Source organism: Chiloscyllium punctatum, chromosome 8 (assembly GCF_047496795.1).
Source record: "Chiloscyllium punctatum isolate Juve2018m chromosome 8, sChiPun1.3, whole genome shotgun sequence".
Classification (NCBI taxonomy): Eukaryota; Metazoa; Chordata; class Chondrichthyes; order Orectolobiformes; family Hemiscylliidae; genus Chiloscyllium; species Chiloscyllium punctatum.
Genome location: NC_092746.1, coordinates 19,686,312 through 19,758,400, shown reverse-complemented (window position 1 = coordinate 19,758,400; position 72,089 = coordinate 19,686,312).

The following is a 72,089-nucleotide window of genomic DNA, read 5'->3' as shown; positions in this document are numbered from 1 at the left end:
TTCAATGCAACAAACCAAACATACTTTCCTCGTGCACAAAACTTTGTAGGTTCATTCAATGAAAGAGGCTGAACTTGTCCATTCAGTGAATAGAGTTATTGTCATTCTTTCAATGGGACAAGCTTAACGCTTTCGTTCAATTAAACAAACTGCATGCATTGAATCATTCAATCAAACTACAACAATTCATTCATTGAATCAAACTGTATTCCTTGTTTCAATGCAAAAAACTAAACTCAACAAAATGTCGTCAACAAAACTTTATAGGTTTATTCTCTGAAAGAGGCTGCACTTGTCAATTCACTGAGTAGTGCTCCTTTCATTAATTCAGTGGGACAAGCTTCACGCTTTTATTCAATGAAACAAACTTCATTCATTGAATCATTGAATCAAAGCAAAATAATTGCTTCAATGAATCAAACCGTATTCCTTCTTTCAATGGAACAAACCTATCTCCCTTACATAGTGAAACAAACTGCATACTTTCATTCAATGAAAGAAGTTGCACTTGTCAAATCAATGAGTAGAGCTACTCTCATTCATTCAATGGGACAAGCTTAACGCTTTCATTCAATGAAACAAACTGCATTCATTGAATCATTGAATCAAAATACAACCATTGATTCATTGAATCAAACTGTATTCCTTGTTTCAATGCAATGAAACTAACTCCCTTACATAGTGAAACAAACTGCAAACTTTCATTCAAGGAAAGAGGCTGAACTTGTCCATTCAGTGAATATAGAGTTATTCTCATTCTATCAATGGGACAAGCCTGAACAAAACTTTGTAGGTTCATTCATTAAAAAGGCTGCACTTGTCAATTCAATGAGTAGGGCTACTCTCATTCATTCAGCGGGACAAGCTTAACGCTTTCATTCAATGAAACAATGATTCATTGAATCATTGAATCAAAGTGAAATTATTGCTTCAATGAATCAAACCGCATTCCTTCTTTCAATGGAACAAACCTACCTCCTTTGTACAGTGAAACAAACTACATATGTTCATTCAATGAAAAGTGCAGCACTTCTCAATTCAATGAGTAGAGTTATTCTCATTCTTTCAATGGAACAAGATTAACGGTTTCTTTCAAATACACAAATTGCATACATTCAATCATTCAATCAAAATATAACCATTGATTCATTAAATCAAACTGTATTCCTTGTTTCAATGCAACAAACCTAACTCCCTTGTACAGTGAAACAAACTGCATACTTTCATTTAATGAAAGAGGCTGCACTTCTCAATTCAGTGTGTAGAGCTACTATCATTCATTCAATGGGACAAGCTTAATGCTTTCATTCAATGAAACAAACTGCATTCGTTGAATCATTGAATCAAAATACAACCATTGATTCATTGAATCAAACTGTATTCCTTTTTTCAATGCAACAAACCAAACGTACTTTTCTCCTGAACAAAACTTTGTAGGTTCATTCATTAAAAAGGCTGCACTAGTCAATTCAATGAGTTGAGCTACTCTCATTCATTCAATGGGACAAGCTTAATGCTTTCATTGAATGAAACAAACTGCATTCATTGAATCATTGAATCCAAATACAACCATTGATTCATTGAATCAAACTGTATTCCTTGTTTCAGTGCAAAGAAACTGGCTCCCTTTCATAGTGAAACAAACTGCAAACTTTCATTCAATGAAAGAGGCTGAACTTGTCCATTCAGTGAATAGAGTTATTCTCATTCTTTCAATGGGACAAGCTGAACGCTTTCTTTCAAATAAACAATCTGCATACATTTAATCATTCAATCAAACTATAAACATTGATTCATTGAATCAAACTGTAGTCCTTGTTTCAATGCAACAAACCAAACGTACTTTTCTCCTGAACAAAACTAAGTAGGTTCATTCATTAAAAAGGCTGCACTTGTCAATTCAATGAGTAGAGCTACTCTCATTCATTCAGTGGGACAAGCTTAATGCTTTCATTCAATGAAACAAACTGCATTCATTCAATCATTGAATCAAAGTGAAATCATTGCTTCAATGAATCAAACCGTATTCCTTCTTTCAATGGAATAAACCTACCTCCCTTGTACAGTGAAACAAACTGCATATGTTCATTTAATGAAAGAGGCTGCACTTGTCAATTCAGTGAGTAGAGTTATTCTCGTTCTTTCAATGGGACAAGATTTATGCTTTCATAGAATTATACAAACTGCATGCATTGAACCATTCAATCAAACTGCAACCACTGATTCATTGAATCAAACAGTATTCATTGTTTCAATGCAACAAAACGAACTCCCTTGTACAGTGAAACAAACTGCATATGTTCATTCAATGAAAAATGCTGCACTTGTCAATTCAATGAGTAGAGTTATTCTCATTCTTTCAATGGGACAAGCTTAACGCTCTCGTTCAATTAAACAAACTACATGCATTGAAGCATTGAATCAAACTGGAACCATTGATTCATTGAATCAAACTCTATTCATTGTTTCAATGCAACAAACCTAACTCCCTTGTACAGTGAAACAAACTGCATAGTTTCATTTAATGAAAGAGGCTGCACTTGTCAATTCAGTGAGTAGAGTTATTCTCATTCCTTCAATGGCAGAAGCTTAACGGTTTCTTTCAAATAAACACACTGCATGCATTGAATCATTCAATCAAACTATAACCATTGATTCATTGAATCAAACTGTATTCCTTGTTTCAATGCAACAAACCAAACGTACTTTTCCACTGAACAAAACTTTGTAGGTTGATTCAATGAAAGAGGCTGCACTTGTCCATTCAGTGAATAGAGTTATTCTCATTCTTTCAATGGGACAAGCTTAACGCTTTCATTCAATGAAACAAACTGCATTCATTGAATCATTGAATCAAAGTGAAATCATTGTTTCAATGAATCAAACCGTATTCCTTCTTTCAATGGAACAAACCTACCTCCCTTGTACAGTGAAACAAACTGCATATATTCATTCAATGAAAAGTGCTGCACTTGTCAATTCAATGAGTAGAGGTATTCTCATTCTTTCAATGGGACAAGCTTAACGCTTTCGTTCAATTAAACAAACTGCATGCATTGAACCATTCAATCAAACTGCAACCATTGATTCATTGAATCAAACTCTATTCATTGTTTCAATGCAACAAACCTAACTCCCTTGTACACTGAAACAAACTGCATACTTTCATTTAATGAAAGAGGCTGCACTTGTCAATTCAGTGAGTAGAGTTATTCTCATTCTTTCAATGGGACAAGCTTAACGCTTTCTTTCAAATAAACAAACTGCATGCATTTAATCATTCAATCAAACTATAACAATTGATTCATTGAATCAAACTGTATTCCTTGTTTCAAAGCAACAAACCAAACGTACTTTTCCACTGAACAAAACGTTGTAGGTTCATTCATTAAAAAGGCTGCACTCGTCAATTCAATGAGTAGAGCTACTCTCATTCATTCAGTGGGACAAGCTTAACGCTTTCATTCAATGAAACAAACTGCATTCATTGAATCATTGAATCAAAGTGAAATCATTGCTTCAATGAAGCAAACCGTATTCCTTCTTTCAATGGAATAAACCTACCTCCCTTGTACAGTGAAACTAACTGCATATGTTCATTCAATGAAAAATGCTGCACTTGTCAATTCAATGAGTAGAGTTATTCTCATTCTTTCAATGGGACAAGCTTAACGCTTTCGTTCAATTAAACAAACTACATGCATTGATCCATTGAATCAAACTGGAACCATTGATTCATTGAATCAAACTCTATTCATTGTTTCAATGCAACAAACCTAACTCCCTTGTACAGTGAAACAAACTGCATACTTTCATTCAATGAAAGAGGATACACTTGCGAATTTAGTGAGTAGAGTTATTCTCATTCTTTCAATGGGACAAGCTTAACGCTTTCTTTCAAATAAACAAACTGCATGCATTTAATCATTCAATCAAACTATAACCATTGATTCATTGAATCCAACTGTACTCCTTGTTTCAATGCAACAAACCAAACGTACTTTTCCACTGAGCAAAACGTTGTAGGTTCATTCAATGAAAGAGGCTGCACTTGTCCATTCAGTGAATAGAGTTATTCTCATTCTTTCAACGGGACAAGCCTAACTCTTTCTTTCAAATAATCAAACTGCATGCATTTAATCATTCAATCAAACTATAACCAGTGATTCATTGAATCAAACTGTATTCCTTGTTTCAATGCAACAAAGCAAACGTACTTTTCTCCTGAACAAAACTTTGTAGGTTCATTCATTAAAAAGGCTGCACTTGTCAATTCAATGAGTAGAGCTACTGTCATTCATTCAGTGGGACAAGCTTAACGCTTTCATTCAATGAAACAAACTTCATTCATTGAATCATTGAATCAAAGTGAAATCATTGCTTCAATGAATCAAACCGTATTCCTTCTTTCAATTGAATAAACCTACCTCCCTTGTCCTGTGAAACAAACTGCACTTGTCAATTCAATGAGTAGAGTTATTCTAATTCTTTCAATGGGACAAGCTTAACGCTTTCATTCAATTAAACAAACCGCATGCATTGAACTATTCAATCAAACTGCAACCATTGATTCATTGAATCAAACTCTATTCATTGTTTCAATGCAACAAACCTAACTCCCTTGTACAGTGAAACAAACTGCATACTTTCATTTAATGAAAGAGGCTGCACTTGTCAATTCAGTGAGTAGAGTTAGTCTCATTCTTTCAATGGGACACGCTTAATGCTTTCATTCAATGAAACAAACTGCATTCATTGAATCATTGAATCAAAATAAAACCATTGATTCATTGAATCAAACTGTATTTCTTGTTTCCATGCAAAGAAACTAACTCCCTTACATAGTGAAACAAACTGTAAACATTCATTCAATGAAAGAGGCTGAACTTGTCAAATCAATGAGTAGAGCTACTCTCATTTATTCAGTTGGACAAGCTTAATGCATTCATTCAATTAAACAAACTTCATTCATTGAATCATTGCATCAAAGTGAAATCATTGCTTCAATTAATCAAACCTTATTCATTGAATCAATGCAACAAACCTATCTCCCTTGTACAGTGAAACAAACTGCATATGTTCATTCAATGAAAAATGCTGCACTTGTCAATTCAATGAGTAGAGCTATTCTCTTTCATTCAATGGGACCAGCCTAAGGCTTTCATTCAATGAAAGAAACTGCATTCATTGAATCATTGAATCAAAGTAAAATCATTGCATCAATTAATCAAACCGTATTCCTTCTTTCAATGGAACAAACCGATCTCCCTTACATAGTGAACCAAACTGCATACTTTCATTCAATCAAAGAGGCTGCACTTCTCAATTCAATGAGTAGAGTTATTCTCATTCTTTCAAAGGGAAAAGCTTAACGCTTTCGTTCAATTAAACAAACTGCATGCATTGAACCATTCAATCAAACTGCAACCATGGATTCATTGAATCAAACTCTATTCATTGTTTCAATGCAACAAACCTAACTCCCTTGTACAGTGAAACAATCTGCATATTTTCATTTAATGGAAGAGGCTGCACTTGTCAATTCAGTGAATAGAGTCATTCTCATTCTGTGAATGGGACAAGCTTAACGCTTTCTTTCAAATAAACAAACTGCATGCATTTAATCATTCAATCAATCTATAACCATTGATTCATTGAATCAAACTGTATTCCTTGTTTCAATGCAACGGAACTAACTCCCTTACATAGTGAAACAAACTGCAAACGTTCATTCAATGAAAGAGGCTACACTTGTCAATTCAGTGAGTAGATTTATTCTCATTCTTTCAATGGGACAAGATTTATGCTTTCATTGAATTATACAAACTGCATTTGAAAACTGCATTCAATGACAAACTTCAATCATTCAATCAAACTACAACAATTGATTTATTGAATCAAACTGTATTCCTTGTTTCAATGCAAAAAACAAAACTCACTAATGTCGTCAACAAAACTTTATAGGATCATTCTATGAAAGAGGCTGCATTTGTCAATTCAATGAGTAGAGCTCCTTTCATTAATTCAGTGGGACAAGCTTCACGCTTTTATTCAATGAAACAAACTGCATTCATTGAATCATTGAATCAAAGCAAAATCATTGCTTCCATGAATCAAATCCTTCTTTCAATGGAACAAATCTCTCCCTTACATAGTGAAACAAACTGATAATTTCATTCAATGAAAGAGTCTGTACTTGTCAAATCAATGAGTAGAGCTACTCTCATTCATTCAGTGGGACAAGCTTAACGCTTTCGTTCAGTGAAACACACTGCATTCATTGAATCATTGAATCAAAGTGAAATCATTGCTTCAATGAATCAAACCGTATTCCTTCTTTCAATGGAACAAACCTATCTCCCTTACAGAGTGAAACAAACTGATAATTTCATTCAATGAAAGAGGCTGCACTTGTCAAATCAATGAGTACAGCTACTCTCATTCATTCAGTCGGACAAGCTTAACGCTTTCATTCAATGAAAGAAACTGCATTCATTGAATCATTGAATTAAAGTGAAATCATTGCTTCAATGAATCACACCGTATTCCTTCTTTCAATGAAACAAACCTATCTCCCTTACATAGTGAACCAAACTGCATACTTTCATTCAATCAAAGAGGGTGCACTTTTCAATTCAGTGAGTAGAGTTATGCTCATTCTTTCAATGGGACAAGCTGAACGGTTTCTTTCAAATAAACAAATTGCATGCATTGAATCATTCATTCAAACAATAACCATTGATTCATTGAATCAAACTGCATTCCTTGTTTCAATGCAACAAACCAAACATACTTTCCTCGTGCACAAAACTTTGTAGGTTCATTCAATGAAAGAGGCTGAACTTGTCCATTCAGTGAATAGAGTTATTGTCATTCTTTCAATTGGACAAGCTTAACGCTTTCTTTCAAATTAACAAACTGCATGCATTTAATCATTCAATCAAACTATAACCATTGATTCATTGAATCAAACTGTATTCCTTGTTTCAATGCAACAAACCAAACGTACTTTTCACCTGAACAAAACTTTGTAGGTTCATTCATTAAAAAGGCTGCACTTGTCAATTCAATGAGTAGAGCTACTCTCATTCATTCAGCGGGACAAGCTTAAAGCTTTCATTCAATGAAACAAACTGCATTCATTGAACCATTGGATCAAAGTGAAATTATTGCTTCATTGAATCAAACTGTATTCCTTGTTTCAATGCAAAAAACTAAACTCACTAATGTCGTCAACAAACTTTATAGGTTTATTCTATGAAAGAGGCTGCACTTGTCAATTCACTGAGTAGTGCTCCTTTCATTAATTCAGTGGGACAAGCTTCACGCTTTTATTCAATGAAACAAACTGCATTCATTGAATCATTGAATCAAAGCAAAATCATTGCTTCAATGAATCAAACCGTATTCCTTCTTTCAATGGAACAAACCTATCTCCCTTACATAGTGAACCAAACTGCATACTTTCATTCAATGTAAGAGGTTGCACTTGTCAAATCAATGAGTAGAGCTACTCTCATTCATTCAGTGGACAAGCTTAACGCTTTCATTCAATGCAACAAACTTCATTCATTGAATCATTGAATCAAAGTGAAATCATTGCTTCAATGAATCAAACCGTATCCCTTCTTTCAATGGAACAAACCTATCTCCCTTACAGAGTGAAACAAACTGATAATTTCATTCAATGAAAGAGGCTGCACTTGTCAAATCAATGAGTAGAGCTACTCTCATTCATTCAGTGGGACAAGCTTAACGCTTTCATTCAATGAAAGAAACTGCATTCATTGAATCATTGAATCAAAGTGAAATCATTGCTTCAATGAATCAAACCGTATTCCTTCTTTCAATGGAACAAACCTATCTCCCTTACATCGTGAACCAAACTGCACACTTTCATTCAATCAAAGAGGCTGCACTTGTCAATTCAGTGAGTAGAGTTATTCTCATTCTTTCAATGGGACACGCTTAACGGTTTCTTTCAAATAAACAAATTGCATGCATTGAATCATTCAATCAAACTATAACCATGTATTCATTGAATCAAACTGTATTCCTTGTTTCAATGCAACAAACCAAACATACTTTCCTCGTGTACAAAACTTTGTAGGTTCATTCAATGAAAGAGGCTGAACTTGTCCATTCAGTGAATACAGTTATTGTCATTCTTTCAATGGGACAAGCTTAACGCTTTCGTTCAATTAAACAAACTGCATGCATTGAATCATTCAATCAAACTCCAACAATTGATTCATTGAATCAAACTGTATTCCTTGTTTCAATGCAAAAAACTAAACTCACGAATGTCGTCAACAAAACTTTATAGGTTTATTCTATGAAAGAGGCTGCACTTGTCAATTCGCTGAGTAGTGCTCCTTTCATTAATTCAGTGGGACAAGTTTCACGCTTTTATTCAATGAAACAAACTGCATTCATTGAATCATTGAATCAAAGCAAAATCATTGCTTCAATGAATCAAACCGTATTCCTTCTTTCAATGGAACAAACCTATCTCCCTTACATAGTGAACCAAACTGCATACTTTCATTCAATCAAAGAGGCTGCACTTGTCACTTCAGTGAGTAGAGTTATTCTCATTCTTTCAATGGGACACGCTTAACGGTTTCTTTCAAATAAACAAATTGCATGCATTGAATCATTCAATCAAACTATAACCATGGATTCATTGAATCAAACTGTATTCCTTGTTTCAGTGCAACAAACCAAACATACTTTCCTCGCGCACAAAACTTTGTAGGTTCATTCAATGAAAGAGGCTGAACTTGTCCATTCAGTGAATAGAGTTATTGTCATTCTTTCAATGGGACAAGCTTAACGCTTTCGTTCAATTAAACAAACTGCATGCATTGAATCATTCAATCAAACTCCAACAATTGATTCATTGAATCAAACTGTATTCCTTGTTTCAATGCAAAAAACTAAACTCACGAATGTCGTCAACAAAACTTTATAGGTTTATTCTATGAAAGAGGCTGCACTTGTCAATTCACTGAGTAGTGCTCCTTTCATTAATTCAGTGGGACAAGTTTCACGCTTTTATTCAATGAAACAAACTGCATTCATTGAATCATTGAATCAAAGCAAAATCATTGCTTCCATGAATCAAACCTACTTTCAATGGAACAAACCTATCTCCCTTACATAGTGAACCAAACTGCATACTTTCATTCAATGAAAGAGGTTGCACTTGTCAAATCAATGAGTAGAGCTACTCTCATTCATTCAGTGGACAAGCTTAACGCTTTCATTCAATGCAACAAACTTCATTCATTGAATCATTGAATCAAAGTGAAATCATTGCTTCAATGAGTCAAACCGTATTCCTTCTTTCAACGGAATACACCTACCTCCCTCGTCCACTGAAAGAAACTGCATATGTTCATTCAATGAAAAATGCTGCACTTGTCAATTCAATGAGTAGAGTTATTCTCATTCTTTCAATGGGACAAGCTTAACGCTTTCGTTCAATTAATCAAACCGCATGCATTGAACTATTCAATCAAACTGCAACCATTGATTCATTGAATCAAACTCTATTCATTGTATCAATGCAACAATCCTAACTCCATTGTACAGTGAAACAAACTGCATACTTTCCTTTAATGAAAGCGGCTGCACTTGACAATTCAGTGAGTAGAGTTATTCTCATTCTTTCAATGGGACAAGCTTAACGCTTTCTTTCAAATAAACAAACTGCATGCATTTAATCATTCAATCAAACTATAACCATTGATTCATTGAATCAAACTGTAATCCTTGTTTCAATGCAACAAACCAAACGTACTTTTCTCCTGAACAAAACTTTGTAGGTTCATTCATTAAAAAGGCTGCACTAGTCAATTCAATGGGTAGAGCTACTCTCATTCATTCAATGGGACAAGATTAACGCTTTCATTCAATGAAACAAACTGCATTCATTGAATCATTGAATCAAAATACAACCATTGATTCATTGAATCAAACTGTATTCCTTGTTTCAATGCAAAGAAACTAACTCCCTTACATAGTGAAACAAACTGCAAACTTTCATTCAATGAAAGAGGCTGAACTTGTCCATTCAGTGAATAGAGTTATTCTCATTCTTTCAATGGGACAAGCTTAACGCTTGCTTTCAAATAAACAAACTGCATGCATTTAATCATTGAATCAAACTATAAACATTGATTCATTGAATCAAACTGTATTCCTTGTTTCAATGCAACAAACCAAACGTACTTTTCTCCTGAACAAAACTAAGTAGGTTCATTCATTAAAAAGGCTGCACTTCTCAATTCAATGAGTAGAGCTACTCTCATTCATTCAGTGTGACAAGCTTAACGTTTTCATTCAATGAAACAAACTGCATTCATTGAATCATTGAATCAAAGCGAAATCATTGCTTCAATGAATCAAACCTTATTCATTGAATCAATGCAACAAACCTACCTCCCTTGTACAGTGAAACAAACTGCATATGTTCATTCAATGAAAAATGCTGCACTTGTCAATTCAATGAGTAGAGTTATTCTCATTCTTTCAATGGGACAAGCTTAACGCTTTCGTTCAATTAAACAAACTGCATGCACTGAACCATTCAATCAAACTGCAACCATTGATTCATTGAATCAAACTCTATTCATTGTTTCAATGCAACAAACCTAACTCCCTTGTACAGTAAAACAAACTGCATACTTTCATTTAATGAAAGAGGCTGCACTTGTCAATTCAGTGAGTAGAGTTATTCTCATTCTTTCAATGGGACAAGCTTAACGCTTTCTTTCAAATAAACAAACTGCATGCATTTAATCATTCAATCAAACTATAACAATTGATTCATTGAATCAAACTGTATTCCTTGTTTCAAAGCAACAAACCAAACGTACTTTTCCACTGAACAAAACGTTGTAGGTTCATTCAATGAAAGAGGCTGCACTTGTCCATTCAGTGAATAGAGTTATTCTCATTCTTTCAATGGGACAAGCCTAACGCTTTCTTTCAAATAAACAAACTGCATGCATTTAATCATTCAATCAAACTATAACAATTGATTCATTGAATCAAACAGTATTCCTTGTTTCAATGCAACAAACCAAACGTACTTTTCACCTGAACAAAACTTTGTAGGTTCATTCATTAAAAAGGCTGCACTTGTCAATTCATGAGTAGAGCTACTGTCATTCATTCAGTGGGACAAGATTCACGCTTTCATTCAATGAAACAAACTTCATTCATTGAATCATTGAATCAAAGTGAAATCATTGCTTCAATGAATCAAACCGTATTCCTTCTTTCAATGGAACAAACCTACCTCCCTTGAACAGTGAAACAAACTGCATATGTTCATTCAATGAAAAATGCTGCACTTGTCAATTCAATGAGTAGAGTTATTCTCATTCTTTCAGTGGGACAAGCTTAACGCTCTCGTTCAATTAAACAAACTGCATGCATTGAAACATTCAATCAAACGACAACCATTGATTCATTGAATCAAACTCTATTCATTGTTTCAATGCAACAAACCTAACTCCCTTGTACAGTGAAACAAACTGCATACTTTCATTCAATGAAAGAGGCTACACTTGTTAATGCAGAAAGTAGAGTTATTCTCATTCTTTCAATGGGACAAGCTTAACGCTTTCTTTCAAATAAACAAACTGCATGCATTTAATCATTCAATCAAACTATAACCATTGATTCATTGAATCAAACTGTATTCATTGTTTCAATGCAACAAACCAAACGTACTTTTCCACTGAACAAAACGTAATAGGTTCATTCAATGAAAGAGGCTGCACTTGTCCATTCAATGAGTAGAGCTACTCTCATTCATTCAATGGGACAAGCTTAATGCTTTCATTCAATGAAACAAACAGCATTCATTGAATCATTGAATCAAAATACAACCATTGATTCATTGAATCAAACTGTATTCCTTGTTTCAATGCAACAAAACTAACTCCCTTACATAGTGAAACAAACTGCATACTTTCATTCAATGAAAGAGGCTGCACTTGTCGATTCAGTGAATAGAGTTATTCTCATTATTGCAATGGGACAAGCTTAACGCTTTCTTTCAAATAAACAAACTGCATGCATTTAATCATTCAATCAAACTATAACCATCGATTCATTGAATCAAACTGTATTCCTTGTTTCAATGCAACAAACCAAACGTACTTTTCTCCTGAACAAAACTTTGTAGGTTCTTTCATTAAAGAGGCAGCATTTCTCAATTCAATGAGTAGAGCTCCTCTCATTCATTCAGTGGGACAAGCTTAACGCTTTCATTCAATGAAACAAACTGCATTCATTGAACCATTCAATCAAACTATAACCATCGATTCATTGAATCAAACTGTATTCCTTGTTTCAATGCAACAAACCACACGTACTTTTCCACTGAACAAAAGTTTTTAGGTTGATTCAATGAAAGAGGCTGCACTTGTCCATTCAGTTAATAGAGTTATTCTCATTCTTTCAATGGGACAAGCTTAACGCTTTCTTTCAAATAAACAAACTGCATGCATTTAATCATTCAATCAAACTATAACCATTGATTCATTCAATCAAACTGTATTCCTTGTTTCAATGCAACAAACCACACGTACTTTTCCACTGAACAAAAGTTTTTAGGTTGATTCAATGAAAGAGGCTGCACTTGTCCATTCAGTTAATAGAGTTATTCTCATTCTTTCAATGGGACAAGCCTAACGCTTTCTTTCAAATAAACAAATTGCATGCATTTAATCATTCAATCAAACTATAACCATTGATTCATTGAATCAAACTGTATTCCTTGTTTCAATGCAACAAACCAAACGTACTTTTCTCCTGAACAAAACTTTGTAGGTTCATTCATTAAAAAGGCTGCACTTGTCAATTCAATGAGTAGGGTTATTCTCATTCTTTCAATGGGACAAGCTTAACGCTTTCGTTCAATTAAACAAACTCCATGCATTGATCCATTGAATCAAACTGGAACCATTGATTCATTGAATCAAACTCTATTCATTGTTTCAACGCAACAAACCTAACTCCCTTGTACAGTGAAACAAACTGCATACTTTCATTCAATGAAAGAGGCTACACTTGCGAATTTAGTGAGTAGAGTTATTCTCATTCTTTCAATGGGACAAGCTTAACGCTTTCTTTCAAATAAACAAACTGCATGCATTTAATCATTCAATCAAACTATAGCCATTGATTCATTGAATCAAACTGTATTCCTTGTTTCAATGCAACAAACCAAACGTACTTTTCCACTGAACAAAACGTTATTGGTTCATTCAATGAAAGAGGCTGCACTTGTCCATTCAATGAGTAGAGCTACTCTCATTCATTCAATGGGACAAGCTGAATGCTTTCATTCAATGAAACAAACAGCATTCATTGAATCATTGAATCAAAATACAACCATTGATTCATTGAATCAAACTGTATTCCTTGTTTCAATGCAAAGAAACTAACTCCCTTACATAGTGAAACAAACTGCAAACTTTCATTCAATGAAAGAGGCTGAAATTGTCCATTCAGTGAATAGAGTTATTCTCATTCTTTCAATGGGACAAGCTTAACGCTTTCTTTCAAATAAACAAACTGCATGCATTTAATCATTCAATCAAACTCTAAACATTGATTCATTGAATCAAACTGTATTCCTTGTTTCAATGCAACAAACCAAACGTACTTTTCTCCTGAACAAAACTTAGTTGGTTCATTCATTAAAAAGGCTGCACTTGTCATTTCAATGAGTAGAGCTACTCTCATTCATTCAGTGTGACAAGCTTAACGCTTTCATTCAATGAAACAAACTTCATTCATTGAATCATTGAATCAAAGTGAAATCATTGCTTTAATGAATCAAACCGTATTCCTTCTTTCAATGGAACAAACCTACCTCCCTTGAACAGTGAAACAAACTGCATATGTTCATTTAATGAAAAATGCTGCACTTGTCAATTCAATGAGTAGAGCTACTCTCATTCATTCAGTGGGACAAGCTTAACGCTGTCATTCAATGAAACAAACTGCATTCATTGAATCATTGAATCAAACTGCAACCATTGATTCATTGAATCAAACTGTATTCCTTGTTTCAATGCAACAAACCAAACATACTTTCCTCGTGCACAAATCGTTGTAGGCTCATTCAATGAAAGAGGCTGCACTTGTCCATTCAGGGAATAGAGTTATTCTCATTCTTTCAATGGGACAAGCTTAACGATTTCTTTCAAATAAACAAACTGCATGCATTGAATCATTCAATCAAACTTCAACCATTGATTCATTGAATCAAACTGTATTCCTTGTTTTAATGCAACAAACCAAACATACATATATCGTGAACAAAACTTTATACGTTCATTCAATGAAAGAGGCTGCACTTGTCCATTCAGTGAATACAGTTATTCTCATTCTTTCAATGGGACAAGCTTAACGCTCTCGTTCAATTAAACAAACTACATGCATTGAACCATTGAATCAAACTGGAACCATTGATTCATTAAATCAAACTCTATTCATTGTTTCAATGCAACAAACCTAACTCCTTTGTACAGTGAAACAAACTGCATACTTTCATTCAATCAAAGAGGCTACACTTGTCAATTCAGTGAGTAGAGTTATTCTCATTCTTTCAATGGGACAAGCTTAACGCTTTCTTTCAAATAAACAAACTGCATGCATTTAATCATTCAATCAAACTATAACCATTGATTCATTGAATCAAACTGTATTCCTTGTTTCAATGCAACAAACCAAACGTACTTTTCTCCTGAAGAAAACTTTGTAGTTTCATTCATTGAAGAGGCTGCACTTGTCAATTCAATGAGTAGAGCTACTCTCACTCATTCAGTGGGACAAGCTTAGCGCTTTCATTCAATGCAACAAACAGCATTCATTGAATCATTGAATCAAAGTGAAATCATTGCTTCAATGAATCAAACCGTATTCCTTCTTTCAATTGAATAAACCTACCTCCCTTGTCCAGTGAAACAAACTGCATATGTTCATTCAATGAACAATGCTGCACTTGTCAATTCAATGAGTAGAGTTATTCTAATTCTTTCAATGGGACAACCTTAACGCTTTCGTTCAATTAAACAAACCGCATGCATTGAACTATTCAATCAAACTGCAACCATTGATTCATTGAATCAAACTCTATTCATTGTTTCAATGCAACAAACCTAACTCCCTTGTACAGTGAAACAAACTGCATACTTTCATTTAATGAAAGAGGCTGCACTTGTCAATTCAGTGAGTAGAGTTAGTCTCATTCTTTCAATGGGACAAGCTTAATGCTTTCATTCAATGAAACAAACTGCATTCATTGAATCATTGAATCAAAATAAAACCATTGATTCATTGAATCAAACTATATTTCTTGTTTCAATGCAAAGAAACTAACTCCCTTACATAGTGAAACAAACTGTAAACTTTCATTCAATGAAAGAGGCTGAACTTGTCAAATCAATGAGTAGAGCTACTCTCATTTATTCAGTTGGACAAGCTTAATGCATTCATTCAATGAAACAAACTTCATTCATTGAATCAGTGAATCAAAGTGAAATCATTGCTTCAATGAATCAAACCTTATTCATTGAATCAATGCAACAAACCTACCTCCCTTGTCCAGTGAAACAAACTGCATATGTTCATTCAATGAAAAATGCTGCACTTGTCAATTCAATGAGTAGAGCTATTCTCTTTCATTCAATGGGACCAGCCTCAGGCTTTCATTCAATGAAAGAAACTGCATTCATTGAATCATTGAATCAAAGTGAAATCATTGCTTCAATGAATCAAACCGTATTCCTTCTTTCAATGGAACAAACCTATCTCCCTTACAGAGTGAACCAAACTGCATACTTTCATTCAATCAAAGAGGCTGCACTTCTCAATTCAATGAGTAGAGTTATTCTCATTCTTTCAAAGGGAAAAGCTTAACGCTTTCGTTCAATTAAACAAACAGCATGCATTGAACCATTCAATCAAACTGCAACCATTGATTCATTGAATCAAACTCTATTCATTGTTTCAATGCAACAAACCTAACTCCCTTGTACAGTGAAACAATCTGCATACTTTCATTTAATGTAAGAGGCTGCACTTGTCAATTCAGTGAATAGAGTCATTCTCATTCTGTCAATGGGACAAGCTTAACGCTTTCTTTCAAATAAACAAACTGCATGCATTTAATCATTCAATCAAACTATAACCATTGATTCATTGAATCAAACTGTATTCCTTGTTTCAATGCAATGGAACTAACTCCCTTACATAGTGAAACAAACTGCAAACGTTCATTCAATGAAAGAGGCTACACTTGTCAATTCAGTGAGTAGATTTATTCTTATTCTTTCAATGGGACAAGATTTATGATTTCATTGAATTATACAAACTGCATGCATTGAACCATTCAATCAAACTGCAACCATTGATTCATTGAATCAAACTGTATTCATTGTTTCAATGCAACAAACGTAACTCTCTTGTACAGTGTAACAAACTGCATACTCTCATTTAATAAAAGAGGCTGCACTTGTCAATTCAGTGAGTAGAGTTATTCTCATTCTTTCAATGGGACAAGCTTAACGCTTTCGTTCAATTAAACAAACTGCATTCATTGAATCATTGAATCAAAGTGAAATCATTGCTTCAATGAATCAAACGGTATTCCTTCTTTCAATGGAACAAACCTACCTCCCTTGAACAGTGAAACAAACTGCATATGTTCATTCAATGAAAAATGCTGCACTTGTCAATTCAATGAGTAGAGTTATTCTCATTCTTTCAATGGGACAAGCTTAACACTTTCGTTCAATTAAACAAACTACATGCATTGAACCATTGAATCAAACTGGAACCATTGATTTATTGAATCAAACTGTATTCCTTGTTTCAATGCAAAAAACAAAACTCACTAATGTCATCAACAAAACTTTATAGGTTCATTCTATGAAAGAGGCTGCATTTGTCAATTCAATGAGTAGAGCTCCTTTCATTAATTCAGTGGGACAAGCTTCACGCTTTTATTCAATGAAACAAACTGCATTCATTGAATCATTGAATCAAAGCAAAATCATTGCTTCAATGAATCAAATCCTTCTTTCAATGGAACAAATCTCTCCCTTACATAGTGAAACAAACTGATAATTTCATTCAATGAAAGAGTCTGTACCTGTCAAATCAATGAGTAGAGCTACTCTCATTCATTCAGTGGGACAAGCTTAACGCTTTCGTTCAATGAAACACACTGCATTCATTGAATCATTGAATCAAAGTGAAATCATTGCTTCAATGAATCAAACCGTATTCCTTCTTTCAATGGAACAAACCTATCTCCCTTACAGAGTGAAACAAACTGATAATTTCATTCAATGAAAGAGGCTGCACTTGTCAAATCAATGAGTAGAGCTACTCTCATTCATTCAGTGGGACAAGCTTAACGCTTTCATTCAATGAAAGTAACTGCATTCATTGAATCATTGAATCAAAGTGAAATCATTGCTTCAATGAATCAAACCGTATTCCTTCTTTCAATGGAACAAACCTATCTCCCGTACATAGTGAACCAAACTGCATACTTACATTCAATCAAAGAGGCTGCACTTGTCAATTCAGTGAGTAGAGTTATTCTCATTCTTTCAATGGGACAAGCTTAACGCTTTCTTTCAAATAAACAAATTGCATGCATTGAATCATTCAATCAAACTATAACCATTGATTCATTGAATCAAACTGTATTCCTTGTTTCAATGCAACAAACCAAACATACTTTCCTCGTGCACAAAACTTTGTAGGTTCATTCAATGAAAGAGGCTGAACTTGTCAAATCAATGATAAGAGCTACTCTCATTCATTCAGTGGGACAAGCTTAACGCTTTCGTTCAATGAAACAAGCTGCATTCATTGAATCATTGAATCAAAGTGAAATCATTGCTTCAATGAATCAAACCTTATTCATTGAATCAATGCAACAAACCTACCTCCCTTGTACAGTGAAACAAACTGCATATGTTCATTCAATGAAAAATGCTGCACTTGTCAATTCAATGAGTAGAGTTATTCTCTTTCATTCAGTGGGACCAGCCTAAGGCTTTCATTCAATGAAAGAAACTGCATTCATTGAATCATTGAATCAAAGTGAAATCATTGCTTCAATTAATCAAACCGTATTCCTTCTTTCAATGGAACAAACCTATCTCCCTTACATAGTGAACCAAACTGCATACTTTCATTCAATCAAAGAGGCTGCACTTGTCAATTCAGTGAGTAGAGTTATTCTCATTCTTTCAATGGGAGAAGCTTAACGGTTTCTTTCAAATAAACAAATTGCATGCATTGAATCATTCAATCAAACTATAACCATTGATTCATTGAATCAAACTGTATTCCTTGTTTCAATGCAACAAACCAAACGTACTTTTCTCCAGAACAAAACTTTGTAGGTTCATTCATTAAAAAGGCTGCACTTGTCAATTCAATGAGTAGAGCTACTCTCATTCATTCAGTGGGACAAGCTTAATGCTTTCATTCAATGAAACAAACTGCATTCATTGAATCATTTAATCAAAGTGAAATCATTGCTTCAATGATTCAAACCTTATTCATTGAATCAATGCAACAAACCTAACTCCCTTGTACAGTGAAACAAACGGTATACTTTCATTCAATCAAAGAGGCTGCACTAGTCCATTCAGTGAATAGAGTTATTCTCCTTCTTTCAATGGGACAAGCTTTATGCTTTCATTGAATTATACAAACTGCATGCATTGAATCATTCAATCAAACTACAACAATTGATTCATTGAATCAAACTGTATTCCTTGTTTCAATGCAAAAAACCAAACTCAGTAATGTCGTGAACAAAACTTTATAGGTTCATTTTATGAAAGAGGCTGCAAATGTCAATTCAGTGAGTAGAGTTATTCTCATTCTTTCAATGGGACAAGCTTAACGCTTTCATTCAATTAAACAAACTACATGCATTGAACCATTGAATCAAACTGGAACCATTGATTCATTGAATCAAACTCTGTTCATTGTTTCAATGCAAGAACCGTAACTCCCTTGTACAGTGAAACAAACTGCATACTTTCATTCAATGAAAGAGGCTACACTTGAGAATTCAGTGAGTAGAGTTATTCTCATTCTTTCAATGGGACAAGCTTAACGCTTTCTTTCAAATTAACATTCTGCATGCATTTAATCATTCAATCAAACTATAACCATTGATTCATTGAATCAAACTGTAGTCCTTGTTTCAATGCAACAAACCAAACGTACTTTTCTCCTGAAGAAAACTTTGTAGGTTCATTCATTAAAAAGGCTGCACTAGTCAATTCAATGAGTAGAGCTACTCTCATTCATTCAGTGGGACAAGCTTAACACTTTCATTCCATGCAACAAACTGCATTCATTGAATCATTGAATCAAACTGTATTCCTTGTTTCATTGCAAACAAACTAACTCCCTTACAAAGTGAAACAAACTGTAAACTTTCATTCAATGAAAGAGGCTGAACTTGTCAAATCAATGAGTAGAGCTACTCTCATTTATTCAGTTGGACAAGCTTAATGCATTCATTCAATGAAACAAACTTCATTCAATGAATCATTGAATCAAAGTGAAATCATTGCTACAATGAATCAAACCTTCTTCATTGAATCAATGCAACAAACCTACCTCCCTTGTACAGTGAAACAAACTGCATACTTTCATTCAATCAAAGAGGCTGCACTAGTCCATTCAGTGAATAGAGTTATTCTCCTTCTTTCAATGGGACAAGCTAAACGCTTTCTTTCAAATAAACAAACTGCATGCATTTAATCATTCAATTAATCTATAACCATTGATTCATTGAATCAAACTGTATTCCTTGTTTCAATGCAACGTAACTAACTCCCTTACATAGTGAAACAAACTGCAAACTTTCATTCAATGAAAGAGGCTACACTTGTCAATTCAGTGAGTAGAGTTATTCTCATTCTTTCAATGGGACAAGCTTTATGCTTTCATTGAATTATACAAACTGCATGCATTGAATCATTCAATCAAACTATAACCATTGATTCATTGAATCAAACTGTATTCCTTGTTTGAAAGCAACGAAACTAACTCCCTTCCATTGTGAACCAAACTGCATACTTTCATTGAATGAAAGAGGCTGCACTTGTCAATTCAGTGAGTAGAGTTAATCTCATTCTTTCAATGGGACAAGCTTAATGATTTCTTTCAAATAAACAAACTGCATGCATTGAATCATTCAATCAAATCATAACCATTGATCATTGAACCAAACTGTATTTCTTGTTTCAAAGCAACAAACCAGACATACTTATATCATGAAAAAAAACTTATAGGTTCATTCAATGAAAAAGGATGCACTTGTCAATTCAATGAGTAGAGTTATTCTCATTCTTTCAGTGGGACAAGCTTAACGCTTTCATTCAATGAAACAAACCGCATTCATTGAATCATTGAATCAAACTGCATTCCTTGTTTCAATGCAACAAACCAAACATACGTATATCGTGATCAAAACTTTATAGGTTCATTCATGAAAAAGGCTGCACTTGTCAATTGAATGAGTAGAGGTACTCTCAGTGGGACAAGCTTAACGCTTTCGTTCAATTAAACAAATTGCATGCATTCAATCAAACTACAACCACTGGTTCATTGAATCAAACTCTATTCATTGTTTCAATGCAACAAACCGAACTCCCTTGTACAATGAAACAAACGGCATACTTTCATTCAATCAAAGAGGCTGCACTTGTCCATTTAGTGAGTAGAGTTATTCTCATTCTTTCAATGTGACAAGCTTAACGCTTTCTTTCAAATAAACAAACTGCATGCATTTAATCATTCAATCAAACTGTAACCATTGATTCATTGAATCAAACTGTATTCCTTGTTTCAATGCAACGTAACTAACTCCGTTACATAGTGAAACAAACTGCAAACTTTCATTCAATGAAAGAGGCTACACTTGTCAATTCAGTGAATAGAGTTATTCTCATTCTTTCAATGGGACAAGATTTATGCTTTCATTGAATTATACAAACTGCATGCATTGAATCATTCAATGAAACTACAACAATTGATTCATTGAATCAAACTGTATTCCTTGTTTCAATTCAAAAAACAAAACTCACGAATGTCGTCAACAAAACTTTATAGGTTCATTCTATGAAAGAGGCTGCACTTGTCAATTCAATGAGTAGAGCTCCTTTCATTAATTCAGTGGGACAAGCTTCACGCTTTTATTCAATGAAACAAACTGCATTCATTGAATCATTGAATCAAAGCAAAATCATTGCTTCAATGAATCAAACCCTCTTTCAATGGAACAAACCTATCTCCCTTACATAGTGAACCAAACTGCATACTTTCATTCAATGAAAGAGGTTGCACTTGTCAAATCAATGAGTAGAGCTACTCTCATTCATTCAGTGGACAAGCTTAACGCTTTCATTCAATGCAACAAACTTCATTCATTGAATCATTGAATCAAAGTGAAATCATTGCTTCAATGAGTCAAACCGTATTCCGTCTTTCAATGGAATACACCGACCTCCCTTGTCCACTGAAAGAAACTGCACATGTTCATTCAATGAAAAATGCTGCACTTGTCAATTCAATGAGTAGAGTTATTCTAATTCTTTCAATGGGACAAGCTTAACGCTTTCGTTCAATTAATCAAACCGCATGCATTGAACTATTCAATCAAACTGCAACCATTGATTCATTGAATCAAACTCTATTCATTGTTTCAATGCAACAATCCTAACTCCATTGTACAGTGAAACAAACTGCATACTTTCCTTTAATGAAAGAGGCTGCACTTGTCAATTCAGTGAGTAGAGTTATTCTCATTCTTTCAATGGGACAAGCTTAACGCTTTCTTTCAAATAAACAAACTGCATGCATTTAATCATTCAATCAAACTATAACCATTGATTCATTGAATCAAACTGTATTCCTTGATTCAATGCAACAAACCAAACGTACTTTTCTCCTGAACAAAACTCTGTAGGTTCATTCATTAAAAAGGCTGCACTAGTCAATTCAATGGGTAGAGCTACTCTCATTCATTCAATGGGACAAGCTTAACGCTTTCATTCAATGAAACAAACTGCATTCATTGAATCATTGAATCAAAATACAACCATTGATACATTGTATCAAACTGTATTCCTTGTTTCAATGCAAAGAAACTAACTCCCTTACATAGTGAAACAAACTGCAAACTTTCATTCAATGAAAGAGGCTGAACTTGTCCATTCAGTGAATAGAGTTATTCTCATTCTTTCAATGGGACAAGCTTAACGCTTTCTTTCAAATACACTAACTGCATGCATTTAATCATTGAATCAAACTATAAACATTGATTCATTGAATCAAACTGTATTCCTTGTTTCAATGCAACAAACCAAACGTACTTTTCTCCTGAACAAAACTAAGTAGGTTCATTCATTAAAAAGACTGCACTTGTCAATTCAATGAGTAGAGCTACTCTCATTCATTCAGTGTGACAAGCTTAACGCTTTCATTCAATGAAACAAACTGTATTCAATGAATCATTGAATCAAAGTGAAATCATTGCTTCAATGAATCAAACCTTATTCATTGAATCAATGCAACAAACCTACCTCCCTTGTACAGTGAAACAAACTGCATATGTTCATTCAATGAAAAATGCTGCACTTGTCAATTCAATGAGTAGAGTTATTCTCATTCTTTCAATGGGACAAGCTTAACGCTTTCGTTCAATTAAACAAACTGCATGCACTGAACCATTCAATCAAACTGCAACCATTGATTCATTGAATCAAACTCTATTCATTGTTTCAATGCAACAAACCTAACTCCCTTGTACAGTGAAACAAACTGCATACTTTCATTTAATGAAAGAGGCTGCACTTGTCAATTCAATAAGTAGAGTTATTCTCATTCTTTCAATGGGACAAGCTTAACGCTTTCGTTCAATTAAACAAACTGCATGCATTGAATCATTCAATCAAACTACAACAATTGATTCATTGAATCAAACTGTATTCCTTGTTTCAATGCAAAAAACTAAACTCACTAATGTCGTCAGAAAACTTTATAGGTTTATTGTATGAAAGAGGCTGCACTTGTCAATTCAGTGAGTCGTGCTCCTTTCATTAATTCAGTGGGACAAGCTTCACGCTTTTATTCAATGAAACAAACTGCATTCATTGAATCATTGAATCAAAGCAAAATCATTGCTTCAATGAATCAAACCGTATTCCTTCTTTCAATGGAACAAACCTATCTCCCTTACATAGTGAACCAAACTGCATACTTTCATTCAATCAAAGAGGCTGCACTTGTCAATTCAGTGATTCGAGTTATTCTCATTCTTTCAATGGGACAACCTTAACGGATTCTTTCAAATAAACAAATTGCATGCATTGAATCATTCAATCAAACTATAACCATTGATTCATTGAATCAAACTGTATTCCTTGTTTCAATGCAACAAACCAAACATACTTTCCTCGTGCACAAAACTTTGTAGGTTCATTCAATGAAAGAGGCTGAACTTGTCCATTCAGTGAATTGAGTTATTGTCATTCTTTCAATGGGACAAGCTTAACGCTTTCTTTCAAATTAACAAACTGCATGCATTTAATCATTCAATCAAACTATAACCATTGATTCATTGAATCAAACTGTATTCCTTGTTTCAATGCAACAAACCAAACGTACTTTTCACCTGAACAAAACATTGTAGGTTCATTCATTAAAAAGGCTGCACTTGTCAATTCAATGAGTAGAGCTACTCTCATTCATTCAGCGGGACAAGCTTAATGCTTTCATTCAATGAAACAAACTGCATTCATTGAATCATTGAATCAAAGTGAAATTATTGCTTCAATGAATCAAACCGTATTCCTTCTTTCAATGGAACAAACCTACCTCCCTTGTAAAGTGAAACAAACTACAGATGTTCATTCAATGAAAAGTGCTGCACTTGTCAATTCAATGAGTAGAGTTATTCTCATTCTTTCAATGGGACAAGCTTAACGCTTTCTTTCAAATAAACAAACTGCATGCATTTAATCATTCAATCAAACTACAACAATTGATTCATTGAATCAAACTGTATTCCTTGTTTCAATGCAACAAACTAAACGTACTTTTCACCTGAACAAAACTTTGTAGGTTCATTCATTAAAAAGGCTGCACTAGTCAATTCAATGAGTAGAGCTACTCTCATTCATTCAGTGGGACAAGCTTAACACTTTCATTCCATGCAACAAACTGCATTCATTGAATCATTGAATCAAACTGTATTCCTTGTTTCATTGCAAACAAACTAACTCCCTTACAAAGTGAAACAAACTGTAAACTTTCATTCAATGAAAGAGGCTGAACTTGTCAAATCAATGAGTAGAGCTACTCTCATTTATTCAGTTGGACAAGCTTAATGCATTCATTCAATGAAACAAACTTCATTCAATGAATCATTGAATCAAAGTGAAATCATTGCTACAATGAATCAAACCTTCTTCATTGAATCAATGCAACAAACCTACCTCCCTTGTACAGTGAAACAAACTGCATACTTTCATTCAATCAAAGAGGCTGCACTAGTCCATTCAGTGAATAGAGTTATTCTCCTTCTTTCAATGGGACAAGCTAAACGCTTTCTTTCAAATAAACAAACTGCATGCATTTAATCATTCAATTAATCTATAACCATTGATTCATTGAATCAAACTGTATTCCTTGTTTCAATGCAACGTAACTAACTCCCTTACATAGTGAAACAAACTGCAAACTTTCATTCAATGAAAGAGGCTACACTTGTCAATTCAGTGAGTAGAGTTATTCTCATTCTTTCAATGGGACAAGCTTTATGCTTTCATTGAATTATACAAACTGCATGCATTGAATCATTCAATCAAACTATAACCATTGATTCATTGAATCAAACTGTATTCCTTGTTTGAAAGCAACGAAACTAACTCCCTTCCATTGTGAACCAAACTGCATACTTTCATTGAATGAAAGAGGCTGCACTTGTCAATTCAGTGAGTAGAGTTAATCTCATTCTTTCAATGGGACAAGCTTAATGATTTCTTTCAAATAAACAAACTGCATGCATTGAATCATTCAATCAAATCATAACCATTGATCATTGAACCAAACTGTATTTCTTGTTTCAAAGCAACAAACCAGACATACTTATATCATGAAAAAAAACTTATAGGTTCATTCAATGAAAAAGGATGCACTTGTCAATTCAATGAGTAGAGTTATTCTCATTCTTTCAGTGGGACAAGCTTAACGCTTTCATTCAATGAAACAAACCGCATTCATTGAATCATTGAATCAAACTGCATTCCTTGTTTCAATGCAACAAACCAAACATACGTATATCGTGATCAAAACTTTATAGGTTCATTCATGAAAAAGGCTGCACTTGTCAATTGAATGAGTAGAGGTACTCTCAGTGGGACAAGCTTAACGCTTTCGTTCAATTAAACAAATTGCATGCATTCAATCAAACTACAACCACTGGTTCATTGAATCAAACTCTATTCATTGTTTCAATGCAACAAACCGAACTCCCTTGTACAATGAAACAAACGGCATACTTTCATTCAATCAAAGAGGCTGCACTTGTCCATTTAGTGAGTAGAGTTATTCTCATTCTTTCAATGTGACAAGCTTAACGCTTTCTTTCAAATAAACAAACTGCATGCATTTAATCATTCAATCAAACTGTAACCATTGATTCATTGAATCAAACTGTATTCCTTGTTTCAATGCAACGTAACTAACTCCGTTACATAGTGAAACAAACTGCAAACTTTCATTCAATGAAAGAGGCTACACTTGTCAATTCAGTGAATAGAGTTATTCTCATTCTTTCAATGGGACAAGATTTATGCTTTCATTGAATTATACAAACTGCATGCATTGAATCATTCAATGAAACTACAACAATTGATTCATTGAATCAAACTGTATTCCTTGTTTCAATTCAAAAAACAAAACTCACGAATGTCGTCAACAAAACTTTATAGGTTCATTCTATGAAAGAGGCTGCACTTGTCAATTCAATGAGTAGAGCTCCTTTCATTAATTCAGTGGGACAAGCTTCACGCTTTTATTCAATGAAACAAACTGCATTCATTGAATCATTGAATCAAAGCAAAATCATTGCTTCAATGAATCAAACCCTCTTTCAATGGAACAAACCTATCTCCCTTACATAGTGAACCAAACTGCATACTTTCATTCAATGAAAGAGGTTGCACTTGTCAAATCAATGAGTAGAGCTACTCTCATTCATTCAGTGGACAAGCTTAACGCTTTCATTCAATGCAACAAACTTCATTCATTGAATCATTGAATCAAAGTGAAATCATTGCTTCAATGAGTCAAACCGTATTCCGTCTTTCAATGGAATACACCGACCTCCCTTGTCCACTGAAAGAAACTGCACATGTTCATTCAATGAAAAATGCTGCACTTGTCAATTCAATGAGGAGAGTTATTCTAATTCTTTCAATGGGACAAGCTTAACGCTTTCGTTCAATTAATCAAACCGCATGCATTGAACTATTCAATCAAACTGCAACCATTGATTCATTGAATCAAACTCTATTCATTGTTTCAATGCAACAATCCTAACTCCATTGTACAGTGAAACAAACTGCATACTTTCCTTTAATGAAAGAGGCTGCACTTGTCAATTCAGTGAGTAGAGTTATTCTCATTCTTTCAATGGGACAAGCTTAACGCTTTCTTTCAAATAAACAAACTGCATGCATTTAATCATTCAATCAAACTATAACCATTGATTCATTGAATCAAACTGTATTCCTTGATTCAATGCAACAAACCAAACGTACTTTTCTCCTGAACAAAACTCTGTAGGTTCATTCATTAAAAAGGCTGCACTAGTCAATTCAATGGGTAGAGCTACTCTCATTCATTCAATGGGACAAGCTTAACGCTTTCATTCAATGAAACAAACTGCATTCATTGAATCATTGAATCAAAATACAACCATTGATACATTGTATCAAACTGTATTCCTTGTTTCAATGCAAAGAAACTAACTCCCTTACATAGTGAAACAAACTGCAAACTTTCATTCAATGAAAGAGGCTGAACTTGTCCATTCAGTGAATAGAGTTATTCTCATTCTTTCAATGGGACAAGCTTAACGCTTTCTTTCAAATACACTAACTGCATGCATTTAATCATTGAATCAAACTATAAACATTGATTCATTGAATCAAACTGTATTCCTTGTTTCAATGCAACAAACCAAACGTACTTTTCTCCTGAACAAAACTAAGTAGGTTCATTCATTAAAAAGACTGCACTTGTCAATTCAATGAGTAGAGCTACTCTCATTCATTCAGTGTGACAAGCTTAACGCTTTCAGTCAATGAAACAAACTGTATTCAATGAATCATTGAATCAAAGTGAAATCATTGCTTCAATGAATCAAACCTTATTCATTGAATCAATGCAACAAACCTACCTCCCTTGTACAGTGAAACAAACTGCATATGTTCATTCAATGAAAAATGCTGCACTTGTCAATTCAATGAGTAGAGTTATTCTCATTCTTTCAATGGGACAAGCTTAACGCTTTCGTTCAATTAAACAAACTGCATGCACTGAACCATTCAATCAAACTGCAACCATTGATTCATTGAATCAAACTCTATTCATTGTTTCAATGCAACAAACCTAACTCCCTTGTACAGTGAAACAAACTGCATACTTTCATTTAATGAAAGAGGCTGCACTTGTCAATTCAATAAGTAGAGTTATTCTCATTCTTTCAATGGGACAAGCTTAACGCTTTCGTTCAATTAAACAAACTGCATGCATTGAATCATTCAATCAAACTACAACAATTGATTCATTGAATCAAACTGTATTCCTTGTTTCAATGCAAAAAACTAAACTCACTAATGTCGTCAGAAAACTTTATAGGTTTATTGTATGAAAGAGGCTGCACTTGTCAATTCAGTGAGTCGTGCTCCTTTCATTAATTCAGTGGGACAAGCTTCACGCTTTTATTCAATGAAACAAACTGCATTCATTGAATCATTGAATCAAAGCAAAATCATTGCTTCAATGAATCAAACCGTATTCCTTCTTTCAATGGAACAAACCTATCTCCCTTACATAGTGAACCAAACTGCATACTTTCATTCAATCAAAGAGGCTGCACTTGTCAATTCAGTGATTCGAGTTATTCTCATTCTTTCAATGGGACAACCTTAACGGATTCTTTCAAATAAACAAATTGCATGCATTGAATCATTCAATCAAACTATAACCATTGATTCATTGAATCAAACTGTATTCCTTGTTTCAATGCAACAAACCAAACATACTTTCCTCGTGCACAAAACTTTGTAGGTTCATTCAATGAAAGAGGCTGAACTTGTCCATTCAGTGAATTGAGTTATTGTCATTCTTTCAATGGGACAAGCTTAACGCTTTCTTTCAAATTAACAAACTGCATGCATTTAATCATTCAATCAAACTATAACCATTGATTCATTGAATCAAACTGTATTCCTTGTTTCAATGCAACAAACCAAACGTACTTTTCACCTGAACAAAACATTGTAGGTTCATTCATTAAAAAGGCTGCACTTGTCAATTCAATGAGTAGAGCTACTCTCATTCATTCAGCGGGACAAGCTTAATGCTTTCATTCAATGAAACAAACTGCATTCATTGAATCATTGAATCAAAGTGAAATTATTGCTTCAATGAATCAAACCGTATTCCTTCTTTCAATGGAACAAACCTACCTCCCTTGTAAAGTGAAACAAACTACAGATGTTCATTCAATGAAAAGTGCTGCACTTGTCAATTCAATGAGTAGAGTTATTCTCATTCTTTCAATGGGACAAGCTTAACGCTTTCTTTCAAATAAACAAACTGCATGCATTTAATCATTCAATCAAACTACAACAATTGATTCATTGAATCAAACTGTATTCCTTGTTTCAATGCAACAAACTAAACTCACTAATGTCGTCAACAGAACTTTATAGGTTTATTCTATGAAAGAGGCCGCACTTGTCAATTCACTGAGTAGTGCTCCTTTCATTAATTCAGTGGGACAAGCTTCACGCTTTTATTCAATGAAACAAACTGCATTCATTGAATCATTGAATCAAAGCAAAATCATTGCTTCAATGAATCAAACCGTATTCCTTCTTTCAATGGAACAAACCTATCTCCCTTACATAGTGAACCAAACTGCATACTTTCATTCAATGAAAGAGGTTGCACTTGTCAAATCAATGAGTAGAGCTACTCTCATTCATTCAGTGGACAAGCTTAACGCTTTCATTCAATGCAACAAACTTCATTCATTGAATCATTGAATCAAAGTGAAATCATTGCTTCAATGAGTCAAACCGTATTCCTTCTTTCAATGGAATAAACCTACCTCCCTTGTCCACTGAAAGAAACTGCATATGTTCATTCAATGAAAAATGCTGCACTTCTCAATTCAATGAGTAGACTTATTCTCATTCTTTCAATGGGACAAGCTTAACGCTTTCGTTCAATTAAACAAACTGCATGCATTGAACCATTCAATCAAACTGCAACCATTGATTCATTGAATCAAACTCTATTCATTGTTTCAATGCAACAAACCTAACTCCCTTGTACAGTGAAACAAACTGCATACTTTCATTCAATGAAAGAGGCTACACTTGTCAATTCAGTGAGTAGAGTTATTCTCATTCTTTCAATGGGACAAGCTTAACGCTTTCTTTCAAATAAACAAACTGCATGCATTTAATCATTCAATCAAACTATAACCATTGATTCATTGAATCAAACTGTATTCCTTGTTTCAAAGCAACAAACCAAACGTACTTTTCTCCTGAACAAAACTCTGTAGGTTCATTCATTAAAAAGGCTGCACTAGTCAATTCAATGGGTAGAGCTACTCTCATTCATTCAATGGGACAAGCTTAATGCTTTCATTCAATGAAACCAACTGCATTCATTGAATCATTGAATCAAAATACAACCATTGATTCAATGAATCAAACTGTATTCCTTGTTTCAATGCAAAGAAACTAACTCCCTTACAAAGTGAAACAAACTGCAAACTTTCATTCAATGAAAGTGGCTGAACTTGTCCATTCAGTGAATAGAGTTATTCTCATTCTTTCAATGGGACAAGCATAACGCTTTCTTTCAAATAAACAAACTGCATGCATTTAAACATTGAATCAAACTATAAACATTGATTCATTGAATAAAACTGTATTCCTTGTTTCAATGCAACAAACCAAACGGACTTTTCTCCTGAACAAAACTAAGTAGGTTCATTCATTAAAAAGACTGCACTTGTCAATTCAATGAGTAGAGCTACTCTCATTCATTCAGTGTGACAAGCTTAACGCTTTCATTCAATGAAACAAACTGTATTCATTGAATCATTGAATCAAAGTGAAATCATTGCTTCAATGAATCAAACCTTATTCATTGAATCAATGCAACAAACCTACCTCCCTTGTACAGTGAAACAAACTGCATATGTTCATTCAATGAAAAATGCTGCACTTGTCAATTCAGTGAGTAGAGTTATTCTCATTCTTTCAATGGGACAAGCTTAACGCTTTCGTTCAATTAAACAAACTGCATGCATTGAACCATTCAATCAAACTGCAACCATTGATTCATTGAATCAAACTCTATTCATTGTTTCAATGCAACAAACCTAACTCCCTTGTCCAGTGAAACAAACTGCATACTTTCATTTAATGAAAGAGGCTGCACTTGTCAATTCAGTGAGTAGAGTTATTCTCATTCCTTCAATGGCAGAAGCTTAACGGTTTCTTTCAAATAAACACACTACATGCATTGAATCATTCAATCAAACTATAACCATTGATTCATTCAATCAAACTGTATTCCTTGTTTCAATGCAACAAACCACACGTACTTTTCCACTGAACAAAACTTTTTAGGTTGATTCAATGAATGAGGCTGCACTTGTCCATTCAGTTAATAGAGTTATTCGCATTCTTTCAATGGGACAAGCTTTACGCTCTCGTTCAATTAAACAAACTACATGCATTGAACCATTGAATCAAACTGGAACCATTGATTCATTAAATCAAACTCTATTCATTGTTTCAATGCAACAAAACTAACTCCTTTGTACAGTGAAACAAACTGCATACTTTCATTCAATCAAAGAGGCTACACTTGTCAATTCAGTGAGTAGAGTTATTCTCATTCTTTCAATGGGACAAGCTTAACGCTTTCTTTCAAATAAACAAACTGAATGCATTTAATCATTCAATTAAACGATAACCATTGATTCATTGAATCAAACTGTATTCCTTGTTTCAATGCAACAAACCAAACGTACTTTTCTCCTGAAGAAAACTTTGTAGTTTCATTCATTGAAGAGGCTGCACTTGTCAATTCAATGAGTAGAGCTACTCTCACTCATTCAGTGGGACAAGCTTAGCGCTTTCATTCAATGCAACAAACAGCATTCATTGAATCATTGAATCAAAGTGAAATCATTGCTTCAATGAATCAAACCGTATTCCTTCTTTCAATTGAATAAACCTACCTCCCTTGTCCAGTGAAACAAACTGCATATGTTCATTCAATGAACAATGCTGCACTTGTCAATTCAATGAGTAGAGTTATTCTAATTCTTTCAATGGGACAAGCTTAACGCTTTCGTTCAATTAAACAAACCGCATGCATTGAACTATTCAATCAAACTGCAACCATTGATTCATTGAATCAAACTCTATTCATTGTTTCAATGCAACAAACCTAACTCCCTTGTACAGTGAAACAAACTGCATACTTTCATTTAATGAAAGAGGCCGCACTTGTCAATTCAGTGAGTAGAGTTAGTCTCATTCTTTCAATGGGACAAGCTTAATGCTTTCATTCAATGAAACAAACTGCATTCATTGAATCATTGAATCAAAATAAAACCATTGATTCATTGAATCAAACTATATTTCTTGTTTCAATGCAAAGAAACTAACTCCCTTACATAGTGAAACAAACTGTAAACTTTCATTCAATGAAAGAGGCTGAACTTGTCAAATCAATGAGTAGAGCTACTCTCATTTATTCAGTTGGACAAGCTTAATGCATTCATTCAATGAAACAAACTTCATTCATTGAATCAGTGAATCACAGTGAAATCATTGCTTCAATGAATCAAACCTTATTCATTGAATCAATGCAACAAACCTACCTCCCTTGTACAGTGAAACAAACTGCATATGTTCATTCAATGAAAAATGCTGCACTTGTCAATTCAATGAGTAGAGCTATTCTCTTTCATTCAATGGGACCAGCCTCAGGCTTTCATTCAATGAAAGAAACTGCATTCATTGAATCATTGAATCAAAGTGAAATCATTGCTTCAATGAATCAAACCGTATTCCTTCTTTCAATGGAACAAACCTATCTGCCTTACAGAGTGAACCAAACTGCATACTTTCATTCAATCAAAGAGGCTGCACTTCTCAATTCAATGAGTAGAGTTATTCTCATTCTTTCAAAGGGAAAAGCTTAACGCTTTCGTTCAATTAAACAAACAGCATGCATTGAACCATTCAATCAAACTGCAACCATTGATTCATTGAATCAAACTCTATTCATTGTTTCAATGCAACAAACCTAACTCCCTTGTACAGTGAAACAATCTGCATACTTTCATTTAATGTAAGAGGCTGCACTTGTCAATTCAGTGAATAGAGTCATTCTCATTCTGTCAATGGGACAAGCTTAACGCTTTCTTTCAAATAAACAAACTGCATGCATTTAATCATTCAATCAAACTATAACCATTGATTCATTGAATCAAACTGTATTCCTTGTTTCAATGCAAAGAAACTAACTCCCTTACATCGTGAAACAAACTGCAAACTTTCATTCAATGAAAGAGGCTGAAATTGTCCATTCAGTGAATAGAGTTATTCTCATTCTTTCAATGGGACAAGCTTAACGCTTTCTTTCAAATAAACAAACTGCATGCATTTAATCATTCAATCAAACTCTAAACATTGATTCATTGAATCAAACTGTATTCCTTGTTTCAATGCAACAAACCAAACGTACTTTTCTCCTGAACAAAACTTAGTTGGTTCATTCATTAAAAAGGCTGCACTTGTCATTTCAATGAGTAGAGCTACTCTCATTCATTCAGTGTGACAAGCTTAACGCTTTCATTCAATGAAACAAACTTCATTCATTGAATCATTGAATCAAAGTGAAATCATTGCTTTAATGAATCAAACCGTATTCCTTCTTTCAATGGAACAAACCTACCTCCCTTGAACAGTGAAACAAACTGCATATGTTCATTTAATGAAAAATGCTGCACTTGTCAATTCAATGAGTAGAGCTACTCTCATTCATTCAGTGGGACAAGCTTAACGCTGTCATTCAATGAAACAAACTGCATTCATTGAATCATTGAATCAAACTGCAACCATTGATTCATTGAATCAAACTGTATTCCTTGTTTCAATGCAACAAACCAAACATACTTTCCTCGTGCACAAATCGTTGTAGGCTCATTCAATGAAAGAGGCTGCACTTGTCCATTCAGGGAATAGAGTTATTCTCATTCTTTCAATGGGACAAGCTTAACGATTTCTTTCAAATAAACAAACTGCATGCATTGAATCATTCAATCAAACTTCAACCATTGATTCATTGAATCAAACTGTATTCCTTGTTTCAATGCAACAAACCAAACATACTTTCCTCGTGCACAAAACTTTGTAGGTTCATTCAATGAAAGAGGCTGAACTTGTCAAATCAATGATAAGAGCTACTCTCATTCATTCAGTGGGACAAGCTTAACGCTTTCGTTCAATGAAACAAGCTGCATTCATTGAATCATTGAATCAAAGTGAAATCATTGCTTCAATGAATCAAACCTTATTCATTGAATCAATGCAACAAACCTACCTCCCTTGTACAGTGAAACAAACTGCATATGTTCATTCAATGAAAAATGCTGCACTTGTCAATTCAATGAGTAGAGTTATTCTCTTTCATTCAGTGGGACCAGCCTAAGGCTTTCATTCAATGAAAGAAACTGCATTCATTGAATCATTGAATCAAAGTGAAATCATTGCTTCAATTAATCAAACCGTATTCCTTCTTTCAATGGAACAAACCTATCTCCCTTACATAGTGAACCAAACTGCATACTTTCATTCAATCAAAGAGGCTGCACTTGTCAATTCAGTGAGTAGAGTTATTCTCATTCTTTCAATGGGAGAAGCTTAACGGTTTCTTTCAAATAAACAAATTGCATGCATTGAATCATTCAATCAAACTATAACCATTGATTCATTGAATCAAACTGTATTCCTTGTTTCAATGCAACAAACCAAACGTACTTTTCTCCAGAACAAAACTTTGTAGGTTCATTCATTAAAAAGGCTGCACTTGTCAATTCAATGAGTAGAGCTACTCTCATTCATTCAGTGGGACAAGCTTAATGCTTTCATTCAATGAAACAAACTGCATTCATTGAATCATTTAATCAAAGTGAAATCATTGCTTCAATGATTCAAACCTTATTCATTGAATCAATGCAACAAACCTAACTCCCTTGTACAGTGAAACAAACGGTATACTTTCATTCAATCAAAGAGGCTGCACTAGTCCATTCAGTGAATAGAGTTATTCTCCTTCTTTCAATGGGACAAGCTTTATGCTTTCATTGAATTATACAAACTGCATGCATTGAATCATTGAATCAAACTACAACAATTGATTCATTGAATCAAACTGTATTCCTTGTTTCAATGCAAAAAACCAAACTCAGTAATGTCGTGAACAAAACTTTATAGGTTCATTTTATGAAAGAGGCTGCAAATGTCAATTCAGTGAGTAGAGTTATTCTCATTCTTTCAATGGGACAAGCTTAACGCTTTCATTCAATTAAACAAACTACATGCATTGAACCATTGAATCAAACTGGAACCATTGATTCATTGAATCAAACTCTGTTCATTGTTTCAATGCAAGAACCGTAACTCCCTTGTACAGTGAAACAAACTGCATACTTTCATTCAATGAAAGAGGCTACACTTGAGAATTCAGTGAGTAGAGTTATTCTCATTCTTTCAATGGGACAAGCTTAACGCTTTCTTTCAAATTAACATTCTGCATGCATTTAATCATTCAATCAAACTATAACCATTGATTCATTGAATCAAACTGTAGTCCTTGTTTCAATGCAACAAACCAAACGTACTTTTCTCCTGAAGAAAACTTTGTAGGTTCATTCATTAAAAAGGCTGCACTAGTCAATTCAATGAGTAGAGCTACTCTCATTCATTCAGTGGGACAAGCTTAACACTTTCATTCCATGCAACAAACTGCATTCATTGAATCATTGAATCAAACTGTATTCCTTGTTTCATTGCAAACAAACTAACTCCCTTACAAAGTGAAACAAACTGTAAACTTTCATTCAATGAAAGAGGCTGAACTTGTCAAATCAATGAGTAGAGCTACTCTCATTTATTCAGTTGGACAAGCTTAATGCATTCATTCAATGAAACAAACTTCATTCAATGAATCATTGAATCAAAGTGAAATCATTGCTACAATGAATCAAACCTTCTTCATTGAATCAATGCAACAAACCTACCTCCCTTGTACAGTGAAACAAACTGCATACTTTCATTCAATCAAAGAGGCTGCACTAGTCCATTCAGTGAATAGAGTTATTCTCCTTCTTTCAATGGGACAAGCTAAACGCTTTCTTTCAAATAAACAAACTGCATGCATTTAATCATTCAATTAATCTATAACCATTGATTCATTGAATCAAACTGTATTCCTTGTTTCAATGCAACGTAACTAACTCCCTTACATAGTGAAACAAACTGCAAACTTTCATTCAATGAAAGAGGCTACACTTGTCAATTCAGTGAGTAGAGTTATTCTCATTCTTTCAATGGGACAAGCTTTATGCTTTCATTGAATTATACAAACTGCATGCATTGAATCATTCAATCAAACTATAACCATTGATTCATTGAATCAAACTGTATTCCTTGTTTGAAAGCAACGAAACTAACTCCCTTCCATTGTGAACCAAACTGCATACTTTCATTGAATGAAAGAGGCTGCACTTGTCAATTCAGTGAGTAGAGTTAATCTCATTCTTTCAATGGGACAAGCTTAATGATTTCTTTCAAATAAACAAACTGCATGCATTGAATCATTCAATCAAATCATAACCATTGATCATTGAACCAAACTGTATTTCTTGTTTCAAAGCAACAAACCAGACATACTTATATCATGAAAAAAAACTTATAGGTTCATTCAATGAAAAAGGATGCACTTGTCAATTCAATGAGTAGAGTTATTCTCATTCTTTCAGTGGGACAAGCTTAACGCTTTCATTCAATGAAACAAACCGCATTCATTGAATCATTGAATCAAACTGCATTCCTTGTTTCAATGCAACAAACCAAACATACGTATATCGTGATCAAAACTTTATAGGTTCATTCATGAAAAAGGCTGCACTTGTCAATTGAATGAGTAGAGGTACTCTCAGTGGGACAAGCTTAACGCTTTCGTTCAATTAAACAAATTGCATGCATTCAATCAAACTACAACCACTGGTTCATTGAATCAAACTCTATTCATTGTTTCAATGCAACAAACCGAACTCCCTTGTACAATGAAACAAACGGCATACTTTCATTCAATCAAAGAGGCTGCACTTGTCCATTTAGTGAGTAGAGTTATTCTCATTCTTTCAATGTGACAAGCTTAACGCTTTCTTTCAAATAAACAAACTGCATGCATTTAATCATTCAATCAAACTGTAACCATTGATTCATTGAATCAAACTGTATTCCTTGTTTCAATGCAACGTAACTAACTCCGTTACATAGTGAAACAAACTGCAAACTTTCATTCAATGAAAGAGGCTACACTTGTCAATTCAGTGAATAGAGTTATTCTCATTCTTTCAATGGGACAAGATTTATGCTTTCATTGAATTATACAAACTGCATGCATTGAATCATTCAATGAAACTACAACAATTGATTCATTGAATCAAACTGTATTCCTTGTTTCAATTCAAAAAACAAAACTCACGAATGTCGTCAACAAAACTTTATAGGTTCATTCTATGAAAGAGGCTGCACTTGTCAATTCAATGAGTAGAGCTCCTTTCATTAATTCAGTGGGACAAGCTTCACGCTTTTATTCAATGAAACAAACTGCATTCATTGAATCATTGAATCAAAGCAAAATCATTGCTTCAATGAATCAAACCCTCTTTCAATGGAACAAACCTATCTCCCTTACATAGTGAACCAAACTGCATACTTTCATTCAATGAAAGAGGTTGCACTTGTCAAATCAATGAGTAGAGCTACTCTCATTCATTCAGTGGACAAGCTTAACGCTTTCATTCAATGCAACAAACTTCATTCATTGAATCATTGAATCAAAGTGAAATCATTGCTTCAATGAGTCAAACCGTATTCCGTCTTTCAATGGAATACACCGACCTCCCTTGTCCACTGAAAGAAACTGCACATGTTCATTCAATGAAAAATGCTGCACTTGTCAATTCAATGAGGAGAGTTATTCTAATTCTTTCAATGGGACAAGCTTAACGCTTTCGTTCAATTAATCAAACCGCATGCATTGAACTATTCAATCAAACTGCAACCATTGATTCATTGAATCAAACTCTATTCATTGTTTCAATGCAACAATCCTAACTCCATTGTACAGTGAAACAAACTGCATACTTTCCTTTAATGAAAGAGGCTGCACTTGTCAATTCAGTGAGTAGAGTTATTCTCATTCTTTCAATGGGACAAGCTTAACGCTTTCTTTCAAATAAACAAACTGCATGCATTTAATCATTCAATCAAACTATAACCATTGATTCATTGAATCAAACTGTATTCCTTGATTCAATGCAACAAACCAAACGTACTTTTCTCCTGAACAAAACTCTGTAGGTTCATTCATTAAAAAGGCTGCACTAGTCAATTCAATGGGTAGAGCTACTCTCATTCATTCAATGGGACAAGCTTAACGCTTTCATTCAATGAAACAAACTGCATTCATTGAATCATTGAATCAAAATACAACCATTGATACATTGTATCAAACTGTATTCCTTGTTTCAATGCAAAGAAACTAACTCCCTTACATAGTGAAACAAACTGCAAACTTTCATTCAATGAAAGAGGCTGAACTTGTCCATTCAGTGAATAGAGTTATTCTCATTCTTTCAATGGGACAAGCTTAACGCTTTCTTTCAAATACACTAACTGCATGCATTTAATCATTGAATCAAACTATAAACATTGATTCATTGAATCAAACTGTATTCCTTGTTTCAATGCAACAAACCAAACGTACTTTTCTCCTGAACAAAACTAAGTAGGTTCATTCATTAAAAAGACTGCACTTGTCAATTCAATGAGTAGAGCTACTCTCATTCATTCAGTGTGACAAGCTTAACGCTTTCATTCAATGAAACAAACTGTATTCAATAAATCATTGAATCAAAGTGAAATCATTGCTTCAATGAATCAAACCTTATTCATTGAATCAATGCAACAAACCTACCTCCCTTGTACAGTGAAACAAACTGCATATGTTCATTCAATGAAAAATGCTGCACTTGTCAATTCAATGAGTAGAGTTATTCTCATTCTTTCAATGGGACAAGCTTAACGCTTTCGTTCAATTAAACAAACTGCATGCACTGAACCATTCAATCAAACTGCAACCATTGATTCATTGAATCAAACTCTATTCATTGTTTCAATGCAACAAACCTAACTCCCTTGTACAGTGAAACAAACTGCATACTTTCATTTAATGAAAGAGGCTGCACTTGTCAATTCAATAAGTAGAGTTATTCTCATTCTTTCAATGGGACAAGCTTAACGCTTTCGTTCAATTAAACAAACTGCATGCATTGAATCATTCAATCAAACTACAACAATTGATTCATTGAATCAAACTGTATTCCTTGTTTCAATGCAAAAAACTAAACTCACTAATGTCGTCAGAAAACTTTATAGGTTTATTGTATGAAAGAGGCTGCACTTGTCAATTCAGTGAGTCGTGCTCCTTTCATTAATTCAGTGGGACAAGCTTCACGCTTTTATTCAATGAAACAAACTGCATTCATTGAATCATTGAATCAAAGCAAAATCATTGCTTCAATGAATCAAACCGTATTCCTTCTTTCAATGGAACAAACCTATCTCCCTTACATAGTGAACCAAACTGCATACTTTCATTCAATCAAAGAGGCTGCACTTGTCAATTCAGTGATTCGAGTTATTCTCATTCTTTCAATGGGACAACCTTAACGGATTCTTTCAAATAAACAAATTGCATGCATTGAATCATTCAATCAAACTATAACCATTGATTCATTGAATCAAACTGTATTCCTTGTTTCAATGCAACAAACCAAACATACTTTCCTCGTGCACAAAACTTTGTAGGTTCATTCAATGAAAGAGGCTGAACTTGTCCATTCAGTGAATTGAGTTATTGTCATTCTTTCAATGGGACAAGCTTAACGCTTTCTTTCAAATTAACAAACTGCATGCATTTAATCATTCAATCAAACTATAACCATTGATTCATTGAATCAAACTGTATTCCTTGTTTCAATGCAACAAACCAAACGTACTTTTCACCTGAACAAAACATTGTAGGTTCATTCATTAAAAAGGCTGCACTTGTCAATTCAATGAGTAGAGCTACTCTCATTCATTCAGCGGGACAAGCTTAATGCTTTCATTCAATGAAACAAACTGCATTCATTGAATCATTGAATCAAAGTGAAATTATTGCTTCAATGAATCAAACCGTATTCCTTCTTTCAATGGAACAAACCTACCTCCCTTGTAAAGTGAAACAAACTACAGATGTTCATTCAATGAAAAGTGCTGCACTTGTCAATTCAATGAGTAGAGTTATTCTCATTCTTTCAATGGGACAAGCTTAACGCTTTCTTTCAAATAAACAAACTGCATGCATTTAATCATTCAATCAAACTACAACAATTGATTCATTGAATCAAACTGTATTCCTTGTTTCAATGCAACAAACTAAACTCACTAATGTCGTCAACAGAACTTTATAGGTTTATTCTATGAAAGAGGCCGCACTTGTCAATTCACTGAGTAGTGCTCCTTTCATTAATTCAGTGGGACAAGCTTCACGCTTTTATTCAATGAAACAAACTGCATTCATTGAATCATTGAATCAAAGCAAAATCATTGCTTCAATGAATCAAACCGTATTCCTTCTTTCAATGGAACAAACCTATCTCCCTTACATAGTGAACCAAACTGCATACTTTCATTCAATGAAAGAGGTTGCACTTGTCAAATCAATGAGTAGAGCTACTCTCATTCATTCAGTGGACAAGCTTAACGCTTTCATTCAATGCAACAAACTTCATTCATTGAATCATTGAATCAAAGTGAAATCATTGCTTCAATGAGTCAAACCGTATTCCTTCTTTCAATGGAATAAACCTACCTCCCTTGTCCACTGAAAGAAACTGCATATGTTCATTCAATGAAAAATGCTGCACTTCTCAATTCAATGAGTAGACTTATTCTCATTCTTTCAATGGGACAAGCTTAACGCTTTCGTTCAATTAAACAAACTGCATGCATTGAACCATTCAATCAAACTGCAACCATTGATTCATTGAATCAAACTCTATTCATTGTTTCAATGCAACAAACCTAACTCCCTTGTACAGTGAAACAAACTGCATACTTTCATTCAATGAAAGAGGCTACACTTGTCAATTCAGTGAGTAGAGTTATTCTCATTCTTTCAATGGGACAAGCTTAACGCTTTCTTTCAAATAAACAAACTGCATGCATTTAATCATTCAATCAAACTATAACCATTGATTCATTGAATCAAACTGTATTCCTTGTTTCAAAGCAACAAACCAAACGTACTTTTCTCCTGAACAAAACTCTGTAGGTTCATTCATTAAAAAGGCTGCACTAGTCAATTCAATGGGTAGAGCTACTCTCATTCATTCAATGGGACAAGCTTAATGCTTTCATTCAATGAAACCAACTGCATTCATTGAATCATTGAATCAAAATACAACCATTGATTCAATGAATCAAACTGTATTCCTTGTTTCAATGCAAAGAAACTAACTCCCTTACAAAGTGAAACAAACTGCAAACTTTCATTCAATGAAAGTGGCTGAACTTGTCCATTCAGTGAATAGAGTTATTCTCATTCTTTCAATGGGACAAGCATAACGCTTTCTTTCAAATAAACAAACTGCATGCATTTAAACATTGAATCAAACTATAAACATTGATTCATTGAATAAAACTGTATTCCTTGTTTCAATGCAACAAACCAAACGGACTTTTCTCCTGAACAAAACTAAGTAGGTTCATTCATTAAAAAGACTGCACTTGTCAATTCAATGAGTAGAGCTACTCTCATTCATTCAGTGTGACAAGCTTAACGCTTTCATTCAATGAAACAAACTGTATTCATTGAATCATTGAATCAAAGTGAAATCATTGCTTCAATGAATCAAACCTTATTCATTGAATCAATGCAACAAACCTACCTCCCTTGTACAGTGAAACAAACTGCATATGTTCATTCAATGAAAAATGCTGCACTTGTCAATTCAGTGAGTAGAGTTATTCTCATTCTTTCAATGGGACAAGCTTAACGCTTTCGTTCAATTAAACAAACTGCATGCATTGAACCATTCAATCAAACTGCAACCATTAATTCATTGAATCAAACTCTATTCATTGTTTCAATGCAACAAACCTAACTCCCTTGTCCAGTGAAACAAACTGCATACTTTCATTTAATGAAAGAGGCTGCACTTGTCAATTCAGTGAGTAGAGTTATTCTCATTCCTTCAATGGCAGAAGCTTAACGGTTTCTTTCAAATAAACACACTACATGCATTGAATCATTCAATCAAACTATAACCATTGATTCATTCAATCAAACTGTATTCCTTGTTTCAATGCAACAAACCACACGTACTTTTCCACTGAACAAAACTTTTTAGGTTGATTCAATGAATGAGGCTGCACTTGTCCATTCAGTTAATAGAGTTATTCGCATTCTTTCAATGGGACAAGCTTTACGCTCTCGTTCAATTAAACAAACTACATGCATTGAACCATTGAATCAAACTGGAACCATTGATTCATTAAATCAAACTCTATTCATTGTTTCAATGCAACAAAACTAACTCCTTTGTACAGTGAAACAAACTGCATACTTTCATTCAATCAAAGAGGCTACACTTGTCAATTCAGTGAGTAGAGTTATTCTCATTCTTTCAATGGGACAAGCTTAACGCTTTCTTTCAAATAAACAAACTGAATGCATTTAATCATTCAATTAAACGATAACCATTGATTCATTGAATCAAACTGTATTCCTTGTTTCAATGCAACAAACCAAACGTACTTTTCTCCTGAAGAAAACTTTGTAGTTTCATTCATTGAAGAGGCTGCACTTGTCAATTCAATGAGTAGAGCTACTCTCACTCATTCAGTGGGACAAGCTTAGCGCTTTCATTCAATGCAACAAACAGCATTCATTGAATCATTGAATCAAAGTGAAATCATTGCTTCAATGAATCAAACCGTATTCCTTCTTTCAATTGAATAAACCTACCTCCCTTGTCCAGTGAAACAAACTGCATATGTTCATTCAATGAACAATGCTGCACTTGTCAATTCAATGAGTAGAGTTATTCTAATTCTTTCAATGGGACAAGCTTAACGCTTTCGTTCAATTAAACAAACCGCATGCATTGAACTATTCAATCAAACTGCAACCATTGATTCATTGAATCAAACTCTATTCATTGTTTCAATGCAACAAACCTAACTCCCTTGTACAGTGAAACAAACTGCATACTTTCATTTAATGAAAGAGGCCGCACTTGTCAATTCAGTGAGTAGAGTTAGTCTCATTCTTTCAATGGGACAAGCTTAATGCTTTCATTCAATGAAACAAACTGCATTCATTGAATCATTGAATCAAAATAAAACCATTGATTCATTGAATCAAACTATATTTCTTGTTTCAATGCAAAGAAACTAACTCCCTTACATAGTGAAACAAACTGTAAACTTTCATTCAATGAAAGAGGCTGAACTTGTCAAATCAATGAGTAGAGCTACTCTCATTTATTCAGTTGGACAAGCTTAATGCATTCATTCAATGAAACAAACTTCATTCATTGAATCAGTGAATCAAAGTGAAATCATTGCTTCAATGAATCAAACCTTATTCATTGAATCAATGCAACAAACCTACCTCCCTTGTACAGTGAAACAAACTGCATATGTTCATTCAATGAAAAATGCTGCACTTGTCAATTCAATGAGTAGAGCTATTCTCTTTCATTCAATGGGACCAGCCTCAGGCTTTCATTCAATGAAAGAAACTGCATTCATTGAATCATTGAATCAAAGTGAAATCATTGCTTCAATGAATCAAACCGTATTCCTTCTTTCAATGGAACAAACCTATCTGCCTTACAGAGTGAACCAAACTGCATACTTTCATTCAATCAAAGAGGCTGCACTTCTCAATTCAATGAGTAGAGTTATTCTCATTCTTTCAAAGGGAAAAGCTTAACGCTTTCGTTCAATTAAACAAACAGCATGCATTGAACCATTCAATCAAACTGCAACCATTGATTCATTGAATCAAACTCTATTCATTGTTTCAATGCAACAAACCTAACTCCCTTGTACAGTGAAACAATCTGCATACTTTCATTTAATGTAAGAGGCTGCACTTGTCAATTCAGTGAATAGAGTCATTCTCATTCTGTCAATGGGACAAGCTTAACGCTTTCTTTCAAATAAACAAACTGCATGCATTTAATCATTCAATCAAACTATAACCATTGATTCATTGAATCAAACTGTATTCCTTGTTTCAATGCAAAGAAACTAACTCCCTTACATCGTGAAACAAACTGCAAACTTTCATTCAATGAAAGAGGCTGAAATTGTCCATTCAGTGAATAGAGTTATTCTCATTCTTTCAATGGGACAAGCTTAACGCTTTCTTTCAAATAAACAAACTGCATGCATTTAATCATTCAATCAAACTCTAAACATTGATTCATTGAATCAAACTGTATTCCTTGTTTCAATGCAACAAACCAAACGTACTTTTCTCCTGAACAAAACTTAGTTGGTTCATTCATTAAAAAGGCTGCACTTGTCATTTCAATGAGTAGAGCTACTCTCATTCATTCAGTGTGACAAGCTTAACGCTTTCATTCAATGAAACAAACTTCATTCATTGAATCATTGAATCAAAGTGAAATCATTGCTTTAATGAATCAAACCGTATTCCTTCTTTCAATGGAACAAACCTACCTCCCTTGAACAGTGAAACAAACTGCATATGTTCATTTAATGAAAAATGCTGCACTTGTCAATTCAATGAGTAGAGCTACTCTCATTCATTCAGTGGGACAAGCTTAACGCTGTCATTCAATGAAACAAACTGCATTCATTGAATCATTGAATCAAACTGCAACCATTGATTCATTGAATCAAACTGTATTCCTTGTTTCAATGCAACAAACCAAACATACTTTCCTCGTGCACAAATCGTTGTAGGCTCATTCAATGAAAGAGGCTGCACTTGTCCATTCAGGGAATAGAGTTATTCTCATTCTTTCAATGGGACAAGCTTAACGATTTCTTTCAAATAAACAAACTGCATGCATTGAATCATTCAATCAAACTTCAACCATTGATTCATTGAATCAAACTGTATTCCTTGTTTTAATGCAACAAACCAAACATACATATATCGTGAACAAAACTTTATACGTTCATTCAATGAAAGAGGCTGCACTTGTCCATTCAGTGAATACAGTTATTCTCATTCTTTCAATGGGACAAGCTTAACGCTCTCGTTCAATTAAACAAACTACATGCATTGAACCATTGAATCAAACTGGAACCATTGATTCATTAAATCAAACTCTATTCATTGTTTCAATGCAACAAACCTAACTCCTTTGTACAGTGAAACAAACTGCATACTTTCATTCAATCAAAGAGGCTACACTTGTCAATTCAGTGAGTAGAGTTATTCTCATTCTTTCAATGGGACAAGCTTAACGCTTTCTTTCAAATAAACAAACTGCATGCATTTAATCATTCAATCAAACTATAACCATTGATTCATTGAATCAAACTGTATTCCTTGTTTCAATGCAACAAACCAAACGTACTTTTCTCCTGAAGAAAACTTTGTAGTTTCATTCATTGAAGAGGCTGCACTTGTCAATTCAATGAGTAGAGCTACTCTCACTCATTCAGTGGGACAAGCTTAGCGCTTTCATTCAATGCAACAAACAGCATTCATTGAATCATTGAATCAAAGTGAAATCATTGCTTCAATGAATCAAACCGTATTCCTTCTTTCAATTGAATAAACCTACCTCCCTTGTCCAGTGAAACAAACTGCATATGTTCATTCAATGAACAATGCTGCACTTGTCAATTCAATGAGTAGAGTTATTCTAATTCTTTCAATGGGACAACCTTAACGCTTTCGTTCAATTAAACAAACCGCATGCATTGAACTATTCAATCAAACTGCAACCATTGATTCATTGAATCAAACTCTATTCATTGTTTCAATGCAACAAACCTAACTCCCTTGTACAGTGAAACAAACTGCATACTTTCATTTAATGAAAGAGGCTGCACTTGTCAATTCAGTGAGTAGAGTTAGTCTCATTCTTTCAATGGGACAAGCTTAATGCTTTCATTCAATGAAACAAACTGCATTCATTGAATCATTGAATCAAAATAAAACCATTGATTCATTGAATCAAACTATATTTCTTGTTTCAATGCAAAGAAACTAACTCCCTTACATAGTGAAACAAACTGTAAACTTTCATTCAATGAAAGAGGCTGAACTTGTCAAATCAATGAGTAGAGCTACTCTCATTTATTCAGTTGGACAAGCTTAATGCATTCATTCAATGAAACAAACTTCATTCATTGAATCAGTGAATCAAAGTGAAATCATTGCTTCAATGAATCAAACCTTATTCATTGAATCAATGCAACAAACCTACCTCCCTTGTCCAGTGAAACAAACTGCATATGTTCATTCAATGAAAAATGCTGCACTTGTCAATTCAATGAGTAGAGCTATTCTCTTTCATTCAATGGGACCAGCCTCAGGCTTTCATTCAATGAAAGAAACTGCATTCATTGAATCATTGAATCAAAGTGAAATCATTGCTTCAATGAATCAAACCGTATTCCTTCTTTCAATGGAACAAACCTATCTCCCTTACAGAGTGAACCAAACTGCATACTTTCATTCAATCAAAGAGGCTGCACTTCTCAATTCAATGAGTAGAGTTATTCTCATTCTTTCAAAGGGAAAAGCTTAACGCTTTCGTTCAATTAAACAAACAGCATGCATTGAACCATTCAATCAAACTGCAACCATTGATTCATTGAATCAAACTCTATTCATTGTTTCAATGCAACAAACCTAACTCCCTTGTACAGTGAAACAATCTGCATACTTTCATTTAATGTAAGAGGCTGCACTTGTCAATTCAGTGAATAGAGTCATTCTCATTCTGTCAATGGGACAAGCTTAACGCTTTCTTCAAATAAACAAACTGCATGCATTTAATCATTCAATCAAACTATAACCATTGATTCATTGAATCAAACTGTATTCCTTGTTTCAATGCAATGGAACTAACTCCCTTACATAGTGAAACAAACTGCAAACGTTCATTCAATGAAAGAGGCTACACTTGTCAATTCAGTGAGTAGATTTATTCTCATTCTTTCAATGGGACAAGATTTATGATTTCATTGAATTATACAAACTGCATGCATTGAACCATTCAATCAAACTGCAACCATTGATTCATTGAATCAAACTGTATTCATTGTTTCAATGCAACAAACGTAACTCTCTTGTACAGTGTAACAAACTGCATACTCTCATTTAATAAAAGAGGCTGCACTTGTCAATTCAGTGAGTAGAGTTATTCTCATTCTTTCAATGGGACAAGCTTAACGCTTTCGTTCAATTAAACAAACTGCATTCATTGAATCATTGAATCAAAGTGAAATCATTGCTTCAATGAATCAAACGGTATTCCTTCTTTCAATGGAACAAACCTACCTCCCTTGAACAGTGAAACAAACTGCATATGTTCATTCAATGAAAAATGCTGCACTTGTCAATTCAATGAGTAGAGTTATTCTCATTCTTTCAATGGGACAAGCTTAACACTTTCGTTCAATTAAACAAACTACATGCATTGAACCATTGAATCAAACTGGAACCATTGATTTATTGAATCAAACTGTATTCCTTGTTTCAATGCAAAAAACAAAACTCACTAATGTCATCAACAAAACTTTATAGGTTCATTCTATGAAAGAGGCTGCATTTGTCAATTCAATGAGTAGAGCTCCTTTCATTAATTCAGTGGGACAAGCTTCACGCTTTTATTCAATGAAACAAACTGCATTCATTGAATCATTGAATCAAAGCAAAATCATTGCTTCAATGAATCAAATCCTTCTTTCAATGGAACAAATCTCTCCCTTACATAGTGAAACAAACTGATAATTTCATTCAATGAAAGAGTCTGTACCTGTCAAATCAATGAGTAGAGCTACTCTCATTCATTCAGTGGGACAAGCTTAACGCTTTCGTTCAATGAAACACACTGCATTCATTGAATCATTGAATCAAAGTGAAATCATTGCTTCAATGAATCAAACCGTATTCCTTCTTTCAATGGAACAAACCTATCTCCCTTACAGAGTGAAACAAACTGATAATTTCATTCAATGAAAGAGGCTGCACTTGTCAAATCAATGAGTAGAGCTACTCTCATTCATTCAGTGGGACAAGCTTAACGCTTTCATTCAATGAAAGTAACTGCATTCATTGAATCATTGAATCAAAGTGAAATCATTCCTTCAATGAATCAAACCGTATTCCTTCTTTCAATGGAACAAACCTATCTCCCGTACATAGTGAACCAAACTGCATACTTACATTCAATCAAAGAGGCTGCACTTGTCAATTCAGTGAGTAGAGTTATTCTCATTCTTTCAATGGGACAAGCTTAACGCTTTCTTTCAAATAAACAAATTGCATGCATTGAATCATTCAATCAAACTATAACCATTGATTCATTGAATCAAACTGTATTCCTTGTTTCAATGCAACAAACCAAACATACTTTCCTCGTGCACAAAACTTTGTAGGTTCATTCAATGAAAGAGGCTGAACTTGTCAAATCAATGATAAGAGCTACTCTCATTCATTCAGTGGGACAAGCTTAACGCTTTCGTTCAATGAAACAAGCTGCATTCATTGAATCATTGAATCAAAGTGAAATCATTGCTTCAATGAATCAAACCTTATTCATTGAATCAATGCAACAAACCTACCTCCCTTGTACAGTGAAACAAACTGCATATGTTCATTCAATGAAAAATGCTGCACTTGTCAATTCAATGAGTAGAGTTATTCTCTTTCATTCAGTGGGACCAGCCTAAGGCTTTCATTCAATGAAAGAAACTGCATTCATTGAATCATTGAATCAAAGTGAAATCATTGCTTCAATTAATCAAACCGTATTCCTTCTTTCAATGGAACAAACCTATCTCCCTTACATAGTGAACCAAACTGCATACTTTCATTCAATCAAAGAGGCTGCACTTGTCAATTCAGTGAGTAGAGTTATTCTCATTCTTTCAATGGGAGAAGCTTAACGGTTTCTTTCAAATAAACAAATTGCATGCATTGAATCATTCAATCAAACTATAACCATTGATTCATTGAATCAAACTGTATTCCTTGTTTCAATGCAACAAACCAAACGTACTTTTCTCCAGAACAAAACTTTGTAGGTTCATTCATTAAAAAGGCTGCACTTGTCAATTCAATGAGTAGAGCTACTCTCATTCATTCAGTGGGACAAGCTTAATGCTTTCATTCAATGAAACAAACTGCATTCATTGAATCATTTAATCAAAGTGAAATCATTGCTTCAATGATTCAAACCTTATTCATTGAATCAATGCAACAAACCTAACTCCCTTGTACAGTGAAACAAACGGTATACTTTCATTCAATCAAAGAGGCTGCACTAGTCCATTCAGTGAATAGAGTTATTCTCCTTCTTTCAATGGGACAAGCTTTATGCTTTCATTGAATTATACAAACTGCATGCATTGAATCATTCAATCAAACTACAACAATTGATTCATTGAATCAAACTGTATTCCTTGTTTCAATGCAAAAAACCAAACTCAGTAATGTCGTGAACAAAACTTTATAGGTTCATTTTATGAAAGAGGCTGCAAATGTCAATTCAGTGAGTAGAGTTATTCTCATTCTTTCAATGGGACAAGCTTAACGCTTTCATTCAATTAAACAAACTACATGCATTGAACCATTGAATCAAACTGGAACCATTGATTCATTGAATCAAACTCTGTTCATTGTTTCAATGCAAGAACCGTAACTCCCTTGTACAGTGAAACAAACTGCATACTTTCATTCAATGAAAGAGGCTACACTTGAGAATTCAGTGAGTAGAGTTATTCTCATTCTTTCAATGGGACAAGCTTAACGCTTTCTTTCAAATTAACATTCTGCATGCATTTAATCATTCAATCAAACTATAACCATTGATTCATTGAATCAAACTGTAGTCCTTGTTTCAATGCAACAAACCAAACGTACTTTTCTCCTGAAGAAAACTTTGTAGGTTCATTCATTAAAAAGGCTGCACTAGTCAATTCAATGAGTAGAGCTACTCTCATTCATTCAGTGGGACAAGCTTAACACTTTCATTCCATGCAACAAACTGCATTCATTGAATCATTGAATCAAACTGTATTCCTTGTTTCATTGCAAACAAACTAACTCCCTTACAAAGTGAAACAAACTGTAAACTTTCATTCAATGAAAGAGGCTGAACTTGTCAAATCAATGAGTAGAGCTACTCTCATTTATTCAGTTGGACAAGCTTAATGCATTCATTCAATGAAACAAACTTCATTCAATGAATCATTGAATCAAAGTGAAATCATTGCTACAATGAATCAAACCTTCTTCATTGAATCAATGCAACAAACCTACCTCCCTTGTACAGTGAAACAAACTGCATACTTTCATTCAATCAAAGAGGCTGCACTAGTCCATTCAGTGAATAGAGTTATTCTCCTTCTTTCAATGGGACAAGCTAAACGCTTTCTTTCAAATAAACAAACTGCATGCATTTAATCATTCAATTAATCTATAACCATTGATTCATTGAATCAAACTGTATTCCTTGTTTCAATGCAACGTAACTAACTCCCTTACATAGTGAAACAAACTGCAAACTTTCATTCAATGAAAGAGGCTACACTTGTCAATTCAGTGAGTAGAGTTATTCTCATTCTTTCAATGGGACAAGCTTTATGCTTTCATTGAATTATACAAACTGCATGCATTGAATCATTCAATCAAACTATAACCATTGATTCATTGAATCAAACTGTATTCCTTGTTTGAAAGCAACGAAACTAACTCCCTTCCATTGTGAACCAAACTGCATACTTTCATTGAATGAAAGAGGCTGCACTTGTCAATTCAGTGAGTAGAGTTAATCTCATTCTTTCAATGGGACAAGCTTAATGATTTCTTTCAAATAAACAAACTGCATGCATTGAATCATTCAATCAAATCATAACCATTGATCATTGAACCAAACTGTATTTCTTGTTTCAAAGCAACAAACCAGACATACTTATATCATGAAAAAAAACTTATAGGTTCATTCAATGAAAAAGGATGCACTTGTCAATTCAATGAGTAGAGTTATTCTCATTCTTTCAGTGGGACAAGCTTAACGCTTTCATTCAATGAAACAAACCGCATTCATTGAATCATTGAATCAAACTGCATTCCTTGTTTCAATGCAACAAACCAAACATACGTATATCGTGATCAAAACTTTATAGGTTCATTCATGAAAAAGGCTGCACTTGTCAATTGAATGAGTAGAGGTACTCTCAGTGGGACAAGCTTAACGCTTTCGTTCAATTAAACAAATTGCATGCATTCAATCAAACTACAACCACTGGTTCATTGAATCAAACTCTATTCATTGTTTCAATGCAACAAACCGAACTCCCTTGTACAATGAAACAAACGGCATACTTTCATTCAATCAAAGAGGCTGCACTTGTCCATTTAGTGAGTAGAGTTATTCTCATTCTTTCAATGTGACAAGCTTAACGCTTTCTTTCAAATAAACAAACTGCATGCATTTAATCATTCAATCAAACTGTAACCATTGATTCATTGAATCAAACTGTATTCCTTGTTTCAATGCAACGTAACTAACTCCGTTACATAGTGAAACAAACTGCAAACTTTCATTCAATGAAAGAGGCTACACTTGTCAATTCAGTGAATAGAGTTATTCTCATTCTTTCAATGGGACAAGATTTATGCTTTCATTGAATTATACAAACTGCATGCATTGAATCATTCAATGAAACTACAACAATTGATTCATTGAATCAAACTGTATTCCTTGTTTCAATTCAAAAAACAAAACTCACGAATGTCGTCAACCAAACTTTATAGGTTCATTCTATGAAAGAGGCTGCACTTGTCAATTCAATGAGTAGAGCTCCTTTCATTAATTCAGTGGGACAAGCTTCACGCTTTTATTCAATGAAACAAACTGCATTCATTGAATCATTGAATCAAAGCAAAATCATTGCTTCAATGAATCAAACCCTCTTTCAATGGAACAAACCTATCTCCCTTACATAGTGAACCAAACTGCATACTTTCATTCAATGAAAGAGGTTGCACTTGTCAAATCAATGAGTAGAGCTACTCTCATTCATTCAGTGGACAAGCTTAACGCTTTCATTCAATGCAACAAACTTCATTCATTGAATCATTGAATCAAAGTGAAATCATTGCTTCAATGAGTCAAACCGTATTCCGTCTTTCAATGGAATACACCGACCTCCCTTGTCCACTGAAAGAAACTGCACATGTTCATTCAATGAAAAATGCTGCACTTGTCAATTCAATGAGGAGAGTTATTCTAATTCTTTCAATGGGACAAGCTTAACGCTTTCGTTCAATTAATCAAACCGCATGCATTGAACTATTCAATCAAACTGCAACCATTGATTCATTGAATCAAACTCTATTCATTGTTTCAATGCAACAATCCTAACTCCATTGTACAGTGAAACAAACTGCATACTTTCCTTTAATGAAAGAGGCTGCACTTGTCAATTCAGTGGGTAGAGTTATTCTCATTCTTTCAATGGGACAAGCTTAACGCTTTCTTTCAAATAAACAAACTGCATGCATTTAATCATTCAATCAAACTATAACCATTGATTCATTGAATCAAACTGTATTCCTTGATTCAATGCAACAAACCAAACGTACTTTTCTCCTGAACAAAACTCTGTAGGTTCATTCATTAAAAAGGCTGCACTAGTCAATTCAATGGGTAGAGCTACTCTCATTCATTCAATGGGACAAGCTTAACGCTTTCATTCAATGAAACAAACTGCATTCATTGAATCATTGAATCAAAATACAACCATTGATACATTGTATCAAACTGTATTCCTTGTTTCAATGCAAAGAAACTAACTCCCTTACATAGTGAAACAAACTGCAAACTTTCATTCAATGAAAGAGGCTGAACTTGTCCATTCAGTGAATAGAGTTATTCTCATTCTTTCAATGGGACAAGCTTAACGCTTTCTTTCAAATACACTAACTGCATGCATTTAATCATTGAATCAAACTATAAACATTGATTCATTGAATCAAACTGTATTCCTTGTTTCAATGCAACAAACCAAACGTACTTTTCTCCTGAACAAAACTAAGTAGGTTCATTCATTAAAAAGACTGCACTTGTCAATTCAATGAGTAGAGCTACTCTCATTCATTCAGTGTGACAAGCTTAACGCTTTCATTCAATGAAACAAACTGTATTCAATGAATCATTGAATCAAAGTGAAATCATTGCTTCAATGAATCAAACCTTATTCATTGAATCAATGCAACAAACCTACCTCCCTTGTACAGTGAAACAAACTGCATATGTTCATTCAATGAAAAATGCTGCACTTGTCAATTCAATGAGTAGAGTTATTCTCATTCTTTCAATGGGACAAGCTTAACGCTTTCGTTCAATTAAACAAACTGCATGCACTGAACCATTCAATCAAACTGCAACCATTGATTCATTGAATCAAACTCTATTCATTGTATCAATGCAACAAACCTAACTCCCTTGTACAGTGAAACAAACTGCATACTTTCATTTAATGAAAGAGGCTGCACTTGTCAATTCAATAAGTAGAGTTATTCTCATTCTTTCAATGGGACAAGCTTAACGCTTTCGTTCAATTAAACAAACTGCATGCATTGAATCATTCAATCAAACTACAACAATTGATTCATTGAATCAAACTGTATTCCTTGTTTCAATGCAAAAAACTAAACTCACTAATGTCGTCAGAAAACTTTATAGGTTTATTGTATGAAAGAGGCTGCACTTGTCAATTCAGTGAGTCGTGCTCCTTTCATTAATTCAGTGGGACAAGCTTCACGCTTTTATTCAATGAAACAAACTGCATTCATTGAATCATTGAATCAAAGCAAAATCATTGCTTCAATGAATCAAACCGTATTCCTTCTTTCAATGGAACAAACCTATCTCCCTTACATAGTGAACCAAACTGCATACTTTCATTCAATGAAAGAGGTTGCACTTGTCAAATCAATTAGTAAAGCTACTCTCATTCATTCAGTGGACAAGCTTAACGCTTTCATTCAATGCAACAAACTTCATTCATTGAATCATTGAATCAAAGTGAAATCATTGCTTCAATGAATCAAACCGTATTCCTTCTTTCAATGGAACAACCCTATCTCCCTTACAGAGTGAAACAAACTGATAATTTCATTCAATGAAAGAGGCTGCACTTGTCAAATCAATGAGTAGAGCTACTCCCATTCATTCAGTAGGACAAGCTTAACGCTTTCATTCAAAGAAAGAAACTGCATTCTTTGAATCATTGAATCAAAGTGAAATCATTGCTTCAATGAATCAAACCGTATTCCTTCTTTCAATGGAACAAACCTATCTCCCTTACATAGTGAACCAAACTGCATACTTTCATTCAATCAAAGAGGCTGCACTTGTCAATTCAGTGATTCGAGTTATTCTCATTCTTTCAATGGGACAACCTTAACGGATTCTTTCAAATAAACAAATTGCATGCATTGAATCATTCAATCAAACTATAACCATTGATTCATTGAATCAAACTGTATTCCTTGTTTCAATGCAACAAACCAAACATACTTTCCTCGTGCACAAAACTTTGTAGGTTCATTCAATGAAAGAGGCTGAACTTGTCCATTCAGTGAATTGAGTTATTGTCATTCTTTCAATGGGACAAGCTTAACGCTTTCTTTCAAATTAACAAACTGCATGCATTTAATCATTCAATCAAACTATAACCATTGATTCATTGAATCAAACTGTATTCCTTGTTTCAATGCAACAAACCAAACGTACTTTTCACCTGAACAAAACATTGTAGGTTCATTCATTAAAAAGGCTGCACTTGTCAATTCAATGAGTTGAGCTACTCTCATTCATTCAGCGGGACAAGCTTAATGCTTTCATTCAATGAAACAAACTGCATTCATTGAATCATTGAATCAAAGTGAAATTATTGCTTCAATGAATCAAACCGTATTCCTTCTTTCAATGGAACAAACCTACCTCCCTTGTAAAGTGAAACAAACTACAGATGTTCATTCAATGAAAAGTGCTGCACTTGTCAATTCAATGAGTAGAGTTATTCTCATTCTTTCAATGGGACAAGCTTAACGCTTTCGTTCAATTAAACAAACTGCATGCATTGAATCATTCAATCAAACTACAACAATTGATTCATTGAATCAAACTGTATTCCTTGTTTCAATGCAAAAAACTAAACTCACTAATGTCGTCAACAGAACTTTATAGGTTTATTCTATGAAAGAGGCCGCACTTGTCAATTCACTGAGTAGTGCTCCTTTCATTAATTCAGTGGGACAAGCTTCACGCTTTTATTCAATGAAACAAACTGCATTCATTGAATCATTGAATCAAAGCAAAATCATTGCTTCAATGAATCAAACCGTATTCCTTCTTTCAATGGAACAAACCTATCTCCCTTACATAGTGAACCAAACTGCATACTTTCATTCAATGAAAGAGGTTGCACTTGTCAAATCAATGAGTAGAGCTACTCTCATTCATTCAGTGGACAAGCTTAACGCTTTCATTCAATGCAACAAACTTCATTCATTGAATCATTGAATCAAAGTGAAATAATTGCTTCAATGAGTCAAACCGTATTCCTTCTTTCAATGGAATAAACCTACCTCCCTTGTCCACTGAAAGAAACTGCATATGTTCATTCAATGAAAAATGCTGCACTTCTCAATTCAATGAGTAGACTTATTCTCATTCTTTCAATGGGACAAGCTTAACGCTTTCGTTCAATTAAACAAACTGCATGCATTGAACCATTCAATCAAACTGCAACCATTGATTCATTGAATCAAACTCTATTCATTGTTTCAATGCAACAAACCTAACTCCCTTGTACAGTGAAACAAACTGCATACTTTCATTCAATGAAAGAGGCTACACTTGTCAATTCAGTGAGTAGAGTTATTCTCATTCTTTCAATGGGACAAGCTTAACGCTTTCTTTCAAATAAACAAACTGCATGCATTTAATCATTCAATCAAACTACAACAAAAAATTCATTGAATCAAACTGTATTCCTTGTTTCAATGCAACAAACTAAACTCACTAATGTCGTCAACAGAACTTTATAGGTTTATTCTATGAAAGAGGCCGCACTTGTCAATTCACTGAGTAGTGCTCCTTTCATTAATTCAGTGGGACAAGCTTCACGCTTTTATTCAATGAAACAAACTGCATTCATTGAATCATTGAATCAAAGCAAAATCATTGCTTCAATGAATCAAACCGTATTCCTTCTTTCAATGGAACAAACCTATCTCCCTTACATAGTGAACCAAACTGCATACTTTCATTCAATGAAAGAGGTTGCACTTGTCAAATCAATGAGTAGAGCTACTCTCATTCATTCAGTGGACAAGCTTAACGCTTTCATTCAATGCAACAAACTTCATTCATTGAATCATTGAATCAAAGTGAAATCATTGCTTCAATGAGTCAAACCGTATTCCTTCTTTCAATGGAATAAACCTACCTCCCTTGTCCACTGAAAGAAACTGCATATGTTCATTCAATGAAAAATGCTGCACTTCTCAATTCAATGAGTAGACTTATTCTCATTCTTTCAATGGGACAAGCTTAACGCTTTCGTTCAATTAAACAAACTGCATGCATTGAACCATTCAATCAAACTGCAACCATTGATTCATTGAATCAAACACTATTCATTGTTTCAATGCAACAAACCTTAACTCTCTTGTGCTGTGAAACAAACTGCATACTTTCATTCAATGAAAGAGGCTACACTTGTCAATTCAGTGAGTAGAGTTATTCTCATTCTTTCAATGGGACAAGCTTAACGCTTTCTTTCAAATAAACAAACTGCAGGCATTTAATCATTCAATCAAACTATAACCATTGATTCATTGCATCAAACTGTATTCCTTGTTTCAATGCAACAAACCAAACGTACTTTTCTCCTGAAGAAAACTTTGTAGGTTCATTCATTAAAAAGGCTGCACTAGTCAATTCAATGAGTAGAGCTACTCTCATTCATTCAGTGGGACAAGCTTAATGCTTTCATTCAATGAAACAAACTGCATTCATTGAATCATTGAATCAAAGTGAAATCATTGCTTCAATGAAGCAAACCGTATTCCATCTTTCAATGGAATAAACCTACCTCCCTTGTACAGTGAAACAAACTGAATATGTTCATTCAATGAAAAATGCTGCACTTGTCAATTCAATGAGTAGAGTTATTCTCATTCTTTCAATGGGACAAGCTTAACGCTTTCGTTCAATTAAACAAACTACATGCATTGATCCATTGAATCAAACTGGAACCATTGATTCATTGAATCAAACTCTATTCATTGTTTCAATGGAACAAACCTAACTCCCTTGTACAGTGAAACAAACTGCATACTTTCATTCAATGAAAGAGGCTACACTTGCGAATTTAGTGAGTAGAGTTATTCTCATTCTTTCAATGGGACAAGCTTAACGCTCTCTTTCAAATAAACACACTGCATGCATTTAATCATTCAATCAAACTATAACCATTGATTCATTGAATCAAACTGTATTCCTTGTTTCAATGCAACAAACCAAACGTACTTTTCTCCTGAACAAAACTTTGTAGGTTCATTCATTAAAAAGGCTGCACTTGTCAATTCAATGAGAAGAGCTACTGTCATTCATTCAGTGGGACAAGCTTAACGCTTTCATTCAATGAAACAAACTGCATATATTCATTCAATGAAAAGTGCTGCACTTCTCAATTCAATGAGTAGACTTAATCTCATTCTTTCAATGGGACAAGCTTAACGCTTTCGTTCAATTAAACAAACTGCATGCATTGAACCATTCAATCAAACTGCAACCATTGATTCATTGAATCAAACTCTATTCATTGTTTCAATGCAACAATCCTAACTCCCTTGTACAGTGAAACAAACTGCATTCTTTCCTTTAATGAAAGAGGCTGCACTTGTCAATTCAGTGAGTAGAGTTATTCTCATTCTTTCAATGGGACAAGCTTAACGCTTTCTTTCAAATAAACAAACTGCATGCATTTAATCATTCAATCAAACTATAACCATTGATTCATTGAATCAAACTGTATTCCTTGTTTCAATGCAACAAAGCAAACGTACTTTTCTCCTGAACAAAACTTTGTAGGTTCATTCATTAAAAAGGCTGCACTAGTCAATTCAATGGGTAGAGCTACTCTCATTCATTCAATGGGACAAGCTTAACGCTTTCATTCAATGAAACAAACTGCATTCATTGAATCATTGAATCAAAATACAACCATTGATTCATTGAATCAAACTGTATTCCTTGTTTCAATGCAAAGAAACTAACTCCCTTACATAGTGAAACAAACTGCAAACTATCATTCAATGAAAGAGGCTGAACTTGTCCATTCAGTGAATAGAGTTAATCTCATTCTTTCAATGCGACAAGCTTAACGCTTTCTTTCAAATAAACAAACTGCATGCATTTAATCATTGAATCAAACTATAAACATTGATTCATTGAATCAAACTGTATTCCTTGTTTCAATGCAACAAACCAAACGTACTTTTCTCCTGAACAAAACTAAGTAGGTTCATTCATTAAAAAGGCTGCACTTGTCAATTCAATGAGTAGAGCTACTCTCAATCATTCAGTGTGACAAGCTTAATGCTTTCATTCAATGAAACAAACTGCATTCATTGAATCATTGAATCAAACTACAACCATTGATTCATTGAATCAAACTGTATTCCTTGTTTTAATGCAACGAAACTAACTCCCTTACATAGTGAAACAAACTGCAAACATTCATTCAATGAAAGAGGCTAGACTTGTCAATTCAGTGAATAGAGTTATTCTCATTCTTTCAATGGGACAACTTTATGCTTTCATTGAATTGTACAAACTGCATGCATTGAATCATTCAATGAAACTACAACAATTGATTCATTGAATCAAACTGTATTCCTTGTTTCAATGCAAAAACAAAACTCACTAATGTCGTCAACAAAACTTTATAGGTTCATTCTATGAAAGAGGCTGCACTTGTCAATTCAATGAGTAGAGCTCCTTTCATTAATTCAGTGGGACAAGCTTCACGCTTTTATTCAATGAAACAAACTGCATTCATTGAATCATTGAATCAAAGCAAAATCATTGCTTCAATGAATCAAACCTTCTTTCAATGGAACAAACCTATCTCCCTTACAGAGTGAACCAAACTGCATACTTTCATTCAATGAAAGAGGTTGCACTTGTCAAATCAATGAGTAGAGCTACTCTCATTCATTCAGTGGACAAGCTTAACGCTTTCATTCAATGCAACAAACTTCATTCATTGAATCATTGAATCAAAGTGAAATCATTGCTTCAATGAGTCAAACCGTATTCCTTCTTTCAATGGAATACACCTACCTCCCTTGTCCACTGAAAGAAACTGCAAATGTTCATTCAATGAAAAATGCTGCACTTGTCAATTCAATGAGTAGAGTTATTCTAATTCTTTCAATGGGACAAGCTTAACGCTTTCGTTCAATTAATCAAACCGCATGCATTGAACTATTCAATCAAACTGCAACCATTGATTCATTGAATCAAACTCTATTCATTGTTTCAATGCAACAATCCTAACTCCCTTGTACAGTGAAACAAACTGCATACTTTCCTTTAATGAAAGAGGCTGCACTTGTCAATTCAGTGAGTAGAGTTATTCTCATTCTTTCAATGGGACAAGCTTAACGCTTTCTTTCAAATAAACAAACTGCATGCATTTAATCATTCAATCAAACTATAACCATTGATTCATTGAATCAAACTGTATTCCTTGTTTCAATGCAACAAACCAAACGTACTTTTCTCCTGAACAAAACTTTGTAGGTTCATTCATTAAAAAGGCTGCACTAGTCAATTCAATGGGTAGAGCTACTCTCAGTCATTCAACGGGACAAGCTTAACGCTTTCATTCAATGAAACAAACTGCATTCATTGAATCATTGAATCAAAATACAACCATTGATTCATTGAATCAAACTGTATTCCTTGTTTCAATGCAAAGAAACTAACTCCCTTACATAGTGAAACAAACTGCATACTTTCATTCAATGAAAGAGGCTGAACTTGTCCATTCAGTGAATAGAGTTATTCTCATTCTTTCAATGGGACAAGCTTAACGCTTTCTTTCAAATAAATAAACTGCATGCATTTAATCATTGAATCAAACTATAAACATTGATTCATTGAATCAAACTGTATTCCTTGTTTCAATGCAACAAACCAAACGTACTTTTCTTCTGAACAAAACTAAGTAGGTTCATTCATTAAAAAGGCTGCACTTGTCAATTCAATGAGTAGAGCTACTCTCAATCATTCAGTGTGACAAGCTTAATGCTTTCATTCAATGAAACAAACTGCATTCATTGAATCATTGAATCAAACTACAACCATTGATTCATTGAATCAAACTGTATTCCTTGTTTCAATGCAACAAAACTAACTCCCTTACATAGTGAAACAAACTGCAAACTTTCATTCAATGAAAGAGGCTACACTTGTCAATTCAGTGAATAGAGTTATTCTCATTCTTTCAATGGGACAACTTTATGCTTTCATTGAATTATACAAACTGCATGCATTGAATCATTCAATGAAACTACAACAATTGATTCATTGAATCAAACTGTATTCCTTGTTTCAATGCAAAAAACAAAACTCACTAATGTCGTCAACATAACTTTATAGGTTCATTCTATGAAAGAGGCTGCACTTGTCAATTCAATGAGTAGAGCTCCTTTCATTAATTCAGTGGGACAAGTTTCACGCTTTTATTCAATGAAACAAACTGCATTCATTGAATCATTGAATCAAAGCAAAATCATTGCTTCAATGAATCAAACCTTCTTTCAATGGAACAAACCTATCTCCCTTACAGAGTGAACCAAAATGCATACTTTCATTCAATGAAAGAGGTTGCACTTGTCAAATCAATGAGTAGAGCTACTCTCATTCATTCAGTAGCCAAGCTTAACGCTTTCATTCAATGCAACAAACTTCATTCATTGAATCATTGAATCAAAGTGAAATCATTGCTTCAATGAGTCAAACCGTATTCCTTCTTTCAATGGAATACACCTACCTCCCTTGTCCACTGAAAGAAACTGCATATGTTCATTCAATGAAAAATGCTGCACTTGTCAATTCAATGAGTAGAGTTATTCTAATTCTTTCAATGGGACAAGCTTAACGCTTTCGTTCAATTAATCAAACCGCATGCATTGAACTATTCAATCAAACTGCAACCATTGATTCATTGAATCAAACTCTATTCATTGTTTCAAAGCAACAATCCAAACTCCCTAGTACAGTGAAACAAACTGCATACTTTCCTTTAATGAAAGAGGCTGCACTTGTCAATTCAGTGAGTAGAGTTATTCTCATTCTTTCAATGGGACAAGCTTAACGCTTTCGTTCAATTAATCAAACCGCATGCATTGAACTATTCAATCAAACTGCAACCATTGATTCATTGAATCAAACTCTATTCTTTGTTTCAATGCAACAATCCTAACTCCATTGTACAGTGAAACAAACTGCATACTTTCCTTCAATGAAAGAGGCTGCACTTGTCAGTTCAGTGAGTAGACTTATTCTTATTCTTTCAATGGGACAAGCTTAACGCTTTCTTTCAAATAAACAAACTGCATGCATTTAATCATTCAATCAAACTATAACCATTGATTCATTGAATCAAACTGTATTCCTTGTTTCAATGCAACAAACCAAACGTACTTTTCTCCTGAACAAAACTTTGTAGGTTCATTCATTAAAAAGGCTGCACTAGTCAATTCAATGGGTAGAGCTACTCTCATTCATTCAATGGGACAAGCTTAACGCTTTCATTCAATGAAACAAACTGCATTCATTGAATCATTGAATCAAAATACAACCATTGATTCATTGAATCAAACTGTATTCCTTGTTTCAATGCAAAGAAACTAACTCCCTTACATAGTGAAACAAACTGCAAACTATCATTCAATGAAAGAGGCTGAACTTGTCCATTCAGTGAATAGAGTTAATCTCATTCTTTCAATGCGACAAGCTTAACGCTTTCTTTCAAATAAACAAACTGCATGCATTTAATCATTGAATCAAACTATAAACATTGATTCATTGAATCAAACTGTATTCCTTGTTTCAATGCAACAAACCAAACGTACTTTTCTCCTGAACAAAACTAAGTAGGTTCATTCATTAAAAAGGCTGCACTTGTCAATTCAATGAGTAGAGCTACTCTCAATCATTCAGTGTGACAAGCTTAATGCTTTCATTCAATGAAACAAACTGCATTCATTGAATCATTGAATCAAACTACAACCATTGATTCATTGAATCAAACTGTATTCCTTGTTTTAATGCAACGAAACTAACTCCCTTACATAGTGAAACAAACTGCAAACATTCATTCAATGAAAGAGGCTAGACTTGTCAATTCAGTGAATAGAGTTATTCTCATTCTTTCAATGGGACAACTTTATGCTTTCATTGAATTGTACAAACTGCATGCATTGAATCATTCAATGAAACTACAACAATTGATTCATTGAATCAAACTGTATTCCTTGTTTCAATGCAAAAACAAAACTCACTAATGTCGTCAACAAAACTTTATAGGTTCATTCTATGAAAGAGGCTGCACTTGTCAATTCAATGAGTAGAGCTCCTTTCATTAATTCAGTGGGACAAGCTTCACGCTTTTATTCAATGAAACAAACTGCATTCATTGAATCATTGAATCAAAGCAAAATCATTGCTTCAATGAATCAAACCTTCTTTCAATGGAACAAACCTATCTCCCTTACAGAGTGAACCAAACTGCATACTTTCATTCAATGAAAGAGGTTGCACTTGTCAAATCAATGAGTAGAGCTACTCTCATTCATTCAGTGGACAAGCTTAACGCTTTCATTCAATGCAACAAACTTCATTCATTGAATCATTGAATCAAAGTGAAATCATTGCTTCAATGAGTCAAACCGTATTCCTTCTTTCAATGGAATACACCTACCTCCCTTGTCCACTGAAAGAAACTGCAAATGTTCATTCAATGAAAAATGCTGCACTTGTCAATTCAATGAGTAGAGTTATTCTAATTCTTTCAATGGGACAAGCTTAACGCTTTCGTTCAATTAATCAAACCGCATGCATTGAACTATTCAATCAAACTGCAACCATTGATTCATTGAATCAAACTCTATTCATTGTTTCAATGCAACAATCCTAACTCCCTTGTACAGTGAAACAAACTGCATACTTTCCTTTAATGAAAGAGGCTGCACTTGTCAATTCAGTGAGTAGAGTTATTCTCATTCTTTCAATGGGACAAGCTTAACGCTTTCTTTCAAATAAACAAACTGCATGCATTTAATCATTCAATCAAACTATAACCATTGATTCATTGAATCAAACTGTATTCCTTGTTTCAATGCAACAAACCAAACGTACTTTTCTCCTGAACAAAACTTTGTAGGTTCATTCATTAAAAAGGCTGCACTAGTCAATTCAATGGGTAGAGCTACTCTCAGTCATTCAACGGGACAAGCTTAACGCTTTCATTCAATGAAACAAACTGCATTCATTGAATCATTGAATCAAAATACAACCATTGATTCATTGAATCAAACTGTATTCCTTGTTTCAATGCAAAGAAACTAACTCCCTTACATAGTGAAACAAACTGCATACTTTCATTCAATGAAAGAGGCTGAACTTGTCCATTCAGTGAATAGAGTTATTCTCATTCTTTCAATGGGACAAGCTTAACGCTTTCTTTCAAATAAATAAACTGCATGCATTTAATCATTGAATCAAACTATAAACATTGATTCATTGAATCAAACTGTATTCCTTGTTTCAATGCAACAAACCAAACGTACTTTTCTTCTGAACAAAACTAAGTAGGTTCATTCATTAAAAAGGCTGCACTTGTCAATTCAATGAGTAGAGCTACTCTCAATCATTCAGTGTGACAAGCTTAATGCTTTCATTCAATGAAACAAACTGCATTCATTGAATCATTGAATCAAACTACAACCATTGATTCATTGAATCAAACTGTATTCCTTGTTTCAATGCAACAAAACTAACTCCCTTACATAGTGAAACAAACTGCAAACTTTCATTCAATGAAAGAGGCTACACTTGTCAATTCAGTGAATAGAGTTATTCTCATTCTTTCAATGGGACAACTTTATGCTTTCATTGAATTATACAAACTGCATGCATTGAATCATTCAATGAAACTACAACAATTGATTCATTGAATCAAACTGTATTCCTTGTTTCAATGCAAAAAACAAAACTCACTAATGTCGTCAACATAACTTTATAGGTTCATTCTATGAAAGAGGCTGCACTTGTCAATTCAATGAGTAGAGCTCCTTTCATTAATTCAGTGGGACAAGTTTCACGCTTTTATTCAATGAAACAAACTGCATTCATTGAATCATTGAATCAAAGCAAAATCATTGCTTCAATGAATCAAACCTTCTTTCAATGGAACAAACCTATCTCCCTTACAGAGTGAACCAAAATGCATACTTTCATTCAATGAAAGAGGTTGCACTTGTCAAATCAATGAGTAGAGCTACTCTCATTCATTCAGTAGCCAAGCTTAACGCTTTCATTCAATGCAACAAACTTCATTCATTGAATCATTGAATCAAAGTGAAATCATTGCTTCAATGAGTCAAACCGTATTCCTTCTTTCAATGGAATACACCTACCTCCCTTGTCCACTGAAAGAAACTGCATATGTTCATTCAATGAAAAATGCTGCACTTGTCAATTCAATGAGTAGAGTTATTCTAATTCTTTCAATGGGACAAGCTTAACGCTTTCGTTCAATTAATCAAACCGCATGCATTGAACTATTCAATCAAACTGCAACCATTGATTCATTGAATCAAACTCTATTCATTGTTTCAAAGCAACAATCCAAACTCCCTAGTACAGTGAAACAAACTGCATACTTTCCTTTAATGAAAGAGGCTGCACTTGTCAATTCAGTGAGTAGAGTTATTCTCATTCTTTCAATGGGACAAGCTTAACGCTTTCGTTCAATTAATCAAACCGCATGCATTGAACTATTCAATCAAACTGCAACCATTGATTCATTGAATCAAACTCTATTCTTTGTTTCAATGCAACAATCCTAACTCCATTGTACAGTGAAACAAACTGCATACTTTCCTTCAATGAAAGAGGCTGCACTTGTCAGTTCAGTGAGTAGACTTATTCTTATTCTTTCAATGGGACAAGCTTAACGCTTTCTTTCAAATAAACAAACTGCATGCATTTAATCATTCAATCAAACTATAACCATTGATTCATTGAATCAAACTGTATTCCTTGTTTCAATGCAACAAACCAAACGTACTTTTCTCCTGAACAAAACTTTGTAGGTTCATTCATTAAAAAGGCTGCACTAGTCAATTCAATGGGTAGAGCTACTCTCATTCATTCAATGGGACAAGCTTAACGCTTTCATTCAATGAAACAAACTGCATTCATTGAATCATTGAATCAAAATACAACCATTGATTCATTGAATCAAACTGTATTCCTTGTTTCAATGCAAAGAAACTAACTCCCTTACATAGTGAAACAAACTGCAAACTTTCATTCAATGAAAAAGGCTGAACTTGTCCATTCAGTGACGAGAGTTATTCTCATTCTTTCAATGGGACAAGCTTAACGCTTTCTTTCAAATAAACAAACTGCATGCATTTAATCATTGAATCAAACTATAAACATTGATTCATTGAATCAAACTGTATTCCTTGTTTCAATGCAACAAACCAAACGTACTTTTCTCCTGAACAAAACTAAGTAGGTTCATTCATTAAAAAGGCTGCACTTGTCAATTCAATGAGTAGAGCTACTCTCATTCATTCAGTGTGACAAGCTTAACGCTTTCATTCAATGAAACAAACTGCATTCATTGAATCATTGAATCAAAGTGAAATCATTGCTTCAATGAATCAAACCTTATTCATTGAATCAATGCAACAAACCTACCTCCCTTGTACAGTGAAACAAACTGCATATGTTCATTCAATGAAAAATGCTGCACTTGTCAATTCAATGAGTAGAGTTATTCTCATTCTTTCAATGGGACAAGCTTAACGCTTTCGTTCAATTAAACAAACTGCATGCACTGAACCATTCAATCAAACTGCAACCATTGATTAATTGAATCAAACTCTATCCATTGTTTCAATGCAACAAACCTAACTCCCTTGTACAGTGAAACAAACTGCATTCTTTCATTTAATGAAAGAGGCTGCACTTGTCAATTCAATGAGTAGAGATATTCTCATTCTTTCAATGGGACAAGCTTAACGCTTTCGTTCAATTAAACAAACTGCATGCATTGAATCATTCAATCAACCTATAACCATTGATTCATTGAATCAAACTGTATTCCTTGTTTCAATGCAACAAACCAAACATACTTTCCTCGTGCACAAAATTTGTAGGTTCACTCAATGAAAGAGGCTGCACTTGTCCATTCAGTGAATAGAGTTATTCTCATTCTTTCAATGGGACAAGCTTAACGCTTTCTTTCAAATAAACAAACTGCATGCATTTAATCATTCAATCAAACTATAACCGTTGATTCATTGAATCAAACTGTATTCCTTATTTCAATGCAACAAACCAAACGTACTTTTCTCCTGAACAAAACTTTGTAGGCTCATTCATTAAAAAGGCTGCACTAGTCAATTCAATGAGTAGAGCTACTCTCATTCATTCCAGTGGGGCAAGGTACATGCTTTCATTCAATGAAACAAACTGCATTCATTGAATCATTGAATCAAACTACAACCATTGATTCATTGAATCAAATAGTATTCCTTGTTTCAATGCAACAAACCAAACGTACATTTCTCCTGAACAAAACTAAGTAGGTTCATTCATTAAAAAGGCTGCACTTGTCAATTCAATGAGTAGAGCTACTCTCATTCATTCAGTGTGACAAGCTTAACGCTTTCATTCAATGAAACAAACTGCATTCATTGAATCATTGAATCAAAGTGAAATCATTGCTTCAATGAATCAAACCTTATTCATTGAATCAATGCAACAAACCTACCTCCCTTGTACAGTGAAACAAACTGCATATGTTCATTCAATGAAAAATGCTGCACTTGTCAATTCAATGAGTAGAGTTATTCTAATTCTTTCAATGGGACAAGCTTAACGCTTTCGTTCAATTAATCAAAACGCATGCATTGAATTATTCAATCAAACTGCAACCATTGATTCATTGAATCAAACTCTATTCATTGTTTCAATGCAACAATCCTAACTCCCTTGTACAGTGAAACAAACTGCATACTTTCCTTTAATGAAAGAGGCTGCACTTGTCAATTCAGTGAGTAGAGTTATTCTCATTCTTTCAATGGGACAAGCTTAACGCTTTCTTTCAAATAAACAAACTGCATGCATTTAATCATTCAATCAAACTATAACCATTGATTCATTGAATCAAACTGTATTCCTTGTTTCAATGCAACAAACCAAACGTACTTTTCTCCTGAACAAAACTTTGTAGGTTCATTCATTAAAAAGGCTGCACTAGTCAATTCAATGGGTAGAGCTACTCTCATTCATTCAATGGGACAAGCTTAACGCTTTCATTCAATGAAACAAACTGCATTCATTGAATCATTGAATCAAAATACAACCATTGATTCATTGAATCAAACTGTATTCCTTGTTTCAATGCAAAGAAACTAACTCCCTTACATAGTGAAACAAACTGCAAACTTTCATTCAATGAAAGAGGCTGAACTTGTCCATTCAGTGAATAGAGTTATTCTCATTCTTTCAATGGGACAAGCTTAACGCTTTCTTTCAAATAAACAAACTGCATGCATTTAATCATTGAATCAAACTATAAACATTGATTCATTGAATCAAACTGTATTCCTTGTTTCAATGCAACAAACCAAACGTACTTTTCTCCTGAACAAAACTAAGTAGGTTCATTCATTAAAAAGGCTGCACTTGTCAATTCAATGAGTAGAGCTACTCTCAATCATTCAGTGTGACAAGCTTAATGCTTTCATTCAATGAAACAAACTGCATTCATTGAATCATTGAATCAAACTACAACCATTGATTCATTGAATCAAACTGTATTCCTTGTTTCAATGCAACGAAACTAACTCCCTTACAGAGTGAAACAAACTGCAAACTTTCATTCAATGAAAGAGGCTACACTTGTCAATTCAGTGAATAGAGTTATTCTCATTCTTTCAATGGGACAACTTTATGCTTTCATTGAATTATACAATCTGCATGCATTGAATCATTCAATGAAACTACAACAATTGATTCATTGAATCAAACTGTATTCCTTGTTTCAATGCAAAAACAAAACTCACTAATGTCGTCAACAAAACTTTATAGGTTCATTCTATGAAAGAGGCTGCACTTGTCAATTCAATGAGTAGAGCTCCTTTCATTAATTCAGTGGGACAAGCTTCACGCTTTTATTCAATGAAACAAACTGCATTCATTGAATCATTGAATCAAAGCAAAATCATTGCTTCAATGAATGAAGCCTTCTTTCAATGGAACAAACCTATCTCCCTTACAGAGTGAACCAAACTGCATACTTTCATTCAATGAAAGAGGTTGCACTTGTCAAATCAATGAGTAGAGCTACTCTCATTCATTCAGTGGACAAGCTTAACACTTTCATTCAATGCAACAAACTTCATTCATTGAATCATTGAATCAAAGTGAAATCATTGCTTCAATGAGTCAAACCGTATTCCTTCTTTCAATGGAATACACCTACCTCCCTTGTCCACTGAAAGAAACTGCATATGTTCATTCAATGAAAAATGCTGCACTTGTCAATTCAATGAGTAGAGTTATTCTAATTCTTTCAATGGGACAAGCTTAACGCTTTCGTTCAATTAATCAAACCGCATGCATTGAACTATTCAATCAAACTGCAACCATTGATTCATTGAATCAAACTCTATTCATTGTTTCAATGCAACAATCCTAACTCCCTTGTACAGTGAAACAAACTGCATACATTCCTTTAATTAAAGAGGCTGCACTTGTCAATTCAGTGAGTAGAGTTATTCTCATTCTTTCAATGGGACAAGCTTAACGCTTTCTTTCAAATAAACAAACTGCAAGCATTTAATCATTCAATCAAACTATAATCATTGATTCATTGAATCAAACTGTATTCCTTGTTTCAATGCAACAAACCAAACGTACTTTTCTCCTGAACAAAACTTTGTAGGTTCATTCATTAAAAAGGCTGCACTAGTCAATTCAATGGGTAGAGCTACTCTCATTCATTCAACGGGACAAGCTTAACGCTTTCATTCAATGAAACAAACTGCATTCATTGAATCATTGAATCAAAATACAACCATTGATTCATTGAATCAAACTGTATTCCTTGTTTCAATGCAAATAAACTAACTCCCTTACATAGTGAAACAAACTGCATACTTTCATTCAATGAAAGAGGCTGAACTTGTCCATTCAGTGAATAGAGTTATTCTCATTCTTTCAATGGGACAAGCTTAACGCTTTCTTTCAAATAAACAAACTGCATGCATTTAATCATTGAATCAAACTATAAACATTGATTCATTGAATCAAACTGTATTCCTTGTTTCAATGCAACAAACCAAACGTACTTTTCTTCTGAACAAAACTAAGTAGGTTCATTCATTAAAAAGGCTGCACTTGTCAATTCAATGAGTAGAGCTACTCTCAATCATTCAGTGTGACAAGCTTAATGCTTTCATTCAATGAAACAAACTGCATTCATTGAATCATTGAATCAAACTACAACCATTGATTCATTGAATCAAACTGTATTCCTTGTTTCAATGCAACGAAACTAACTCCCTTACATAGTGAAACAAACTGCAAACTTTCATTCAATGAAAGAGGCTACACTTGTCAATTCAGTGAATAGAGTTATTCTCATTCTTTCAATGGGACAACTTTATGCTTTCATTGAATTATACAAACTGCATGCATTGAATCATTCAATGAAACTACAACAATTGATTCATTGAATCAAACTGTATTCCTTTTTTCAATGCAAAAAACAAAACTCACGAATGTCGTCAACAAAACTTTATAGGTTCATTCTATGAAAGAGGCTGCACTTTTCAATTCAATGAGTAGAGCTCCTTTCATTAATTCAGTGGGACAAGTTTCACGCTTTTATTCAATGAAACAAACTGCATTCATTGAATCATTGAATCAAAGCAAAATCATTGCTTCAATGAATCAAACCTTCTTTCAATGGAACAAACCTATCTCCCTTACAGAGTGAACCAAACTGCATATTTTCATTCAATGAAAGAGGTTGCACTTGTCAAATCAATGAGTAGAGCTACTCTCATTCATTCAGTAGCCAAGCTTAACGCTTTCATTCAATGCAACAAACTTCATTCATTGAATCATTGAATCAAAGTGAAATCATTGCTTCAATGAGTCAAACCGTATTCCTTCTTTCAATGGAATACACCTACCTCCCTTGTCCACTGAAAGGAACTGCATATGTTCATTCAATGAAAAATGCTGCACTTGTCAATTCAATGAGTAGAGTTATTCTAATTCTTTCAATGGGACAAGCTTAACGCTTTCGTTCAATTAATCAAACCACATGCATTGAACTATTCAATCAAACTGCAACCATTGATTCATTGAATCAAACTCTATTCATTGTTTCAATGCAACAATCCTAACTCCCTTGTACAGTGAAACAAACTGCATACTTTCCTTTAATGAAAGAGGCTGCACTTGTCAATTCAGTGAGTAGAGTTATTCTCATTCTTTCAATGGGACAAGCTTAACGCTTTCTTTCAAATAAACAAACTGCATGCATTTAATCATTCAATCAAACTATAACCATTGATTCATTGAATCAAACTGTATTCCTTGTTTCAATGCAACAAACCAAACGGACTTTTCTCCTGAACAAAACTTTGTAGGTTCATTCATTAAAAAGGCGGCACTCGTCAATTCAATGGGTAAAGCTACTCTCATTCATTCAATGGGACAAGCTTAACGCTTTCATTCAATGAAACAAACTGCATTCATTGAATCATTGAATCAAAATACAACCATTGATTCATTGAATCAAACGGTATTCCTTGTTTCAATGCAAAGAAACTAACTCCCTTACATAGTGAAACAAACTGCAAACTTTCATTCAATGAAAAAGGCTGAACTTGTCCATTCAGTGAATAGAGTTATTCTCATTCTTTCATTGGGACAAGCTTAACGCTTTATTTCAAATAAACAAACTGCATGCATTTAATCATTGAATCAAACAATAAACATTGATTCATTGAATCAAACTGTATTCCTTGTTTCAATGCAACAAACCAAACGTACTTTTCTCCTGAACAAAACTAAGTAGGTTCATTCATTAAAAAGGCTGCACTTGTCAATTCAATGAGTAGAGCTACTCTCAATCATTCAGTGTGACAAGCTTAATGCTTTCATTCAATGAAACAAACTGCATTCATTGAATCATTGAATCAAACTACAACCATTGATTCATTGAATCAAACTGTATTCCTTGTTTCAATGCAACGAAACTAACTCCCTTACATAGTGAAACAAACTGCAAACTTTCATTCAATGAAAGAGGGTACACTTGTCAATTCAGTGAATAGAGTTATTCTCATTCTTTCAATGGGACAACTTTATGCTTTCATTGAATTATACAAACTGCATGCATTGAATCATTCAATGAAACTACAACAATTGATTCATTGAATCAAACTGTATTCCTTGTTTCAATGCAAAAACTAAACTCACTAATGTCGTCAACAAAACTTTATAGGTTCATTCTATGAAAGAGGCTGCACTTGTCAATTCAATGAGTAGAGCTCCTTTCATTAATTCAGTGGGACAAGCTTCACGCTTTTATTCAATGAAACAAACTGCATTCATTGAATCATTGAATCAAAGCAAAATCATTGCTTCAATGAATCAAACCTTCTTTCAATGGAACAAACCTATCTCCCTTACAGAG